This window comes from Zea mays, chromosome 3 (genome assembly GCF_902167145.1).
Source record: "Zea mays cultivar B73 chromosome 3, Zm-B73-REFERENCE-NAM-5.0, whole genome shotgun sequence".
NCBI classification, from domain to species: domain Eukaryota; kingdom Viridiplantae; phylum Streptophyta; class Magnoliopsida; order Poales; family Poaceae; genus Zea; species Zea mays.
Window position 1 is genome coordinate 223,156,566 of NC_050098.1, and position 70,793 is coordinate 223,227,358.

A 70,793-nucleotide genomic window follows, 5' to 3' on the forward strand; every position below is an offset into this window, starting at 1 on the left:
AGAAACCAAACACTCCTTTAGTACATGCATTGTACACATTTTTATAGTCTTGATTCTCAGATGTTCATGCACATACATCTCCCTGACGATATTTTACTAAACGCCAACGCAATCATAACTTCTTACATACAACTGACAGCTCTACGCGAGCGAGCGCACGCAAACCACTAGTTCTTCTTTTCAAGTAGAAAAAGAGTTGGAGATCCGCGAAAACAGCAGGGCAAGGCAGAGCTCATAGCCGCCCCCCACTCATACACCCTTAGAGCCAGGGAGGTCGATCCACTGAAGCTGGAGCTCTATTTCCCCGCTCTCTACGTTCCTCAGCCGTACAACCATGTCTTGCTTCACCTTCCCCTCCGATATATATATCGAGCTCTCCTCGGCTAGGCAGTTCTGTCTGTTGGGCACCAGTTTCTTTACCACGGTTCTGTCGGCAACGTCCTGGAGTTTCATCTTCACAATCTCGACTAATGGGCGGATGTCCACCTCTGCATTACCCATTGTATCATCGACGAAAGTGTCCTTGTCAAAAACTTCCTGAAAATGAGAAAGAGTTACTTGTCAATATGAGTAGGGCTGGACGAAATGCTCGTGGCTTGTCGGCTCGCTCGGTTCGTAGTCATCTCGGCTCGACTCGGATCAGCTCGTTTCAATTTTTTCACGAACTAAGCTGGTACCATAGCTCGGTTCGTTAACGAGCGAGCTCGCGAGCTAAACGAGCTATCACATTTAAGCAAAACAAAACTATATGCATATTATTTACGTAACAATTAATGAACATGTTATATATGTACGTGTGGTGTCTATGGCCTATGAGTTAAACTAATGATTGATGAACTGTATCTGTGTGTTAAATTGGTGTATGTGAATATAAGTGCGGGTTAAACTGCTGAACATGTGTGTGAATAGTGAATTAAATATCGATAAGTTGTGTTAATTTGGTATAACATTGATGTGGTCTGTGAAACTATGAGTATAATTAATATTTTCTATTATTAAATTAGTTTGAAATTAACTATAAATTGATTATTATATACATATTATTTTTTCTGCTCTGGCTCGCGAGCTAAAGAGTCGAGCCGAGTTGACTCTGTGACTCGTTATCTTAACGAGCCGAGTCGAGCCAGCTCAGCTCAGCCCTAAATATGAGAGCGTTTCTCTGTGTATGGGAGTTGGAAAATGAAGTCGCCGCGTGTAGCTAGTTGGCACATCTTCTGCAAGGACTTGGAATCAGTGTTTCAACTACGAATGTTCAAGCTAGATCAGCTATTTTCTAGCTAGCTCGAGTTTGCACCTCAGCCCTCCTATCGAAGTTTGTCAGAGACAAATTATATTTCCCTTGAGACTCAAATATCAAAACCACATACAGGGAGCCTCAGGTCAGTAAATAATACACACAACCTAAGAAGCTTATAAACATGGTTTAGTTCGAACTTTATTTAGCTGGCATAGGCAAACTACAAGTATGCATAGATTCAATTGATCAGTTACATGTAAGAATAGACGAAGTTGATTTCCATAATACATAAATTATTCAGTAAGATTCGGCAAAAAGATAAAAGGCAAATAATTACTCCCTTCCAAGTAGTAGTAGTGACTTCAGGCCGAGTTAGCATATGAAATTACTACTAGTATATGAGGAGACACCTGATTGTCCTGTCCCACTGTAGGAAATATTGGTAAGGAATGCTCCGTGCGCATACCGAGGAAGCCCGGTAATAAATTAATACTAGCAGTAAAGTGTTTTTCCTTTCTCGCTTTTTGCTCAGAATATTTGTAGACGTTGGAAAGGGTAGGGTGATAAGAACCCAGACAAGCGATTTGGGAAAGGAGAGACGGATGGAAGCGAACGCATACCAGTCTAATAGGAACAGCAGGGTCTTCGATAGAGAGGGTGAGTTCGTCGTCCCATTCCGGATTGACACTCTTCTTTACCACCCGTGTCTTCAATTTCTGTGGAATGTTGCAAAAAAAAAAATCACGGTTAGCCGGCGCACCCACGCGTGGTGAAGTGAAGGGGGGTACTCTGTTTAAAATAAAATCCAAATAACCGGCATGTTGGTCGTCGCCTCTACTTACCGTAGACTCGGGGATCGATTGGATTCGACAGATCCCTTGAGGGGCATGATCCGCCAGTGAATCTAGGCAACCTCAGTTACTCGGTAGAAGAGGAGGGGAGGAGGAGCGGACCTGTTTGCCGATGCGAACGACGACGTAGGGATCGCTGGATCGGAGGTCGCGGACGGCGAGGTTCACCCCCCTCACCACGCGCAGCTTCAGCAGTCCGACGAGATGGTCCAGCATGGTGATTTTTCCCTCTTCTTCACCACTGAGTTCTCTCTTCACCGCAGCCGCAGGTCTTCTCGGTTGTTTCTCGATGGATTTCTACAGTATATATTTTTGTTCTATCTATAAAGCGCTCTGGTTCAATTGAACTAGCTGCCGTTGCGCTGGCCAAGTCAGAAGAGGAGACGCCGTATCTCTACTGCCTTGCCGTAGTGGTTGTCGTCCGGCAGCCCCCAGTTGATTTCTTCTTCTTCTCCCACCCCTCCTCCTGCACTACACGTTTTTACACCTCCTTTTTTCGGTAAAGGAAGCTTTATATTAAATGTTACCAAGAGCGATACATCAAGAGGATACATAGTCTTGGTACACAAACTTCCGGCATCTGCCTAATGCACATAGTCAAACTAAAAAAACAAACACACATAAACGCAGCAACTTTTCCAGTCTAGCAACAGTCAATCCAAAGACTAGATCGTCACCCATGCACCCGGGAAAAAAAGACCGTGGTCGTTCGCACCAAGAGTCGCGAACCCTCCACAACCAACGGTCGCAGCTCCTCTCGCTGAAGGATGGCCCAACTTGATAGCTTCTGTGACGCCAAATGGATAACCTGCAAAGGAGCACACAAGATTTTTTTTCTAAAAAACTAAGTCATTTCTACAGATCCAGAGCGCCCAGCACAGCACCGCCGCTCCAAGTAGAAGCAATGGTTTCAGCACACTATTAAAACCTTGAAGCCAATCCCCAAACATATGGTCTATATTTTGTGGTCGGTTGATTCCGGTGGCCATCAGAAACACGCTCCAGACTGATCGAGCAAGCCGGCAATCAAAGAAGAGGTGTTGAATGTCTCTTCCTTGTGACAAGAGGCGCATGACAAACTACCTTGCCAGTTTCGTTTAGCCAAATTGTCTTTTGTGAGGATTACGCCCTTACGCAAATACCATAGAAAAATTTTAAATTTCAGGGGGGCCTTTAGCTTCCAAAGCTCTTTATTAACATTAGGGATATTTCTGAGCATCAAAGCAACGTAGTGCGATTTAACCGAAAATCTACCATTCATGGAAAGGGTCCAGCGAAAGGTGTCCTGTTCGTGGGACAGCTCCACACCTTGTATGCGTGACAAAAGAGAAAGCCAATCGATCAAATTGGCTCCAAATAACTGTCTCCGCCAGGAAAAGTTCGGAGGCGAAACGCTCAAGGCTTCTGATATTGAAATGAATTTTTTCCTCGCAATGTTATACAGGGCTGGATATTGGTCTTTTAAAGAGGACCCATCCAACCAGGCATCCTCCCAGAACCTCACTTGAGAGCCATCCTTTATGAGGAATGAGCCAAAACGGAGGAAGGTTAGCTTTACTTTCATTAAGCCTGACCAAAAATGGGAGTCACCAAGTTTCCACTGCACATGAGACAAAGGTTTTGAGCCAACATATTTATTACGCAGTAATTGTTGCCACATTCCATCTGAGGTGAGTAGCTTGTACAGCCATTTACTGAGAAGGGTTGTATTCATCATATTCAGATCCAAGATACCAAGGCCCCCTTGATCCTGAGGTTGACATAGAATGTTCCATTTAGCAAGTCTATATTTCCTTTTGTTTTCATTCCCCTGCCAAAAGAACCTCGATCGAAAATAGTCTAACTTCTTAAGGATCCCTTTAGGTAGGGAGAAGAAGGACATCATATACATCGGTAGGCTACTAAGCACTGACTTAATCAAAGTCAGGCGTCCTCCGATAGACAAGTGCTTCCCTTTCCAACTGCTAAGTCTCTTCTCAAAGCGCTCTTCGACTTTAGCCCAGTCTCTATTTTTCAGCTTTCGGAAGTGGATTGGAATACCAAGGTAATTGATGGGGAGGTTACCCGGTTTACATCCAAAGAGTTCTGTATAAAGTTCTAAATTCTCCTGGGCAGCCCCAAAACAAAACACTTCACTCTTATGGAAGTTGATCTTTAGGCCTGAAACTTGTTCAAATGCAAATAGAAGAAGCTTCATATTGCACGCTTTGTCCGCATCATGATCCATAAAGAGTATAGTATCATCTGCGTATTGGAGAATTGAGAGCCCGCCATCAACAAGGTGAGGGATCATTCCCACAACCTGCTCATCCGTTTTGGCCCTACTAATGAACACTTGTAGCATGTCTGCCATAATATTGAACAAGAGGGGAGATAAAGGATCCCCTTGTCGGAGTCCTTTTTTGTTTGAAAGAAATCTCCGATATCGTCATTAACATTCACCGCTACACTTCCTCCCGAAATGAAGGTCTTAATCCAAGATATCCATTTGGACGAGAAACCCTTCATCCTGAGAGTTTGATATAAAAAAGGCCACCTCACCTTATCATAGGCTTTCTCAAAGTCAAGCTTAAGGATTACACCACTGAGTTTTTTCCGATGGAGTTCGTGTATTGTTTCATGTAGAATTACCACCCCTTCCAGGATATTACGACCTTTGATAAAGGCCGTCTGCGTCGGGCTAACAACCTTATCTGCTACTGAACCCAGTCTATTAGTGGTCACCTTGGTGAATATTTTATAGCTCACATTCAGAAGACAGATTGGCCTATATTGCTGAATAATATTTGCCTCTTGGACCTTAGGAATGAGGGTGATCACTCCAAAATTAAGGCTAAATAGAGGGAGGTCTCCCTTTGATAAATCCTTAAACATTTGCACTAGTATAATTTCATAACGAGTATAATTTCTAGATTTCAAAATTTATTTTAAAATATGTTTATCTCTACATATGAGACGACTTAATTCTAATTATTTTTTATCTCAAAAGTATAATAACTATATATATATTATAAAAGTATATATATATATATATAGTATATACAATTTCCTACTAATATTATTACTTCACATGAACTTTATAATATATTTATTTTGAGACCGAGTAGGTTCCGAATTCTCGTGGGTGAGGTGGTGACTAGTGCTGGGAATTGGGCCGGGCCGGGCCGGGCTAGCCCGGCTTAAGCCCATCGTGCTTCGTGCCAAACGGGTTTGGGCCAGGAAAGCCCAAACAATTTTTGGGCCGTGCCGTGCCAGCCCGAAATGTAAAAACAGTGGCCCAGCCCGGCCCTAAACCACGTCGTGCCTTCGTTGGGCTGTGTCGACCCAAGCCCGTCCCGTATATTTAACCACATAAAATCAAAATATTATAACCATATAAAGTTCATAGCTTACTAAATTAAAGATATTAAACAATTCTAGCATCATTTAACCACATAAACTCTAAATATAACAACAATATAAAGTCGATATCTTACTAAATTAAAGAAATTAAACAGATTGGGCTTAATTGGGCCGTGCCGGCCCAAGCCCGACCCATCTATGCGTGCCGTGCCGGGGGCCCGACGGGTCGGAATTTGAGGCCCGACCCAAGCCCGCCTTCGGGCCGTGCCAGCCCGACCCATATTATTTCATGTCGGGCCGTGCTTTGGGCCCTTATTTTCGTGCCGTGCTCGTGCTGGCCTGAAAAGCTCGACCCAAATTCCCAGCACTAGTGGTGACGATGAGGCGTGAGAAGCGCATACTATTCGTCACCTGTTGACTGAGGACCGGCGACTAGTTGGCTACGCCCATTCTCCAGGCTGTTTCCTGTTGGCTGTTTGTGGCTGGTTTTGATCCGGTCGCTGCTCCGCTCCAGATGCAGAAGTGTTAGGAAACCAACATCGTTGTGATGACACGGTGGTTTTGGACTCTACAATCGGATGATGGAGCCTTCCTGAGTTCTGACACGGTACTGGCTGGCGTCTGCCTGCCGTGGCTGCGCGTCGGACTTTAGGCGAGTTCATACATCTAAAACTAATATTAATTTCGTTCGGCTGCTAGTTCATTTTTTAAATCAAAATAAGACAACTAAAAAATAACACAGAGAGAGAGTACTTCATTAAAATATACTCCCTCCGTTTCGTTTTATATGTCGCTGGATAGTACAAATTTGAACTATCCAGCGACAAATAAAAAGAAACGGAGGGAGTAGTTCTTTTTAGACTTCTATCCGTATTCGATTTAATGATAATAAATATCGTGACGTACCTGTCACTTGCACCCGTCGTCGTGACCACACGGCGAGCAAGCCTCTCCCAGTCCCAACCATGTGCTTGACCACTTACCAATCAGGATTCAGGGCTACATCTAAAGATGGCAACAGAAAATTTCCCATCAGCAAATAGCCAAATAGCTCTATATCACCATCTCCACGACCAAAAATATTTTTCTGCGCCATAGACGTGCCGGGCTGCCGGCCCATGGCGCGGGCGTACGGGCGCGGCCCACTGACCAGTCTAGGACACCGTTCAAAAGCCTTTTTTTCCCCCAGTGGCTGCAGCTAGTGGCACCTCACATATTACTGTACAAAACACCAGGCGCTGCTACAGTACAGCCGCAGAAAACGACATCCAGGTACTCGGCCCAAGGCGAGGGCTGCCAGCCCATTGCATGGCCTGCGCTGAGTAGCAGTCGTTTTGATTTTGTTCTAGATCAAACTATTTATACTTTAACTAATATATATATATATATACATAATATTAAATTATTCTAACTTAAAAGAATTACGTGTTATAGAAGTTCAAGTCATGATGAATCTAGAAAGTTTACTTTTATAATGTAAAATCTTCTAAAACATCTCGTATAACCGGTCAAAATTGATAGCAATTGACTTAAGATAAACCTAAAACAACTAATTTTATGGATAGAGGGAGTACTCTCAGTCTTTATAGATATGAGAATATTTTGTTTTTTTAGAACAAAGATTATGGAGATTTTAGTGTCTGGATTAAATCTACTGGAAAGATAAATCTAGGTTTTTGGAGAGATCGTCTAGAGAGAACTAATCTTGTATAACTGATCGCCGCAAAAGAACAAACGTACAATCCATCTTCCTCGGATGATATCTTTCATACCGTTCTGCCCTAATCTGTTTAAACATGGTTCTGCTAGACCAAATTTTAATCTTATTTGGCATGATGCACATTTGTAGATCTATTCGCTTTCTATACACGTTTGTTGTCATGATCATGCTTTTATTTTTGGATTAAATTAGTTTTTTTAACGTGTAAAGCCGATACTAAAAGATGTCTTCACTATCTTACGATCGTTTTGTATCTTACCTCCTATTTCAAACTCCATTCTCTGAATAGTATGATCCACAATCCAAAACCCAAAACAGTGTTATGCACAATCATATATGCGATTTGCTGGACACAGCCTCACGACCCGACCCGAGACTAAAAGAATAGTTTTGAGCAACCTAGTGGTGCTATGCTCTGCAGATAATTTTGTTGTGCTTGTCAAATGTTAACTTTGTGACACAAACATTATGATCGTGGAGACTGTTTAATTCACAGAGTGATTTAGTAAAATCTCATTTTTCGTGGCAACGCTGGGGCACCTAAAACCAACGGTAAATCCCTTGGCGCCCTAGTAGAAGAAATAGGTAGGCAGCGCGATCTTTCTGCAAAGGAAAAACCATTTAAACCAGGCAGCCCCCGAGGACAAGCACGCTATAGATGTCCAAACAGACCGTGCTTGCTAGGCGGTCCGAAACATGGCACAGGTTTGGCCCGGCACGACACGTAGTGAACCGGGCCCGTGCCGGTCCGGCTCAGTCACCGAGCCGTGCCTGGACCGAAGGCGTGGCACGAGGGGCTAGGCCCGACACGGCCCAATTTTATTTTTTCTATTTTTCCATATAAATACATATATTATACTTGAATATAGAGTATAAAACAAAAGAAACATGTGTTTTTGTTGGTTATGTGGGTGTAAATAAATGTTTAGAGCTAATAAATATGGTTTAAACCTAAAAAAATACATACTTTTAGGATATTTGTATCATTTAAACGTTATATATTGTTATGGTCCCGTTAAGCCCGTCGGATCGTGGGCCGGCCCGGCACGATTATTAAGCTAGCGGGCCATGCTTGAGCCTCGCTTGGGCCCCATGGGCCGGCACGGCACGGTCCGCTAGCTACCCGGGCCGGGCCGGTACGGTCCTAATATGTGTTGTGGCTAGCCGACCTACTCATTTGGACGTCTATAAAGCACGCCACGCACGATGGAAAAGGCCAAAAGGGCAAAGGTGAAGAGGGGAAAAAAATAAAGAACGAAAAGGCGCACGAAACAACATCCTAAACCTCGGAACGTGCCGTCTGATGTGGACTGCAACATCACATATACAGCTCCTTCCGTACCGGCTATCTGACTTGGACAGTTTTACGTCAAATCCTGGGGCCCTCGCCCTCCACTCGATCCGCCCTGCTTTCTTTTCTTCTCGCGTCACTTCTCGGCAGCAACTAGTAGTGTCCGATAAACACGGCTTCCACTCGCTAAGCAACAGATCTTTCCACCGAGCGGGAGGTGCAATGTAAGCCACGGCATCTGGAGGTCTCCTTCCCTCTTGCTCGGTGGATGGAGATCTATAACTTTTGTCCTTCCGCGAGAATGTTTTCTTGTTTGGCATAGCTTATTTTTAACTTTTTGTCCAAATTTAAGTAGAAGTTTTATTAAATAAGTAGCTTCTGCAGTAGTTTATTAGTTCAGCTGGCAGCCAACAAGTAATTAGATAAGCTGCTTTTTCGGATAGGAAATACACGCGCGATTGCGGGTGGAAAGCGAAGTGCTCATCATCGCGCGGCAAGCGCCATCTCGACGAGAAGTGGGTAGACTGACTGGAGTACTCGACGCGGATGTCCCGCGGACTGGAAAGTTGTTAACCGTGTGGTGCGTGACCCCAAGTCTTTGCAGTTGGCACTCCAGAGATCAATCAATAGATCATAGGCAATCATGGATTAGGCTCGTCACTCGATCAGAAAATGCAACAACAGAGGCTGCTTGCCACCTCCAAAGTGGGTGGGTGTCCGGTTACGCTGGAACGAGACTGAGAACTATTCTTTGAAGTTGGAATCTCGGTGATCATCAATTCTTATACAATAAATTAGGTGATTATTCCGGCTAGAAAACGTTATAGGGCTATGGTTCGTGAATCACCGAGCTAATACTAAACAAACATGTAGAGACCATTTTTTTATAAAGGAAGATTATATTAATAACTTCAAGCACATTGCATCGACGAGATACTAGCCCTTGAAATTTCTTCCACCCTTATAAATACATAAAGTTGATAGTCATATATATATTGTATAAATATGTATACATTATCTTAGCCTTTTTATTTGAAAGATTCCTATAAATGAAATAAATATATAACTAATTACTACAATGGATGTCACTATATATTATATTTCGATTTCGACGAAAGACTTCTTTTGTCGTAGTGGAACTCTTTGTTTTTGGATTTATATAACAACACCAGACGTTGTTCTAGGATTGCCATTTGCCACGGTAGCATCAAATAGGAATTCTTCCTTCACTTTCATTAGCTATCATTTGCCAAATAGTCAGTATAGTAAATCAAACCTCTGGACAAAATATTACTCATAGAAAATATGTAGTGCATGTTTCCATACGCACTTCAACATCCTTTTGTAACTGTATCATTGCTACCTACGAATGTGTGAATGAATTCACAAACATGTTTATTCACAAAAAATCATTGCCTTGCCCTTGTTGGCAAGACTAAAAGGGTAAAAGTTATAAAGTATTATTAGCAAATGACATGCGAGATATGCAGATCCATACATATATACAAAAAAATTGGCTTGAGCATAAGTTTTTTTCTTTTAGACCAAGATTATTTCTGTGGAAGATCCTACATACCCTTGAACAAGAGAAGGAATGGTGTTTGGTCCATGGCTGAATAAAAGCAACAGTTATATAGTTATGTTGGAATGCCATCAATTACTCGTTAAGAATGTCCACGGCCTCTTGATAGTATAAGACTCGATTCCTCACAGAGTGTAGCACGTGCATAGTGCCATTTTTCATCATGATTATAAGCAGTATCTATCTGGTGGAAGCTAATTAAATAGTTATAAACATGGATAACGAATTGGAGTGGAAATTTAAATAGGAAAAAGGTATAGGGAACTAGATAAGGCACTAACTTAAAGTTGTAAGGTATAAGTATGTATCGCTTAGATAGAACGTTATGTCTTATTTGAAATAAAAGACTATAAAAAAACTGATATGACGCTGCATGCTATGGGTAGGAGCGCTGTTATAGGTACTTCCTCCGTTTCTTTTTATTTGTCGCTGGATAGTGTAAAATTGCACTATCCAGCGACAAATAAAAAGAAACGGAGGGAGTAATTAAGAACTGAAAATGATCGACGACGTGATCGGTAGTATGGTCGGTAGATGATGTGGCGTGTTAAAGGCTAACTGCAGTGGATCAGCCTTTGTTACGGGCACGCTTGTGGCTGCTCTTGCTCTAGTACTCTTAGAATATCTATTTATTATCATATTCGTATTTAAACTTCACTCTGCGAACAGTGAACGGTGTAGAATAGGTAAAACAGCGTTTTGGGTAAACTGTTCTACATGTTATTAGTTTGTACGTGTGCTATATATAAACCGCTGTGGTGCTGCGAGCGCTCCGTCCATCGCTTTCGAACACGTTTTGTGGCTGCGCGTCTCCTCACGAGTGACAGTGTGCTTGCCATCGAGAAGTTCACTTTTCCGTCGCGTGCAAGGGAAATTAAAGGGATCGAGCGCACTTTTCGTACCGCCAGCCTCGCACCATAAGCTGACTCACTACAGGAAAACGCCCAGTTTCCGACGGCCTAAACCGTCGGAAATAAGTTCTGAACCGTCGGAAGTAGTTACTTCCGACGGCTTAAGACGGGTCCCGTCGGAAGTAACGCCGTAGGGGATACCCAGTCGGAAGTATCAGCGTTTCCGACGGGGCCGTCGGAAGTAAACTTATTTCCGACGGCGCCACCCTGGCCGTCGGAAATAAAGCGAGGTGGGCCCCGCAGACGGCCGCCCGCCGGCGCCTGACGCCGTCTCAGCTTATTTCCGACGGCCCCGTCGGAAATAAGCGGCCGTCGGAAGTAGTAAAAAAACAGAGGAACAGAATTTGCCTGCCTTTTGTTTTACAAACAATCACACAAATTCAATCTGCACACAATATCCAGTTTTCATCCAGAATCACATACAATACCACATGAAACACACAATAACACAAGTTCACAAGTTAAAGCACAAATTCACAATGTTCACAAGTTCACATGTTCAGAAGTTCACAATAACACAAGTTCTCAATACCACAAGTTCACAAGTCCATAGTACGAGAAAAACACAAGCAGACAGGCTACTCAAAATGGAGGAGGTTGATCAAATGGATGTGGTTGATTTGATCCGCTAGCTCCTCCACTGTTTAGAAGACCGTCCACAAAAGAAGCGACCGCATCTTCAGAGTCCTCATTTCCCGGAGTTAGCAAGTTTCCTGGAGGGACCTACAACATTCAAAAAAATGTGATAGTAGTTAAATTCTTGTTATGCAACGTCAAAAGAAAAAGTCAAGTAATATAACCTGAGGTGCAGGTGTGGGCCAACTAAATTGTGGAGTCGGTACAAACTGCGGGATAGGTGGAGGAGGTGGCATAGTCATCGCTGAAAAATCTGGACGTTGCCCTAGTGCTATTTGCTGAAAGAAATTGAAAGCTATGTTACGAGGATATATTAGAAAATATGTGCTCCAATTATAGTAGAGGCTCACGAGGATCTAATTACCTGCATCATCTCCTGCTGTCGTGCAAATTGAGCAGCCCAGTACTCTTGTTGTTGCTTGTTATACTCCTCCTGCCGCCTCAAAGCTTCCTGCATCCGGATCAGCTCGGCGTTTCCTTGGGTACTAGAGCGAGGACCACGGCTAGACGACCTCGATGGACGAGACCTTTCAGGCCTCACCTGAGTCGAGTCGATAACACTACCAAACATGGGGTAACTAGAAAAAAACAGAAAGAAGTTAAACACGCAACACATCATGTTAGAAAAGATCAAATCGACGAATTAATAATAGCAAACTCACCGTCCATGAGGTTTTCCGCCTCCACTAGCATACACAACCTGAGGATCGATAGGCTGATTCATCCAATCATAGTCTTGCCCATGCTCCGACATCATGGAAGCACCATATGAGGCCTGACAAATAATAAACAATGCAGTTATATTTTTCTCGACTCTTAGAATAGAAGTGCATTGTAACTAGTTGCGAAAGTCTCACCACACGCTCAGCAGCTGACTGAGAACACAACTGTTCTGGATTTGTAGGATCCGACCCCCTGTGACCTCTAAGGTAAACCTGAACATCACTCGGCGTAACACCAGAACTAGCTTCCTACAGGCAAGAGAAAATAACATAAACACATAGAAGATTCATGATATGCACGACCATAAATTACACTTACCATGCGCTTTGCCAAACGAACGTGGCCATCACCACCATATCTGTGGTGAACATCATGCCCACGATTTGAGCTGTTTCTCATTGAAACACCTTTAAATCCATCTGTTGCCCAATATTTGCATACAGCCCGCCAACCAGCCTCATTTGATGCCATCCATGGCACCGAGTCTGAAAACTTTATTTCGATCCAATGTATTGTTAGTACTAACACTTGGACATGAATTAGGATAAAAACAATTTACCTCAAGATATTCTTCTTCGGTTAAGTATTTGTTTGATGCCTCACTTTTGGAACGTGGCCGACGTCCTTCCTGCCTTAATATGTAATCAGAAGTGACCTGGATCCGAGCATAATACATCTGATCCCTAACCAAGGTAGTCGCGCTCTTGTTAAAAACGATCCGTGCACGATCGTTCATACTTCCATCTTCAGGCAACTTGTAACGTTTCTGAAAAAAACAAGAAACAAGATTTTTAGCACATTGTATAGTTGAATCAATTCAAGTTGGGCTAGAGAACATACCCAGAACTCATGCCACACAGCACCTTGGGCATTCCTATGTTCCGCATTGAACGCGAGCCCGTACTGATCCCAAGACATACAAGGCACCTCAACGCCTTTCTCCATCACTACACCAGGCCAGAGATATTTGCATATACTTCCCAAAACTTTATTCACCTGTGTGCGACGTCCTTGACCTTGAAAAGATGCATCAATCCAAGACCTGCAACCACATTGTACAAAAGAAGCATTAACAAATTTCATATAATGCATGAACAAATATTTAACATTAGAATCAACTCACTCGTCGCCACACGGTACGATCAAAATCTTATCCTCCTCACGAGCAGGAACTTTAGGAGGAGGCACCCAATGTGTTTTCCTCGACTTCCGTGCCCGAGAAGACCCTCCACCACTAGAAGCTCCAGCATCACTGCTAGGCCATGAGTCCCATCCGCCTGCTGACCATCCACCCTCAAACTGACCACCACCGGAAGACCACCCATCTCCACCTCCACCTCCAGCATCATCTTCCTGCTCATAGTCTGCATCGGCCGCATCGTAATCGGCCGCATCCTCACCCCTCGCCTCCTCCTCTCGAGTCTCGTTAACATCCTGCACATGAAACACTTTAATCATTAGATTCATATAAACATTACTATATTGAAATAAAATAATAATTTAGAGTAATCACACCTGTCCATGCATATCAGGTGGAAGATGTTCCATCAAAGCCTGTCGTCTGTTGCTCGAGAGCGACTCGGTACCCTGGAACAGACACTCCTGTGCTTTGCTTCTTCCTGAAGAAGAAGAAGAAGAGCCCTTCGTCATGCCCTTCACAAAATTCTTCAACTTTCGAGCCGCCATCCTGCATATTGAAAATTATATTAGTATAACAATAAAGAGATAACAACATAGTATAACAATAAATTAAATTTTATAGAGACCAGGGAACCCTAACCTTAATGGGCTGGCAACCCAACTACATATACATGGATATAATAGGAACACACACACTAACACTTATAAGTATAAAAAATGCAACTTAGTTGACTAAAAGAAGTAATAAACAATAGCTAAGTTTGCAGCTATCTGAAATGACTAAATGTATGTGGATGTTGTTCTTGCACTACCATATCCTCTTAGCTGCTGTACCACATACTTCGATGTAATAAGTAGCATTATTTATACCATGCCATATGTCAGCACCCTTGGTAACAGAAGGTCTGCTAGTAATATATAATAGATTTATAGAAGAACAAGTATCAAGTGTTTTTATGTAGAGGAGCTGATTTGGTCTATATGATCAAGTTGAGGGGCTTTAGTTGTTATTTATAAGATAGTTGTCTGCTGTTTTGGATTTTGCAGATGGCCATACATTTCAATATTGGTAAAAAATGCCTAGGATAATGGGGTTCTATACTGCGGTATGCTCTATTGGCATTTGGCAATGCTATTTTTGGTTATAAGGTGTGTATCAGTAGTGGTTTGGTCATCAGGAGGTTACTCGTAGAGAAATTGATGGGTACAGCAGGAGAGGTGTGTCTGTTTTTGGTTGAGTTAGCGCTGGCTACTTAATAGTTAAATCAGTCACTGGAGCTTATCTGTGAAGGGTTTCAAAATATCTCAAAGCAAGTCTCAGCATGCCAATTATAAATCATTAAAATTTAAAATGTTCTATGAAGAACCGCAAGAAGAAACTTCCCTTTTATCATTCCTACTAGCTGGTGATATGGTGCAGCAAGCTGCTTGAACAGTACACACATGCTTCATAAATTAATTGTCAGCACTATAATTCTAAACTTTCTTAAATATATGCACTGGTGATCCATATGCTTATTTATGTTATAGTAACTCTTAGCTGATTTCATTTTACTAGTGTAAAATGTCTTTACTTTATTGTATGAAATATGTGTTTGCATGCTGAATGACTTCTTAATTCTCTTCATTTTCAGACAGCTGGCTTCTGACAGCCCTGGTCTCCCTATATTTGAAATATACTTTGCAGAGGCAAATGGTGGATACAACCTACAGGTACAATGTTTTACACTCAATAGAAGTAAAATCAACGTCATTTTTTGATAATGGCAAGCGTGAATATTGGACAGCATTGCATACTCATTTTTTGAAAAAAAAACATTAACTCTCTGTCTGGACTAAATATTGCTGGCCCGTACTTGCACATGTCTGTCAGACTTGAGTATTAACATAAGTTTCCAATATCAAGAGTTGATATTGTTAACTGTAAGATTTCAGTAGCTATGAGTAAGGTCACTAACAGTTACTATATGAAAATAAATTCTTGTTAGCTAATGTGTTATAGTTCTGTCCATCTTCTGGAAAATTGGGATCTTTTTTCAGGCAGTGCATCTGAAACCAGATGGTAACGATTCTGACCAAGTGCCAAACATGTTAAGGGAGAAAATTGGCATTGACAGTATAAACATATCTAGCAGTTCATTAGGGTCTAAACATGAAGAATTTGATGGAAGTGTCAACATGGATGGTAAAGATAGTGATGATAGCAACATAATCTTCAAAGTGGTACCCATGCAGAATGTTGATCATGACTACATAATCAATATCTTTGATCAGTACATAAACAATAAATTAAATTTTAATTCATCAAATTAAATATTTACTTCTTAATCATATTCGAAATCAGGATTAATTTGTTGTCTCCTCAAGCGTGTCGACTTTCTCTCGGGCGTCTTTTTCTTCTTCGACTTTCGTTTCCTTTTTGGAGGAACTATTACATCATTAAGATCGCCCGCTACTGAATCTGGCTCCATTGTTGTTTCTATATTAAAAACGGGTGGAACTTCAATTTCTTGATAAATTTCTTCAACATCAGCTTCCACCTCATTTTGTCGATAACTTGTATCACCCTTTAAATATAATCTTTCACGGGGATTTACGTTGTACACTACCCACCAGTCTTTAAGATCGATACAGGGATATGACATATAATACACTTGGTCCACTTGAAAACCAAGAACAAATTTACTACAACCACGAGTCATTATACGCTCGTGTTTGACTTCTACCATACCAAATTGGTTTTGTCGTATCCCATGTTTAGGATCGATCCAATCACATTTGAAGAACATAACTTTCAGATTTTTTCCCCCAGCGAAGTCGAATTCCAATATATCTTTGATAGTTCCATAATAATTCATCTCCCTTCCTTGCTCATCAAAAGACCAACATACCACACCAGTATTTGTTGTCGCAGCTAACGGTCGAGTACATTCAAATTTGGTTGAACGAAAACGATATCCCTTGACATCATAACGACCATAGCTTCTGACTTTGACAAGTGCACGTGACATCTGACGTAAGTCCTCGTCAACGTTGGAAGTTTTTTCGCACTGTCAGTTACGAATATAGATCAATAGGAGGAACTATTAAAAAGATAAACTATATGAACACATAAGAAAACAGATGTGATATTTACATGAACTCGAAACCAATTAATGAAATTGGGAGTGCCTTCTTTTCCTTCGCGAAGCATGATTTCATACAGCCTCGTCGACAGTTTACCCTTATTCTGTCGTTCGTACTCTCTGTTGAAAAAAAGTAAATAAAAGAGTTACGAGGAGTAATGAGCACATGTTGCTCTTCAATTTTGAAAATCTATGCTTACTTGAAGTATGGAGTCATCTCTTCCATGTTTTCATACATGTAGAGTAATGCATCCAACTTTTCTTCACGTCCAATGTGATATTCAGTTGATGCTCCAACTGTCTTTCCCTCGAATGACAAAATTTTGAGTTTACTGCATGGACCAGCTTGATCAACATTATACCTTAATGTAGGTGCATTTACATTGTGTTCTTCTGCAAAGTATACACTCGTGAAGGCTGATATCTCTTTATATTTAAATTCTTCAGCAATACACCCTTCAACTCTTCCCTTGTTGCCAACCATTGCACTAAGCTTCTTAAGTGCCCTTTCTATGTGATACATCCATCTATACTGCACAGGACCCCCAATCTTAGCTTCATATGGAAGGTGTACAAGTAGATGTTGCATCGGATTGAAGAATCCAGGGGGAAATATTTTTTCCAATTTGCAAATAAGGACCGGAATCTCCTTCTCTAATTTCTCCATCACATCTTTTTTAATTTCTTTAGCACAAAGTTGTCTATAGAAGTAGCTTAACTCAGCTAACGCCGTCCACACATCATTATTCAAGTAACCCCGAAACATTACAGGAAGTAATCTTTCCATAATAATGTGATAATCATGACTCTTCAATCCATTCATTTTTCCTGTCCTCAAATTCACGGACCTTCTGAATCCCGCGGCATACCCATCTGGAAATTTTAAGTTTTTCAACCACACCATCACCTCTTTCTTTTGCTTAGATTTTAGACAAAATGACGCACGTGGCTTAGCACCACTCTGAAGCAAGACTAGGCTTGGTCGGTTACAAATTTTCTGTAAATCTTTTCTGGCCTTTATATTATCTTTGGTTTTATCGGGAAAATCCATACATGTACTAATAATGCTTTCAGCAACATTCCGCTCTTGGTGCATGACATCAATGTTGTGCATCAGAATCAAGGCCTCCGTATAAGGGAGTTCCCACAAAGAACATTTATGTGTCCAATTATGTTCTATTCCAAATCCCAGGTAACCAGTACCGTCTGGTTTCAAATTATCGAGCGCAGCATGAATCTCTGCGCCACTCAAACGCTTCGGTGGGCCTTTGGTAACAATGGTGTCTTTTCGAAATTGATTTGCCTCAAATCTGAACGGGTGATCGAGAGGCAAGAAACATCTGTGGCAATCAAAGTAACAGATCTTCCCACCAAACTCAAGACGAAAACAATCTGTATCCTTACCACATATTGGACATGTCAACTTTCCATGACAACTCCATCCAGCAAAAATACCGTAGGCCATGAAATCATGAATCGACCACAAGTACGCAACTCGAAGATTGAATCTCTCTTTCTTGTAGCAATCGTAAGCTTCGACTCCTTCCCACAATTTTTTCAACTCATCAACTAAAGGTTCCAACATTACATTGAGATGTTTTCCAGGGTGTTCTGGTCCAGGAATGATTAGACACAGAAACATGTAATCGTATTTCATGCAAAGGTGAGGTGGAAGATTGTATGGAACTGCAAATACAGGCCAACAAGAATACGGCGATGCGGTCATATTGAAAGGTGAGAACCCGTCCGTCGCCAACCCGATTCGAATATTTCTAGCTTCACTAGCAAAATCCGAATCAAAATCATCAAGCGCCTTCCACGCATCACTATCAGATGGGTGCATCATAACTTGAGGGTTCTCGCGGTCACGTTCTTTGTGCCATCTCATCTGCTTAGCGGTGTTTTTTGAGAGAAACAACCGTTTTACACGAGGCGTGAGAGGCATGTAACGAAGTTGCTTCTTTGCTACTTCTGTTGTCAATTTATCTCCATCTTCATTTACGACCTCAACGAACCTTGATTTGCTGCATCTCAAACATTTGTCTAATTTTTCATTTTCCTTCCAGAAAAGCATACAGTTATCTGGACAAACATCAATTTTTTGATACTCCATACCTAAGCCAGAGAGTAACTTTCTTGACTGATACACGTCTTTGGGCATTTTGTGATCTGGTGGTAATACGTCGCTAATCAAATTCAAAAGTTCATTTAAGCAGTTGATGGAGAATGCGAACTTAGACTTGATAGCCATAAGTCGCGTCACAAAAGCAAGAATGGTTACTCTCGTGTGTTCGTGCAACGGCTCTTCTGCTGCCTTGAGAAGTTCAAAGAATTTTTTAACTTCCGGCGGTTGAGGATCCTCAGGATTATCTGGAAACACTAAATCGGGATCCTCTCTTAAATCCTGAACCATCTCCTCCATTCGGTCTAAATCCGGGTCAAAATCGTCTTGACCTTCTGGAGCATATCCACGGGGAAGCTCCTCACCATGATGCACCCAAACTTCATAATTTGGCACGTAGCCATTTTTGCAAAGATGACCAGACATCTCTTTCTTGGTTTGACGTTGATAATTTTTGCAAACACTGCATGGGCACCACACTCGACCATTTCTTGACGAAGAAAAAACACGATTGATAAAATCTTCGGTTTTCTGTATCCACTCAAGCGAAGGATCATTTTTTCGCCAGCCTTCATACATCCAGCGACGACTATCACCCATCGTTCGACTAATTAAAGATGAAGACAAGTTCATTAATTTCTAGATATATTATGAGCCGGTGGTCCTACAATTATAGGAAAGGATAGGTCCTAAACCCACCTAAGGGTGAACGACATATCACAGATTTATGATAAGTCAATGAGTTTGAACGAAATTTCGGCAGCATAACCTTGTTGTTCTCCATTGCACGCCCGTAATGGTGCAACGGAGAACAAGAGGGTTATGCTGTCGAAATCTCGCTCAAACTCATTGACTCATCATAAATCCTATTTGATATGTCGTTCACTCTAAGGCTGTCCAAAAAGGGACAATTTCGGTACAACACACTACTTTATTAAGCAATGTGTTGGACCGAAACGAGTGACGCATAAGTTTAGACCTATTTTAGTTAAGTATCGCCTATAGACCTATTACTAATACTATGTTATACACCACCAGCATATTATACAAGCCATATTAGAGCAACTTGGCGCAATCGTCTCAAATAGGAGTCTCTTGTCCAAATTCACCCTTGCCAGTGGTAGAGGTTGTGACATGGATTTTTTTTCTTTCTTTTGATGACCTAATGGATTTTAGACAATAGGATATCCAATTGTCTACTTTTTACACTTGGATTACAACTCTCCAAGTCTAAATATAATCATTAGAGACAGTACATCAGTGTTTTAATATTTACCTAGTAAGATTTTAATTGTCCATCAGTGTTTTAATATACGACTACTTTAAACTATTATATTTACCTAGTAAGATTATGTGATGGGGGCGCAAACCTGAGACGGGTGGCGCAGCGGCAGGCGTCGCGCGGGGACGACGGGCCCGGGCGGCGGCGGCGGGCAAACCGGGGCACGGGCGGCTCGAGGGGCAGCGGCAGGCGTCGCGCGAGGACGTCCGCGTGGGGGCGACGGGCCCGGGCGGCGGCGGCGGCTGTGGCGAGCCCCGGGCGGCGGCGGCGGGCGGCTCGAGGGGCAGCGCGGCAGGCGTCGAGTCCCGTCCGGGCGCGGCGGCGGGCGGCTCGAGGGGCGGCGGCGGCGCTGGCAATCCCGGCCGGGCGGCGGCGGCGGGCAAACCGGGGGGCGGGGACGTCCGCGCGGCGGCTCTGGCAGCCCCGGGCGACGGCGCCTCTGGCGAGCCCCGGCCGGGCGGCGGCGGCGGCTCTGGCGAGCCCCGGCCGGGCGGCGGCGGAGGCAAACTGGGCGGCGCGCGGCTCCTGCAGGGGCGCGGCGGCGGCGCAGCCCCGGGCGACGGCGCCTCTGGCGAGCCCCGGCCGGGTGGCGGCGGCGGCTCTGGCGAGCCCCGGCCGGGCGGCGGCGGAGGCAAACTGCGCGGCGGCGGCGCTAGCTGTGTACGCGTGTGTGCGTGTGTTTGTGTGTGTGCGGCCGGGGGGCCGCGCGGGTAACGGCCGTTTGGAGCCTCCCCCTATTTCCGACGGCCCCGGTAGTGGGCCGTCGGAAATAAAGTTATTTCCGTCGGCTAGCCGTGGGCCGTCGGAAATAGCTCTATTTCCGACGGTACCCTAAGAACCGTCGGAAATAGCGTTGGCCGTCGGAAAAATTGCGTTTTCCTGTAGTGACTGGCGCGCTGCATCGCGCCCACGGTCGATGGAGGGCAAAATGATCGAGCAACGTACGTACGCTCGAATAATCCAACGACGCGCTCGCCGAGTGTGGGCATGAAAGTGACGGATTCCTATTATTATAACGACTCAATCGATTATGTGTTTATGTTAATTTTGGATGGTTTTTGACGCAACGAATTATATAGAAGCTGACTGAAAAGCTGAGCGTTTATCAGTACGCAGCAGCTTTTGGAGGTCAGAAGCTGCCAGAAGCCGAAACAAACATATCTAAATAGTGCGGCGTGATCGATCCGCTGTTATCTCTTCCCGCCGCCATCGATCGATCGCCAAGGCGAGGAGCTGCCGACCGGCCGTGGAATGCAGGTATATGCATCAGCATGCGGGCTTGGGTTATCTTGTGTTATTACCTACGTACAAAAGTACAAATGTACAATATATAAAGCCACCGCGTGCACTTTGCCAAAGCAGCGTGCGTACATGCATGCTGGAATAATGTACCACTACTAGTAGCTAGTTGAAATAGAAACTAGTGGTCGTCGTCCATGGAAAACGTTGCATGACGAATGCGCGCGGCTGAGAACTCGATCGCCTAGCTAGCTATATATACACGTGCTACATACTAGTCCTTTAATTCCCCGCCGGCGGCGTGTCATGCACGGTAGGCCAAAACGCAGAACGACGGCATATATATGCATATCCGTTTGGTCACCAGATTCATCAGGCCGGGATTCGGGCCCGGCGGCCGGCTATAGCTGAAAATGAAAAGCGCTCTGGATGCATCTAGCAGCACACAACCTGATAAGGCCGCGGGTCCGTCAGGGTACCGCGTATCAGATATATAGGCCGGCCGGTCAGATGGTTCGGTACAGGCATATATACAATAGTATCTGCATGCGTCAGTGGTCACTCGCTTCTGGTACCGAACATTCGCATTACCAGCTCGATCGTGTGTTCTAACATCACCCAACACCAGCGGCCTCGATCGCCCTATGGTGGGTGCCTCTTCCGATCGCTATGGATCGACCCATGCATATATATGGCTGGATATCAGGATATGCATGCACGCGTCGCCCTTTAATTAGAGCTCGGATTCTTTGCTTTAATTTATTGTATCCATCGGGTCTCCCCGTGTGTGTATATGCATGCAATATATATATCATCCCCATGCATGTGGCCATGTATAGGCTCTGAAGTCTGAACCACCCATATATATATATATATATATATATATATATAGTGTGCGTGTGATTCCATTACGCCTTGGCAAATTAAAAGGCGCCTAATTAAGCTTTGATTAGCTAAAGGTCGTCCGTAGAAAGTGGGCAATATGCTGATCGATCGAGGCATGGACCTAATAACCTCTAGTCACTCACAAAGTCACAAATGAGAGGTACTGGACGGGCCGCGCGCCAGGGGTCATCCCCTCTACGTTTTGGGCAATAGTACGGTCCAACATTATGCTATTTTGATCACTGTTGGGACGAGAAAGTCGGATCTCACCTTGATCCTGCCACATGCTGATCCTGCCAAACAGACACTCGGCAAAAGATCCGTCACCGTCACTTGGCGCCGTGACAGTGACTTTTCTTTGCCGAGTGGCAAAAGACACTCGACAAATTTTTGCCGAGTGTCCGACAAAAAGTACTCGGCAAAGAAACCGCTGCCGATGTACAGTTCGTCGAGCGTTCTTTGCCGAGTGTCTGAGAAACACGGCAAAGGAGCTGATTCCGGTAGTGACTAACCTTCACTGCAGGAATCAGCTCTTTGTCGGGACGCTATGCCAAGTGTTACTCTCGTCGAAATAAGACTCTCGACAATGACCTCGTTTATCGAGAGCCAGAAACTCGACAAAAGCCCCTCTTGTCGAGTGTCAAACTTTTAACGAAACACGACGCTCGGTAAAGTGCCGTCAGCAGCCGCCTATAGTGACGGCAAAGTAAAGTGCCGTCAGCAGCCGTCTATAGCGCCCGCCTTTAACTTTGCCGAGTGTCTTTCATGACACTCGGCAAAGTATATATTTTCATTTTTTTTCTTTTTCCCACCAAATGTTTTGTGGTTTGTTTCTACACTATGTAGACATACATGTCCGATTTTTTCAGAGTTATAAAAGTGTTTGCTATAACTATTAGGTTTTATTCGTTTGATTTGAATTTTCTCGGATAATTCAGATTTGAACTGTAAGTCACTCGAAAGATAAAAAAATGAATGCAAAAATGATATCCATGTTATTTAATTAGCACAAGTTATCGCCTATTTCAGGAGTACTCAACAAAGACTTTGTCGAATGTACAGTTCACCCATATTTTTTTGTCGAGTGTCACACTCGGCAAATACTTCGCCGAGTGTTTTCCAGGCTTTACCGAATGCTTCAGACACTCGACAAAGCAGTTGTGTCTGGTAGTGTTTGTCTACAAATGCAGGAGCACCATTACGGCACGGGCAAGTCAGACGGATGAGAGTTACGTGCAAAGTCCCACGTGCAAGCAGCCAAAGGTTCGCAGACCACGGTGGGGGTCCCGTTGGCGATGAAGGCCCAACCTGTAGGCTAAGGTGGGAGCTTCGGGTCAAGAGGCTGAAGCCCTCATGGTCTTCGTTGTTGATGGGTGTTACCTTCGGCACGGGTATCTCTAGGCCAGGGCGAGGGTCCGGATGAGGCATATAGGGAAATCGCCCCACTTAGACATCATATCAGAAGACAAGTCGATAAGGTAGTATTGAAGACGACCCCAAGGCGAAGGCATCCTTAGGGATGAAAACGGTTTCGGAATTTTTCGGTATTTCGGAAACCGATTTCGAAATTTTCGGTCGGATTCATCGGTAACGGTATTTTTCGAAAACGGAATCGGTTTTCGGAATTTTCTATCGAAATCGGTATCGGAATCGGCATGGTGTTTTACCGACCGTTTCCTTCGGTTACCGGTTTTTGTCGGAAATTACCGGATTTGTGTCTCGTAATTTTTCGGAATTGTGTCTCGGAATTTTTCGGAATTTTCCAGCATGTGATTTTTCGCATCGTCTGTACGTCTCTAGATAAGGATTACTTATTTTTGTATTTTTTGGACACCTTTAGAATTTTTTTTGGATAGATGGTGTTGGAAGGCAGTTGAGATTAACAATTTGGTCTTTTCCACACACTAGGTTTTAGGGTTTTCCTGTGAGGTTGTGAAAAACTCTTTATGTGAGGAAAAAATATTTCATAAGTAAGCATGCCATGTCAGCTAGATCAAGTGGATATTATGAATTGTGAACTTTGAGTCTATGAACTTGTGATCTTTATGAACTTGTTATATTGTGAACTTGTGATCTTTGTACACTTTTTATATTATAAATTTTTAATCCTTGTGAACTTTTTATATTGTGAACTTGTTATATCATGAATTATGAACTTGTGGTCTTTGTGATCTTTTGTCAACTTTGTTGTATTATGAAGTTTGATATATTTACCGATTGTATTTTAGATTCCGACCGTTACCGGTGTATTTTCCGCACCAAACTTTCGTTTCCGATGTTTCCGAAATATCGATATCATTTCCGTTTCCGGAGTTACCATTTTCGATTTTGTTTCTGATAAAAAATATGAAAACGGTAATGGTTGTAGTGTTTACCGACCGTTTCCGACCGTTTTCATCCCTAGGCATCCTTGACTTGAGACCATAGGGAGACGCACGGAAGGCGAAGACTCTAAGTTGTAGGGCCCCCATGCGTAAAGTTAGCCCCTAAGGGTTCAACACTAGGTGTAAATAAGCCTAAGCCAATACTGTTTCGTAATTACGCCATTGTGAAGTATATTATGAGAATTAGGTACGAACATACTTTAGACCTTAGCCTCTACGTCGCCCTATAAATACCCCCGTCCGGCGTGTGAATAGGAGTACGGGATACGCTTGACAAGACATCGAGCTTTCCTGTGTTGTTGAGCATCGTTGTATCACCAACTCCCGCTATAACTTGGATCCACGTGTCAAAAACCCAACAAATCACTACTATATGCAACAGCATAACGCAAAATTATAAGTCTTCATTTGCTCGGCCGAGATAGAAGATATATATAAATATGTTGTTGGGCAATAACAAGGTCTATATAAAAGGAGACGATTCTAACAATTTTGCCGAGATATAAATGTGTCGTTCCGATAGAATAAGCATTGTGTGGAAAAAGGTGTTGAGTCGCTTTAGATATAGGTAGTGTTTGGATGAAGGGACGCAGAAGGATGAAGAGGGATGGGATCATTTTAACTTGACCCGCGTTTGATTTGGAGGTCTATAGTCAGGGTCAAGAAATGTAATTCAAAAATGGTGCATGAGGCCATCCCTCAAAAAATAAGGGACGTGGTCGACCCAGGATTGATCTCGTCCCATCCCTCGTTGACACCGAACCAAAACACTACTTTCGGTCAGTTTCGATAGAATAAGCATTAAGTAACTGTCTCGCTGGGCTTTAATCTTTCGGTCAGTTTCGGTACATGTCTGGCCCGGTGAATGTCGTACTGCATGGGTACCCGCCCACTTGGAAGAAGATGAAGCTCACCGCTAGTAGTAGCTAAGCTTTACCGGCTTTATTTGGACGGACGCCCCTGGAACCAGTTGTCGCGCAACGCGCGACGCCATCCAATCATCCGACCAGGCGTCTGCGCAGGCTGGCTGTCCCACAATACTACGGGACGGAGACGGGTAATATCTTTTGCTCGGCTGACACAGCGTTGGCTCATGGCTGGGCGGCGATACAGAGTCACAGATACCGCCGCCACTAGCTGCCGCCTTCCTCCCGTCCTCCACGGGTCGGGTCGGGTCCCGGGTGCAACGACGGTGCGGTGGAGTCGGACTCGGAGCGCTCTCTTGTGGGAGTGCGGGGTGCGGCTCGCATGCGGCATGCATGCGTGCAGTGCGCCGTCGGTCGCCACCCTGGCCCCCATCCAGTAGATCGTCGTTCATCGTTAGCGGAAAGGCGCAGTCGAGTGCGTCGGCCGCGACGACTTGCGGATCGGTCCGGCGACCGAGCCCAACGCAGTGTGGTGTGGCCTCAGCTCGATCGACCGGTCGGTCCAAGCACTGCAGCCAAAGCTAGTGGTCTGTTAGAAAGGTCCAGCGTGCGCCTCTTCAGCCTGCAAAGCGGAGCGCATTTCCGCACGTACTGTTAAGAGATAGTGTATGTGTATGTGATCTCATTGGACCGAATGCGATTTGTCAGGTAGATGAAATAAAGAGCGCAGCGCACTCGAGTAGACAGACGAGGGGGTGTTTGGTTTCTATGGACTAATGTTTAGTTCCTATATTTTATTCCATTTTAGTTCCAAAATTACCAAATATAGAAACTAAAACTGTATTTTAGTTTCTATATTTAGCAATTTATATACTAAAAATGAATAAAATGAAGGGACTAAACATTAGTCCTTATAAACCAAACACCCCCGTAGTACTACCCCTTTTGTGTGTGGTGGTGTCAAGCGACCGTGTCAAACATGTTCCGTGACTCCGACGTCGGTTACGTACGTTGGATCCATTTTTTTGTGTGTGCATGTAGTCTGTGCCGGGTCGGAGTCGGAGCCGGAGTCGGAGCAGAGGCACTAGGAGTAGGACCCTAGCTCTCCCAGATCGCCATACTAGCTGTAGCGCTGGCAGCTAGCTTTAGCCCCGCGTAGCCGTAGCCTTTTTTTCTCCCTCGTCGACGTCGCGCGTCACGCGGAAAGTGTCTGGCCAGGAAACCACAGCCGCTCGCAACCTAGCTTTTTACTGCCACTGTCCTAGCCGTAGCCGGACGTACAAAAAAAAAGGAGGAAAATTACACCTCGCCGGCCGGCGGGGGCTAGATCGATCCTTCCTACACTACAATCCTACTAGGCGGTCGAGGACCCGGCGGCCACCGCGCTGACAAAGATGCACACGCATGTGGCGGCCACTACTCGCCCGCGCTGACGTCGTGACCCCGCGCACAGCAGAGCACTCTCGGCCATGTTCGCGCCGCGCGCGCGCACACACCTAAGAATCATATCGATCGTGCGTGACCTAAAAATCCTCGGTAGCCAACTCGCTCGGTCGTCATTGCCCATCTATCTACCTACATGCTCCTGCCATTCGTCCCCTATAAAAGTGTCTGGGGGGTCATGGCCGCCGAGGCGTGAGAGTGCCAGACGCACTAGCTCGCTACTAGCCCAGAGCGCCAGCAACTTGCTGCATTGCATTGCCTTGCCTGTTGCTCGCCCCAGCACCACCAACCACCCCCGCCGGCCGCTTGAGCCTCGGCACCCCGGCGGCTAGCCCGGACGTCCGGCCGGCCGGCTGTTTCGCGCTCTTGTTCCTCGCTCAAAACAATATACACTACTCGTATTTGACCACACTCTGCGCCGCAGTTCCCGCGGCTCCTTGGACCTGGAATCAGCAGAAGCTACTACTACGACTTGCCGCACCGCGCGCGCCGCCGCCGCCGCCGAAACGAAACGCACGTACGACGCCAAGTTTAACGACAGCGGCGGCCGGGCTAGGGCTAGCTAGCTTTGGCGGCTAGCGAGGCAGGCACTACTCTACTACTGCGGCTACGATCGAGGCAGGCTGACCACTGACCTGTGACCAGGCTCCGATCCAGGCAGGTATGTACACGCACGCACGTCATACATGCATGCTAGCTACATACACGCTATACCCCCCTTCTTCCTTTTACCAGATTTTGCCGTGATCCGTACCGCTTTGTTTATGTGGACAATATAAGACGACGTGGACGTGAACGTCCCATGTTCAGCCAACGGCCATTGTAGGATTGTACGCGCGTTGTTTTCTTCTGTAAACAACAGGGTTTGGTCGACCTGTACTGTACGTATCTGTTTGTGTGTGTGTGTAGTAGTAGTAGGGTCCAGTCTGTGTCGTCGTCTAGTAGCTTGCCGCAGTTCATCGACCGACCGACCTGGCACTTAGTTAAGTGCGTCGTCGTACGGCAGCTAGGCACCTACCCGGCCGTGTTGTGATTAGTTAAGTTATACTCGCGTGTGTTTGTGTGTATTAGCTGTCCGCAACTAATTTAGGAGCTAGCGCCGCCGAAAGATACATCTCGATCGTGTGTTCTCTTCTGTTCTGCACTAGTACTGTATTGCGCGCGGCTCTATAGCCAATACATCTGCACAGTTGTACACTGAATGTACCCCGTTTAGACGCTGCTGGTTCAGATATGATATGCCCTGTGCTGCTGACACGGAGTAGTAGTCAACCAATGGAGTTACCTAATCTGCCTAATCTGGAACAAAAGAATAGCAAACGGAATATACTACATACATGTAGAAAATAATACAAATTCTGGCGGTAGACTATCTGAAAAATTGACTAGATATGGTAGAAAAAGGCTATCAACATTTATATGACACTAAATTTTATGTTATACAAATATAAATGTTTGTATAGGGTTGATCAAACTTGAGATGATTTGACTTGGTACTACGTTAAAAATTTGTATTTTTTATGAGATTGATGCAATATATAACATATGCTCTTTGTTATTGTCGCTAATATAGAAACATCTTCGGTTACATCATATTAGCTAATAGTTATGTCTAGAGTTGAGTCCATAACTAATAAGCAAGCAAGCATGTATTATTCATATTAATTCCTTGGGTTTTGGAAAACTAACCAGCCCGTGTGTTAAAACCACACTGTCGAAGAGACTGGATTTGTTTTAAATTTCCTTAGGCCTGACTCTTTCAAGCATCGTGATGTCGAGCGTTCCAGTTGCAACCTTGCCTTCATATACGGCCGCCTGGTTGTTTTCAGTTGAATAGTATATATATATATACAGTTAGGACCACTATATAACTAATATAATACACGCGAGCACCAAGAGCAGAGAGGCCACTGTTTCTTCTCAAGCTGGATGACTAGGCAGGCATCGTACGTCCCTATTTAATTTCTCCATGGACTACATGCATATTTGGCGGTGTTGCTGATTTTATTCAGCTTAGCTATTCTTCTATTGCTTGTCAGCGCATTATGCACGTGTAGCATCGATTCGGTACGGGATTTATGTAGCAGGCACATAATTGGTTCAGATGCCAGCAGCCAAGTGCATGCGCGCGGCTGGTTTCCAGACATGCATGCATCCATGAACTCCTGCCTCCTTCTTCGGCATATCGAATTCGGGCCGGGGGAGGGGAAAGAAAATTTCTGGAAATTCGTGTTCCAGGAAGCTCCCCCCCCACCAGCTAGCCAAAGAGAGTACTCTCGATCTGCATGATTGCGCTGGAAATTCTGGCATGGATTCTTGAAACAGTGAACTAACACTTCGTCTTGCTAACTAGGATTAGTAGTAGCTTCCTAGCTAGGAAGTTGCACGAACCGCACGTACTCCGTACTACTCGGCTAGCTAGCTACCTAGTCCGCGTGGTCTAAACGAAATTGTTGGAATAATATATAGAAATAGTGCTTCTGAGTCATGTCCTTGGGCGGTGTCCATTGCCAATTTTGACATGGGATCAGTGTATGAGCGTACTTGTTATACTAGAGCGTGCATATAGTTAAGGTCATATACAGTAGTGCTCAGGTAACACAAAATAAAAAGACGTAAGGCGGCACATGCATGCTCCGTATCCAAGAGGAATACTAGGAAGGTCTAGTTTTTCCCCCAAAGGAAAAGAACTACAGAAGGCTCTAGCCAGTGTTTTAAATAGCGGGAAAATGAATTTATCTTCCAAAAAGTGCAAATATCGAGATATATCGGGCTAAACGGCGTAACTTTTCGCTGCTAAAAAGAATATATATCGGGATATATCGACTGCTATAGCCGGCTATTTAAAAGCTTGGCTCTAGCCCTAGCTAGCTAGAGCCCCTGTTTCAAAAACGAAAACGGAAACGAAAACTTGCATGTTTTTTTTTTCAAAAAGTTTATCAGGATTTTGTCAATCGGAATGCGCCAGCTATAAAAAGATTGGAAGTGCATCCAAGTCGAAACCTGGTTTAGTCTCTTCAATTCTAACACTACTTAAGAGGGGAATATACTCTTGATCACACGGTCGTCACGCAGTCAATCCACTCGTTTTTTTACCCGTGTTTACACCCTAGCTAGGACTCCGCTACTGCGTACTACTGCGTCCGTAAGAGCGATGGATGGCCGTGCAACAAAATGTCATAGAACGTACGACACGCTCAACCAGCCGGCCACTACTTAGTACCACCACACCGTAGGCGCGTAGGCCCGTAAACACATTCTGTCGCTTTTGTTGACATAATAACCATCGAGAATATTAGAACCTCTCCATTCGTTTTTGAAACTTGCCGATATCTAGAAACTTTCCTTCAGCATAGTCTGTGTAGTGTGTACCATAATCACTAGTAGAAAAAGGCTCAAAGCCTGCGGGGACGATATATTTTTACAGACGGATTTGGTTATCCACCGACTGTGTTATTTTTAGTGGCGGTTCCTTAAGAAAACCGCCACTAGAAATCGTATTTCTACTGGCGGTTCCTTAAGCAAACCGTTAGTAGAAATCCATGATTTGTAGTGGCGGTTTTCTTAAGGAACCGCCAGTAGAAATACGATTTCTAGTAGCGGTTTTCTTAAGGAACCGCCACTAGAAATCATTTTTATCCTTAATTTTTCGAGTTTTTCAAACGGTCTCGTATGACAAAACCATCAAAATAAAAGTTGTAGATCTCTAAAAGTTATGAAACTTTGTAGTTGACAACTTTTTTATTTGAACTCATTTCGGTTCTCAAAAATTGAATCTAAGTATGTCAAATTTAAAATTCAAATTTTGCAAACTACCTCGGATGAAAAAAGTGTCAAAATAAAAGTTGTAGAACTTCAAAATTTATTTATCTTTGTAGTTGACAACTTTTTTATTTGAATTCGTTTAGGGTCTCAAATAAGCAATTTAGACTCAAATGGTTGTAATATGTGGAGAAAACAACTACAAACTGGACACAAGACATGTCATAGACGAAGTGGTAGGGGAGGGTACGCGCGAGAGTGAGGTCGACGGTTCGAATACTAACAACCGCGTAGCGCGCGAATTTTGCGCGAAAAATGCCGCGACTTGCACTGGCGTTTACGAAAAACGCCACTATAAATAGATTTACAACCGCCACTATAGAACTTCTCTGTACTAGTGAATGACACAGCTGAAGAAAAAAAAATAGTGTCAAGTGTGGACATCAAAGACAGGAAAAAAATGGTGTCAAGTATAGGACGATCACTTCGTCCTCTGCTGACACTGCACTGTCGAGAATTTTATAGCTATCAGCTATGTCCTCTCGACTACCACCAGAAATTTGGAGGTACGTGTGTGCGTGTAACTACTACAATGGCACGAGGGTATATGTTCTCAAATCTCAAACATCCGAGGACATTTAAGATTGCAGTTTCCTTCCACGTACGTACCGTTATGTACGTGACACCTTAGAAAAAAAAGGAGGGGGTCCCTCGTGTATCGAAGACGAGGTGGTTTCGCTTCATGACAAGTACTGTTGACACTAGAATGAAGGAATAGAAAACTGCACGTGTCAAAATAAGCGCACATACTCTCTCTCTCTATCTCTCGATGAAGACCTCCCGTTTTTTTGGAGATACTTGTTTGTCACATATTTAGAGAAAAAAAATACTGTGTGACTAGCAGAGAAGGTAGAGGTATTTTTCGCTTCAAAACTCATACCTATTTAATTTCCATTGATGCTATATATCTCATCAAGCAAGAGGAAAATGTTAAGGTTTTATGAACATAAAAAAAGGAATTCCAATTCAACTAAGGTCCCGTTTGTTTCCTTTCAATTTGAGGAATTGGAATCTTACTAATAAAATAGGCTATTTTTTTAAAATGCGACATTCCACCGTTTCCAAAGTTATCATATAAGTATATCTCAATTTCATGGAGGGAGAGATGAAAATTGATTCTATAGATTTACATGTTATTTTTCCGATTTACAACTTATAACACACTTTTATACTTGTTTCGGTATAACATAAATATAGTATATAACTATCTCTCTCATATGATTTAGAGTAATATACAAATATATTATATATATAAATATATAAACTTAATTAGTTTTATCTAAATTATAATTATTAAAATGAAATTCAATTCCAACGAAACAAACTGGGCCTGAGTGTTGTTTGGTTCGCATAAAAAAATAGTTTGCGTTGCTGACACCGCGAACTCGATCGAAACAACGTAGCCTACCAAACCTAGTGTTCGTGATTTTCAATCGATCCCAAATAAATTGCGCTCACGCGCACCTGCTTCACAAGGGTCACATCGCTCTCGCCATGACGACCCCGATTTTCGTCCCCGATAGAAAAACGAGAAGAAGAAGAAAAGAAAAATAAACTCTTTGGGTTTATAGCGGGAAACAATTCGCTTTGTGTACTGTGATGAGCTCGTAAATGCACCAAATCGCTCCTGCGATTTCGTGGCGCTGGTTCTCCGTTTTCAACCCTCCGTACCGTATGCCGTACCACTGCCAACACCGCCGCAGGAACTTTGGGAGCAAAGAAAAAAAAAATACGGGACCCAGACCCAGAAAGCACGTGGCTTTTCGCGCGGGTCGAGCCTTGCTTTGGCTAACGGCGCTGGTGAAGGCGACGATGGAAGGTGGGTGTGGCAGGAAGCGGGACCCAGACGCAGACCCAGACCCACAACGTAACCTGGCAGCAGGGCCAGGGAGGGAGCCCGAGGAGGAAGAAGAAGACCCGGAGTCACCTTTCTTGTACAAGTATTTTCCAGGTCCACCCACCCTGTCCTCCATGGGAACAAAAGAAAAAGAAAAAAAAAAGAGAGAGGGGAATACAGCACACGGGAACTCCTTGGCCGTCTATATATACTCCAACTCTCCAGGCAAGGTTAGCAAGCAGCTCATATTCCTACTAGCTAGCTTCCTTCCAAGTTCCATCCATATCCACATCGCAAGCTGAGGTTTTGCCTGGTAGCTTCCCTGCCAAGTGCAAGACCGCCAACCACGTCCGGCTGCTTGAAACCCACGGACGATCGAGGCTACAACCGTGCGTGTGGAGCGCGACGTACGCTGCTCAGCTGGTGAGTCTGAAATCCAAGGTATAGCAGTGGGTAGGAGGAGCATGCAGACAAGGCCGTTTCTGTTTTCGCGGGTCTGGTTCTAGTTCTAGTTCTACAGGGAATCCGCACGGCGACCCTGCAGGTGAGTTCCGACGAGTGCGCCGTTGCATGGCTTCGTTCATGAAACACGGACGGGCTAGCTACTACTAGCTAGCATTCCATGTCTCATGACTGGCTAGCTGTGGCCTGCGGCTGGCTGCCACCGAGTCCAGCAGGCACACCTAGGGGCGGTCCGATCCGTCAGTGGACACTGGACACAGGCACGAGCACGACGTCAGCCGCCGCCCCGCCGCGGCGTGGACCCCGTGTAGATACTACTAGCGCTACTAGTTGGTTTGTGTGCAGACTACTAGGACACTCACTGTCACTGCTAGCTAAGCTAGCTAGCCACAGCGGTTTAAAACAATCCTTGGAGACTGCGACTGCGACTCCTCCTGAGACAGAGGAGGAGAAGCATACTGTACGTACGTACAGAACCACACCGCCTCCGCCGTGACGCATCGATCCCATGGATCGACGTCAACGAAACGTCGTGTTTGTTTGCGTAGTAGTATAGGAGAGGTAGAGGGAGAGGTCGATGCAGGGCAGGGCGGGGCAGGTCAGGTCAGGTCGGCGGAAAAATACCTGTGCGTCGTTGTACTTGTTCGGGTTCTGCACGAGTCCGTTCCGCGCCAGCCCTTTCTCTCTCTCTCTCTCTTTCTCTCTCCTGTCTGCCTTTCGGGGTTGAAAGGAAAGGACTCTGCCATGTCAAGCTTCCCCGCACTAGATTCAACCCACACGCGTCCCATCCGATGCTTCTTCCCTTACCGGCAAGCACGACGAAACGAAGGAAAGGAATTCACTGAACGGATCCTCCGCCGCCCGTACGTACACCCCTGCCCGCCTGTTTGGGCCAAGCAGAGGCAGAGCACGTCACTGGCTGTTTTTTTTACGGCCACTGGTCACTGCACTGTGACACAGGAGAGGAGACCAATTTGATCTTTTTGTGTCCATGTATCAGCGCCGGGGAGGGGGGGTGCCGTACTTTGACAAGAAATGTGTGGTGAACTTTGACAAGAACAGCGTCCCGCATCGTCGCTATCGACGGCCGCCCGCACGCACGCCGGCCGGCGTCCTCCGCCGCTACCGCTAGCTGGCATGGACTGACTAGGCGCGTGAGTATTCGCGTGCGGGAAATTGGTAGGATTTGGAAAGCGTGACAAAGATAGAGAAAAAAAAAACCCGGTCGGCGCGGTCTCGTGTCCTCCCCTCGCGCCGAAAAGGAGTGCCCACCACCTGCCCCTGCTGGCTGCTGCCTCCTATAAAAGCAATCGTCCGCCCTCGCGCTCCGCTGAGCTGCGATTTCTTCCATTAAGCGGCCTGCTTCGAGTTCGAGCGTAGCTTGCGTAGGGAACCCCCGGTTGCTTGCTCGTCAGTCGTCACTGTACTAGAGTCCAGAAACCGCTGGAACTTTACGTAGTAAAACAAAACATAACAACACAGGTAAGGTGAGCACAGCTAGGAGTTTCGTACTAGATCGATCGGTAGATATGGCGAGCATCGGCGTACGGGATTGCCGAGCCGTGCTTCGGCCGAATTGGTGGATCTGGTATTGCGATACTTGATCTTCTTCTTCCTCCCCCTCGCTATTATTCTTGTCCTTCTGCATCTCATAGGTAGACCTTTTCTTTCTGTGAGATACTATCTCATGAATGGAGTTTGTCTCTATACCCCTGCGTGCAGGTGCCCTGAAGTTTCGGTACGATGGAGTTCACCGGCACCAAGAAGGACGTCGAGATGGCCGGGCAGCTGAACACCGAGCTGTCGTCGAGAGAACACGCGCTCCCGGCGCTCCTGATCAAGGTTCCGTCGCAGGCCATCGCCGGCTTCGACTGCGTGCCCGCCGCCGCCGACGCCGCCGTCGTCTCCCTGAACGAGCCGGGTGACAGGGCGGAGGACGTCGCCATCAGCATCCTCCCCGCGCCGGCGAGAGCCTACGGCGGCGACGCGCACGGCGTCCCGTACTCCGTCTCGCTCAGCATGCCGGCGTCGCCGTCGGGGTTCCACCTGTCGTCGCACTTCATGTGCGCGGGCGACGCGCCCGTGGCGACGGCCGACGTCCGCCCGGTGCTGCTGGAGGATCAGCGGCAGGCGGCGGCGGCGGCGCACTCGCCGCGGCTGATCAAGCAGACGCGGTTCCACTCGCAGCCCATCCTCAACCTGCACCCGCCGTCCAAGAACGTCGTCGACGAGGCTGCGGCACGGCGGTGGGACAGCGCGCGCGACACGCGGTTCGACCCGTTCAAGACCTTCTCGGGCCGCCTCGAGCGCCAGCTGTCCAACCTGCGCGGCCGCCCGCAGGAGCCCGTCGACGGCATATCCCCGGACTCCAAGATCTCCGAGGAGGAGACCGACCAGGTCCCCGCCGCCGACCGCTACTTCGATGCCTTGGAAGGCCCCGAGCTCGACACGCTCAGAGTAAGCACTAAAGCTTCAAGCTTGACGACGTGTCGGAGTGGACTGGAGAACCAAAAAAAAAAAACGTGTCTAAGCAGTAAGCACCACGATCTTTCGTCTTTTGCATTGCAGGCCACGGAGGTGCCGGTGCTGCCGAAAGACGAGAAGTGGCCATTCCTTCTGCGGTTCCCGATCAGCGCGTTCGGTATGTGCCTGGGCGTGAGCAGCCAGGCCATCCTGTGGAAGACCCTGGCGTCGGCGGCGCCGACGGCGTTCCTGCACGTGAGCCCCGCGGTGAGCCACGCGCTGTGGTACGCGGCGCTGGCGCTGACGGTGCTGGTGTCCGGCATCTACCTGCTGAAGGTGGTGTTCTACTTCGAGGCGGTGCGGCGCGAGTTCTACCACCCGATCCGCGCCAACTTCTTCTTCGCGCCGTGGATCGCGTGCCTGTTCCTGGCGCTGGGCGCGCCGCGGCTGGTGGCGGAGATGCACCACGGCGTGTGGTACGCGCTGATGGCGCCCATCTTCTGCCTGGAGCTCAAGATCTACGGGCAGTGGATGTCCGGCGGGCAGCGGCGGCTGTCCAAGGTGGCCAACCCGTCCAACCACCTGTCCATCGTCGGCAACTTCGTGGGCGCGCTGCTGGGCGCCAAGATGGGCCTCCGCGAGGGCCCCGTCTTCTTCTTCGCCGTCGGGCTGGCGCACTACATGGTGCTGTTCGTGACGCTATACCAGCGGCTGCCCACCAACATGACGCTCCCCAAGGAGCTCCACCCCGTGTTCTTCCTCTTCGTCGCCGCCCCCAGCGTAGCGTCCATGGCCTGGGCCAAGATCAACGGCCAGTTCGACGCCGGCGCCCGGATCGCCTACTTCATCGCGCTCTTCCTCTACATGTCACTGGTGAGTAGTAGAGAGAGTAGAGTACTCCTTCCTGGTAGCATACGAACGAACCGTTCAATTGAATTGAATGTTTTCCATCTGATATCTCCCACCCAGGCGGTGCGCATCAACTTCTTCCGTGGTTTCCGCTTCTCGCTGGCGTGGTGGGCGTACACGTTCCCGATGACCGGCGCGTCCGTGGCGGCGATCACGTACGCGACGGAGGTGGACAACGTGCTGACCCGGGCGCTCTGCATCGGGCTGTCGGGCATCTCCACCGTCACCGTCGCCGGGCTCCTGGTGACCACGGTGTTCCACGCCTTCGTCCTCAGGGATCTCTTCCCCAACGACGTGTCCATCGCCATCACGAGGAAGAAGCCCAAGTTCAGCAAGATCCTGGCGCACTTCCGCTCGTCCAGCTCCGACATGAAGGAGCTCGTGCTGTCCCTCCCCAGGACGGCGCAGTCTGACTCCGGCGAAACCGAGACCGAGCCGTCCGTGACCGCCAAATCCCGAGCCGAGCCGTGAGTGACTAGCTCCCGGTCGCGGTCTCGTTCTCTCATGTATAGCTGCTACATCCCTTAGCTAGCTGCACACAGAGCGAGGCTACTGTATAGCTACTACGACGAAGAAGTCGCCGATAAGCAAGTGTGCAGTGCAGGCACGCGTCCATCGATCGGCCTAAAGCGGCTGCAGCAGTCGGTCGGTCGGTCGGTCGGCGTGGATTAAATGATCGGACATATACGAAGGGTGCACACGGCCGGTATCCTTGGAGCATTCCTAGTGATGATGGGGATATGATGACGTGAGGAAAAAATATATACTACTCCTACCACTAGTAGATTGATTAATTAGTTTGTATAAATCTACGTACCGACATATTATAAGTAGCTTGTGTGGACTATTTAAGTAAAAGAATAAAAACCATGAACATGCTCTATGGCCTTCAAAGATCTGGACCTTGCAAACTGCGGGCATTCCGCGCGTACGACGTCGCATTTGCCGTTCTGCCAGGCTTGGTCCACGAGCGCATCATCACTGGAGAATTGGAGACCATGTGTTTGCTGACCATTGTTGCGGGGTTTCTTCGGACAGCGACCGACAGCCGCACTGCAGAATGAATGAACAGCACGCTCCATGCATGCCAATGCCATGCCTTTTGAGACGTCACTAGCAGCAAGCACGCCACCGCGCCGAGAGAGACGGCCGGGCCGTGACCGGGCTGGACTGTCCACTGGTTTTCATGCGCATGCAGCGACACCTCCCGCCCACTCGCCCAGTGCGCTGCAGCAGCCGAATTCCTGTGGAAAACCTCGCCCGCTTCAGGTAGCGGCCGTCCAAGATGGAGACGGTGACCTCCCGTCGGCGCGGTACAGCCAGGGTCAGGTACCTTGCAGGACGCTTCGTTTGTGCGTGGTTATTATCCGTTCACGCCCCCTCAACTTGGAGCGTGCGCCGCCGGTCACCGCAGTTTCCTCCTGCGCATATTCTGGCACTAGCTGTATTTGACTCTGGGTCTGGGATGTATATATGTGTGGACGCGGGCCTCTCCATACTGGCACGTTTGCCTTTCGCGATCCAGCTGGGAGCTTGGTGATTGTTCCTGTCGTTCGTCGACCATGACTGTAGGTTGCCGATAGCTAGGATATGGATGCGACAAAGCTCATGCCTAATTTCCAGTTAACGATATGGGCGTGTCGGCCTAAGGCCGGCTCATGTATTTGACCACATAAAATCAAAATATTACAACTACATAAAGTCCATAGCTTACTAAACTAAAGATATTAAACAATAATAGCATCATTTAATCACATAAACTTTAAATATCGCAACAATATAAAGTCGGTAGCTTAATAAATTAAATAAATTAAATAACTTGGACTTTATTGGGCCATGTCGGGCCAAGCCCGGTCCATCTATACGGACCGTGTCGAGGGCCCGGCGTGTCAAAATTTGAGGTTTCTTTCAGGCCGCCTTCAGACCGTGCTAGTCTGACCCGTATTATTTCGTGCCGGCATGTACTTTGGGCTCATGTTTTCGGGTCGTGCTCATACTGACCCAAAAAGCCCGGTCCATATTACCCGTACTACTTACAATGTTCAAACGAGAGATCTCGCTTCAAGTGCATGCAACGCGTTCTTACCTGAATCGTGCTTGGTCAGAGTTTACTGCACTTATGACCAGGAGGCCTCTGCCCTCTGGGCCTTGTTTCGAGTCCGTAACTGAGCCCTCTTTGGACTTTGGTGAATATAGCGCAGGTGGAGGCCCATGGGCTGGAAAATTTGTACTTTTGCTCGTCTTTTGTAACATGTAGATTTAGCTAGATGATTGGGTTTGAATCTATAACAAGTCAAAATCTCTTCTAATTCTTTCTAGATCAGTTCAATTCATGTGGAATGAAAATAACCGAACAAGTTCAACTGGTAAATTTATTGGTTTGTACACTGTAGAGCTCGGAGGAAAGCTGGAAAATGACAGGAAAAAATTGGCCTGTGGACCTGTGGTCGAGGGAGGGAGGGACAGCCTCCTGTCATTAACAACAGCACATTTTGATGAAGATCGAAAAAAAGTCTCCTCTCGAATCCACTAACTAACTAAGCTAGAAGCCTTTTTTCGCGGCTTTTAAATAAAATCTGCATTCTGGGATTCTTTTTGGAATCTTCGTAAATCCGCATCCTTATTCTTTAAATGTCCCTGTACTAATAACGTTTGTAGTTTAACGACACTCTGGAAAAATGTCCATAACGCGAGGAGGCAAAAAAAAAAAAAAAAAAAAACGTCCACCTTGCAGCATCAAAGCAGTGACAGCCTGACAAAAATGTCCATAAAGCAGCGACAGTATGCCACTAGTGGCACCGTGAGTATGGAGTATAAATCTGTTTCAGTCGACGGTACAAATTTGTTTCAGTCCTGACCCTTCTTGGAGCCAGTAAGTACTGTGCACGGCGGCACAAGTGCTCCATAGAATAGAAACTGACACTTTGGTCATGACACGGTGCTCAGGGCTCAGCATCACCTCGGAGTCTTGGGCAGATCAACTTCAGATTGCAAGGCCGTATCAGCCAATCCAGACCGTAAGAGCCCTCTTGGAGGCTTGGAGCAAAGCAAAGCTGCCAGTTGATCCTCTTTAGTACTCTTCAGCCAAACTTCAGAATGCTCCAGTGATGCTCGATGGCATATGGCGTCCCATGCCATTTACGATGACGAAGGAACCAGAGTATTGTTTCGTCCCGATTTCCCGTGAAGCCAATTGAATGCAGGCAAATCCTCACTCAGTTCATTCACTCCCCTTCTCCCCCATCCCGTGAGCAGCATTTATCACTGGGCCGGCTCTGAATTCAATGCCCACTCCGCGTCGCGTCTCTCTGCCCCTCTGACACTATAAAACCTGCGGCGCGCGCCATTCTGACTGTACGTGCGCCTGGCTGCAACTTTTTACGCACGTTTGGCGATGGCTCCGGTGCTTCCTGCGTCTGCGTGGTGGTCGTGGATCGCGGTCCTGGCGGTGGTGCTGGCCGTCGGCGTCCGGCCGCCTCCGCGCTGCCGCGGCGAGTTCACGGTGGTGGTGCCGGACACGTCGGCAGCGGCGCTGGTGGACGCGCCGCAGACGGGGTTCTCGGACCGGGCGCGCACCGACCCGGCCGAGCAGCGCGCCGTGCAGGAGGTGATGGCGGCCACGGGCAACGGCTGGGCGTGGGCCATCCCGGACGTGTGCCGGGGCCGCTGGCACGGCATCGAGTGCGTGCCCGACCGCCGCGACACCTACCACGTCGTGTCGCTGGCCTTCGGCGCGCTCTCCGACGACACGGCCTTCCCCGCGTGCGAGGCGGCGAGCGCCACGCTCTCGCCCGCCGTGCTCGCGCTCCCGCACCTCCGCTCCCTCTTCTTCTACCGCTGCTTCACGGGCAACCCGCAGCCCGTCGCGGCATTGCTCGGCCGCCTCGGCCCCGCGTTCCGCTCCCTCGTGCTCCGACAGAACGGCCACGTCGGCCCGATCCCCGCGGAGCTCGGGAACCTCAAGGAGCTGCGCGTGCTCGACCTCCACGGCAACCAGCTCACCTCCGCCGTGCCGGCCACCCTCCAGTCCCTGAGCCACCTCCAGCTGCTCGACCTCAGCTACAACCGTCTCGCCGGCCCGGTGCCGCGCTTCGAGTTCCCGCGCCTCAGCATCCTGGACCTCAGCCACAACGCGCTCCAGGGTGGCGTGCCGTGGAGCCTCGGCCAATGCCGCTCTCTGCTGAAGATTGACCTCAGCCAGAACCGCCTCACCGGCACGATCCCTGACGCGCTCGGCGACTTGTCCCAACTCATGCTGCTGGACCTCAGCCACAACGCGCTGTCCGGCCCGATCCCGGCCGCGCTCAGCCGGCTGGCGTCGCTGCGGTCCCTCATCCTCAGCGACAACCGGATGCAGTTCTCGACTCTGCCCGACGACTTCTTCGCTGGGCTCAAGGCGCTGACCACGCTGGTGCTCTCCGGAATGGGCTTGGCCGGGGCGATCCCTGAGTCCATCGGGGAGCTGAGCGAGCTTCGGGTGCTGAGGCTGGACAATAACCAGTTCACCGGCGTAATACCGGCGAGCTTCCGGAGGCTGGAGAGGGTGAGCGAGCTCCGCGTGGACGGCAACCGGCTGGTGGGGCCGATACCGTTCGGCAAGGAGATGATGTGGAGGCTGGGCAAGAAGCTGCGCGTCGGCTCCAACGAGGGGCTGTGCTATGACACCAAGCAACAAGGCCTCGAGGGCGTCGTTGCGCTCGCCGGCGTCGCGGACTGTGACAGCGTGAGGAGTCGCACGACGCAGCACTTGGTTTGGAGCAATAGTACTGTAGTTAGCCGCGGCGGCGGCGTGTACACCGTGACCTCATCGGCTGCTTCCGCCAGCCGTAACTCCGGTGGCGGTACTCGTGTGGAGACTTGGCTTGTGTTCGTGTGTCTGCACCTTGCATGGTTCGTAGCCTGTAATTGTAAGTAGGCCAAGTGGTGATTCCGGGACCTGAACAGTGTGGTTGTAAAGAGAGCTCAGTGCATTGTTTTATGAAGAGGACAGTAAGAAGCGAATAAGAATTTTGTCTTACTCCTACCGTCCTACGTTCCAAATTACTAAATTATTTTGAAGCCAACCTCTCTATCCCGTCTATCTTAGCAAGATACTCCGCACATTTCTACAATTTAATTACTAATTAGGGCTCCAAGAATTCCCCGTGCTAAATTTCACGAGACATGCTGTTAGGGGGAAAATCCTATTTGAGGCTTTGTTAATTCGAGAGAAAATTAGTTCATTGTCATCCAAACTGACCTCTTTATTTGCAATGATTTTTTTATAGAAGAAAACTAGTGGTTGTCATTAATACCTTGGGAGCGTCTATCATAAGGAAGATCGCTCAAAATATGGACCTTGGGAGCGTCTATCATAAGGAAGATCACTCAAAATATGAAGCTTTGTTTAATGTAATACCCAAAAATGTAAATAGTGAAAATAGAGGAGAGCCCAATATTTTGTGATCTATACTTATCATCACATGTGAATATCATATGTAAAAACAAATAATTAATAAATGATATGCCACTAAATTATGCATCATGCTGGAATTTTATTTTGTGTGCATTCTGTGACAATATAAAAGTAATATATTAATACCAAAACTCGGGAATTTAAGCCTAGTTTGCAAATTAGAGGTTAGAGAAGAGAAGGAAAATGTTATATAAAAAATAATAAAGAAATAGATATAAAAATAATTGGACCTTTTATATTATTAGGTTCAATGTGTACATTTAAAATGAGTATAATCTTACAATTTGATTGAATTCAAATTTGAATTATAAAAACAAAGAGGAAAGTAAATTCAGAAAAAGGAAAATAAAAAGGGAAAGGTGAAAAACGTGCATGGGCCCAAACCACCTCTTTGGCCCACTTCACTTCCTTCCCCGCGCGGCCCACCTCCCGCTTTTCTCCGCGCGCGGCCTAGCTGTTCACCTGCGCGCTGGCACGCGGGCCCGGGGTGGCAGCCACCGTGTTTGGGGCGTCCGCGTGCTGCCTGGGGTTGGACGCTGACGTGTGGGACCAACTCGTAAGAACCTTCTCCCAGCTCTGGTTTGTTGCAAAACTGCCGCCGGGTATCACGGAAGCTCCACTCTGCCGCGTGAAACCAGCCGTGGTTGTTAGGATTCGACCCTGGGTATAAATTGGAGCCCTCGTGACTCTTCCCCTCGGCCTAAGTCTGCGCCTGCACCTCCACCATATTGGGAGAACCTGCAGAGAGGGAGAGGGGGGTGATCCACGCCGCCGCGGGCGGAATCCGCGCCGCTGCCTTGGGACTTCTTCAACGACGCCATATGGGCTCGTGAATCATGCCTGTGACCTTCGCGGGGCCGCGTGAATGGCATGGTTACACTCCGGGCGGGCTCAACCTCCGGGTCGCCGGGATTTGCTCAACGGAACTGCATGCGCCGCCGGGTGCCGTGCTACCCTATGGCCGGGGCACTTCACGAAAACCACTCGGTAATTAACCTGTCTATCTAGTTCATCTTGTGGTAGGCGTCGTGTCGTAGCATTCAATTCGTGGTTTGGGGCTCTGTTGCACGAAGTGCCTGTCGCCAGCGATGGCCTCCGCCATGGGAGCCGCGGGCGCCGTCGTGCTGATGCAGTCGATGGGAAGGATGCTGGTGTGACGTTGGATCCAGGGGCATCGGTCATGATCTAGCCTGCGTACCGGTAGGGATAGGATGGGTCTGAGCCATTGGATCTCTAATCGTGCGGTTGGCGCGAATCATTGGTTTAGAGCTGATCTCGTTCGCAGATCACGAAATCAACGGTTGTCGTTCGTCTTTGATCGCGCATTGTTTCGTAATAAAATGATATAATCTGGACGATTGATTTTAGATCGTGCGGCTAGGATTGGCCAATACCCCTTCGGCCACCACTTTTTGCATAAGACTCCCTGTCCTTTTTATGAATAAACCTGCAGTCCACCGCGGGGTAAATCTGAGTCACGGGAATACTTACGTAGAAGCCCTTGTCTTATATGGTAATTGAGGCGCGGTTTAGGGAAATGGTAGATCAGATAAATTGATTTATAAAATGAATTTCTTATATAAAAACAATTCCAGAATCTTGTTAAATCCATAGAAAATTCATATTAAGTCCAAATGAGTCCATTCTAATTTCTATAATTTTGTAATAATGTTGTTTATTACCTATTGCCTCTGTTTTGACATGAAAACAATAATAAAATTGATCTCCTAATTAATCTCATATCAAACACATAAAATCTTTGTAAATTCATAACTCAATAACTGTAACTCCATTTTGATCCATTCTAGTTGCATTAGTATCAAAATAAAATTTGTTATCATCTGGTAATTTTTTTGTCATGAAATACAGGTTAAAATGTTGCACTTAGTTTATTCTGTACTTAACCACGTGGATCTTCGGAAAACCATAACCTCATAACCGTAACCCTGAATTTAGCAGTTCTTGTTTCTACGATCTTGTAGCAGCGCGTAGATCATAATTATACAGTTTATCCTTATGTTTGGTGTAATGTTAATTTTGCCTATACACTGTTTGTTTGTAATGCTACAACTAGCGTGAGGACACATGTCATCTGAAGAGCAAGTTGGTACCTGGAATCTCAAGTGCCAGGCAAGTTGTGCCCTTGACCACTTTTTACCCAATAATGTTCTTTAATATCATTTATTCATGCATAGGTTAATTTTGATGGGACCCAATAGGTTACCCTAGATTGTTTATCTCATTACCTTGTTTACCCCTGAATCACTTGGGTAGTTTGCTATTGCTTTACATGGATTTGGGATAATTATTTATCGTATCTATGTTCCAGTTATTTTGTTATTCTATTTATGTTCATGTCAAGATCATTAATGTTAATTGGAACATAGAGCTTAACTTGAGAAACACGTGCCACCATAAGGGTTTATAGACGCCCTTGGCTGATTAATTAGGAAAGCTAGTGGAGGACTACCTTACCCGAAAGGGGCAAGGGCAGTAGGGGAGTGGTCACTGTAGGGAGGTCCTTGCTTGATTTTGCTGCGATGGCGGTCAGGCAAGAACCCTGCATTGGAGCTTCCTATAAACTGTAGCGGGTTTTCTGAAGCTAGTGGAACTTTGTAAAGGCCTCGTAGTGTTACCCTGCCTCGCCTCCTCGGTAGAGGTGTATGGGAAGTCGCGATCCCTTGGCAGATGGGTAACATGACTTGTGGGTAAAGGGTACCACCTCTGCAGAGTGTAAAACTGGTATACTAGCCGAGCTCACGGTCATGAGCAGCTCAAGACTCTCTGATGATTAACTTATGGAACTAAATTCAATTTGTCATATGCATTGCATCGCAGGTGATGATGTTACTTTTGTTCTACTACTTAATTGGGTTGGTATTTAATTATACTTAGTAATTGCTAATAAAATTTTGACCAACTTTAAAAGCAATGCTCAGCTCTAACCATCCTCTTTGGTAAGCCTTACACTTCACGTGAACTCCCACCTTTGGTGAGTTCATGCACATTATTCCCCACAACTTGTTGAGCGATGAACGTATGTGAGCTCACTCTTGCTGTCTCACACCCCCCCACAGGTCAAGAACAGGTACCGCAGGACGAGGCACATGAAGGATGCTGTGCGACTTCGTGAGGGGTCTAGGCCGTCGTCTCCCAGTCAACTTTGGGTTGCTGGACCGTTGTCTCCTTATAATGTAATTATTTATTTATTTTGTATAGAACTCCTGTTATATAGTAAAGATGTGACATTCGATCTTGTGCCATGGTTCATCATATGTGTGAGACTTGGTCCCAGCACACATGGTGATTATGTTCGCGCCTGGGTTTTGGTGCCTCGAAATCCGGGTGTGACAGAAGTGGTATCAGAGGAATGTTGACTGTAGGACGAAACCTAGATAGAACTGGACAACCAATACTTACTTAGTTTTGCTACTCTGATTTTTTTCTATACTTCTCTTAATCTTTTCTCATCTATCTTCGCTTTACTCTGATTATTCTTACATGTTCCTTCTAAAGACAAATGTGGATTTCACACTTTGAAATCTTGTGCCTAAAGTGACTTTTAGGAATAGGAGACCCATTCTTAGGAACAAAAACAAAACTATTTTTTTATGGGTATCTATACGTTTGAGTGTTTGTTCTTATGATATTTGTTTGATTTGGATCTTTGATTGAGTGTGATGAGTCGTGGAGTAATGTCCACAATTGCATCTGCATATACATAAAGGCATGAAAAATCATAATATAACTAGATCAACTAAGAATATCCCCATTAAAATATATATCTAGCTTCATAAGATCCATCTTATCTTAAAAGATACCCTCTTACCTTAATAGATTCATCTCATCTTAAAAGATTTTATCTTATCTTATCCTAACCTGTAAGCAAAGTAAACCATGTTTGACCTATATCCCGTTTCACAACCATCTACGTATCTAAACCTTCTAAAACCCAGATGGAGACACCAAAGACCAGAAGGAGGAGATCAACCTCGACATGGAAGAATAGGAGTCAAATCAGATCTCGAGATGATTCAAATTTACCACCTTGGATGGAGTCTTCCCTTACCAAGTTCTTCTTACCATCAGCTAACCTCACTGTGACCATTTCTCTTCTTACCTAACTGTGTGTCTAAACATAGAAGATACCCATGCATTTCTAATTACTTGATAAATAGTATTAAAAAAAGAGAGTGAGACTCTTAATTTTTTTAATCAATTAGAAACTACAATCTCAATTACAAACCAATCTTGGTATAATCCTTTTTCTTACAAATCTCGAGGACGAGATTTTTTTAAGGGGGGAGGATTTGTAATACCCAAAAATGTAAATAGTGAAAATAGAGGAGAGCCCAATATTTTGTGATCTATACTTATCATCACATGTGAATATCATATGTAAAAACAAATAATTAATAAATGATATGCCACTAAATTATGCATCATGCTGGAATTTTATTTTGTGTGCATTCTGTGACAATATAAAAGTAATATATTAATACCAAAACTCGGGAATTTAACCCTAGTTTGCAAATTAGAGGTTAGAGAAGAGAAGGAAAATGTTATATAAAAAAATCATTAAAGAAATAGATATAAAAATAATTGGACCTTTTATATTATTAGGTTCAAGTGTACATTTAAAATGAGTATAATCTTACAATTTGATTGAATTCATATTTGAATTATAAAAACAAAGAGGAAAGTAAATTCAGAAAAAGGAAAATAAAAAGGGAAAGGTGAAAAACGTGCATGGGCCCAAACCACCTCTTTGGCCCACTTCACTTCCTTCCCCGCGCGGCCCACCTCCCGCTTTTCTCCGCGCGCGGCCCAGCTGTTCACCTGCGCGCTGGCACGCGGGCCCGGGGTGGCAGCCACCGTGTTTGGGGCGTCCGCGTGCTGCCTGGGGTTGGACGCTGACGTGTGGGACCAACACGTAAGAACCTTCTCCCAGCTCTGGTTTGTTGCAAAACTGCCGCCGGGTATCACGGAAGCTCCACTCTGCCGCGTGAAACCAGCCGTGGTTGTTAGGATTCGACCCTGGGTATAAATTGGGGCCCTCGTGACTCTTCCTCTCGGCCTAAGTCTGCGCCTGCACCTCCACCATATTGGGAGAACCTGCAGAGAGGGAGAGGGGGGGTGATCCACGCCGCCGCGGGCGGAATCCGCGCCGCTGCCTTGGGACTTCTTCAACGACGCCATATGGGCTCGTGAATCATGCCTGTGACCTTCGCGGGGCCGCATGAATGGCATGGTTACACTCCGGGCGGGCTCAACCTCCGGGTCTCCGGGATTTGCTCAACGGAACTGCATGCGCCGCCGGGTGCCGTGCTACCCTATGGCCGGGGCACTTCACGAAAACCACTCGGTAATTAACCTGTCTATCTAGTTCATCTTGTGGTAGGCGTCGTGTCGTAGCATTCAATTCGTGGTTTGGGGCTCTGTTGCACGAAGTGCCTGTCGCCAGCGATGGCCTCCGCCATGGGAGCCGCGGGCGCTGTCGTGCTGATGCAGTCGATGGGAAGGATGCTGGTGTGCCGTTGGATCCAGGGGCATCGGTCATGATCTAGCCTGCGTACCGGTAGGGATAGGATGGGTCTGAGCCATTGGATCTCTAATCGTGCGGTTGGCGCAAATCATTGGTTTAGAACTGATCTCGTTCGCAGATCTCGGAATCAACGATTGTCGTTCGTCTGTGATCGCGCGTTGTTTCGTAATAAAATGATCTAATCTGGACGGTTGATTTTAGATCGTGCGGCTAGGATTGGCCAATACCCCTTCGGCCACCACTTTTTGCATAAGACTCCCTGTCCTTTTTATGAATAAACCCGCAGTCCACCGCGGGGTAAATCTGAGTCACGAAAATACTTACGTAGAAGCCCTTGTCTTATATGGTAATTGAGGCGCGGTTTAGGGAAATGGTAGATCAGATAAATTGATTTATAAAATGAATTTCTTATATAAAAAAAATTCCAGAATCTTGTTAAATCCATAGAAAATTCATATTAAGTCCAAATGAGTCCATTCCAATTTCTATAATTTTGTAATAATGTTGTTTATTACCTATTGCCTCTGTTTTGACATGAAAACAATAATAAAATTGATCTCCTAATTAATCTCATATCAAACACATAAAATCTTTGTAAATTCATAACTCAATAACTGTAACTCCATTTTGATCCATTCTAGTTGCATTAGTCTCAAAATAAAATTTGTTATCATCTGGTAATTTTTTTGTCATGAAATACAGGTTAAAATGTTGCACTTAGTTTATTCTGTACTTAACCACGTGGATCTTCGGAAAACCATAACCTCATAACCGTAACCCTGAATTTAGCAGTTCTTGTTTCTACGATCTTGTAGCAGCGCGTAGATCATAATTATACAGTTTATCCTTATGTTTGGTGTAATGTTAATTTTGCCTATACACTGTTTGTTTGTAATGCTACAACTAGCGTGAGGACACGTGTCATCTGAAGAGCAAGTTGGTACCTGGAATCTCAAGTGCCAGGCAAGTTGTGCCCTTGACCACTTTTTACCCAATAATGTTCTTTAATATCATTTATTCATGCATAGGTTAATTTTGATGGGACCCAATAGGTTACCCTAGATTGTTTATCTCATTACCTTGTTTACCCCTGAATCACTTGGGTAGTTTGCTATTGCTTTACATGGATTTGGGATAATTATTTATCGTATCTATGTTCCAGTTATTTTGTTATTCTATTTATGTTCATGTCAAGATCATTAATGTTAATTGGAACATAGAGCTTAACTTGAGAAACACGTGCCACCACAAGGGTTTATGGACGCCCTTGGCTGATTAATTAGGAAAGCTAGTGGAGGACTACCTTACCCGAAAGGGGCAAGGGCAGTAGGGGAGTGGTCACTGTAGGGAGGTCCTTGCTTGATTTTGCTGCGATGGCGGTCAGGCAAGAACCCTGCATTGGAGCTTCCTATAAACTGTAGCGGGTTTTCTGAAGCTAGTGGAACTTTGTAAATGCCTCGTAGTGTTACCCTGCCTCGCCTCCTCGGTAGAGGTGTATGGGAAGTCGCGATCCCTTGGCAGATGGGTAACATGACTTGTGGGTAAAGGGTACCACCTCTGCAGAGTGTAAAACTGGTATACTAGCCGAGCTCACGGTCATGAGCAGCTCAGGACTCTCTGATGATTAACTTATGGAACTAAATTCAATTTGTCATATGCATTGCATCGCAGGTGATGATGTTACTTTTGTTCTACTACTTAATTGGGTTGGTATTTACTTATACTTAGTAATTGCTAATAAAATTTTGACCAACTTTAAAAGCAATGCTCAGCTCTAACCATCCTCTTTGGTAAGCCTTACACTTCACGTGAACTCACACCTTTGGTGAGTTCATGCACATTATTCCCCATAACTTGTTGAGCGATGAACGTATGTGAGCTCACTCTTGCTGTCTCACACCCCCCCCACAGGTCAAGAACAGGTACCGCAGGACGAGGCACATGAAGGATGTTGTGCGAGTTCGTGAGGGGTCTAGGCCGTCGTCTCCCAGTCAACTTTGGGTTGCTGGACCGTTGTCTCCTTATAATGCAATTATTTATTTATTTTGTATAGAACTCCTGTTATATAGTAAAGATGTGACATTCGATCCTGTGCCATGGTTCATCATATGTGTGAGACTTGGTCCCAGCACACCTGGTGATTATGTTCGCGCCCGGGTTTTGGTGCCTCGAAATCCGGGTGTGACATTTAAGTTGTTGTTTGAGATCATTCTCAACTCCCAAGTGCTTTTGTTTGTGTCTACAAATTAGTTTTTGTTTCAAGATAATAGGCTTGGGTGTTGTACAATGGTTCAATAATCGGTAGCCCAATAACTTGACTTTATGCAGATATTTGTACCATTTGATAACACTAAGTTATTAAGAGATTATGATGTTCTTCAGTGTTCCGTCATGCAATGTTTAGATAGTTTATTTTGGACATAAGCTATTAGAGTTTAATAGTCTTATAAATTTATTTGTCATTTTGTACTCTCTTTTATATTACCTAAGCATATGCCTTTTAGAGATGTATTTCTTTAATCATTATCAGTCAAGACGAATGATGCAGTAAGAGCAAGAAGTAGTAGTGTTTGCAAAACACGACTAGGTGCATTTTTAGTTTTTTCTCTTGTCTAAAGTAGCTTGTAAAGTGTTTGCATAATGCGTCTAGGGTCTGTTTGATTGGGTTGTTGCTGTGAAAAAAATTGTTGTGGTTGTGAGCCGTGAAAAAAAACTATTGTGTGCTGTGAACTGCTAAAAAACTAAAAACTGTTTGGTAAAAACCACTAAAAGAAGCTACAAATTCTTCCATATATATTTTCACAATTCAATCCAAAAAAGCTAAAAGTATGTCTAGAGGTGCTTTCAGTTTTACACTGCGAGAAAGCTGACTTTTAGAGAAAAAAACTGCTTTCTAGATCCAACCATTTAGCTTGGCTTTTGGCTATTAGGGGGCAAAAGCCAAACCAAACACACCTTAGGTTAGGACTGGGCAAAAAAACCCGAGACCGAAAACCGAACCCGAATAACCCGAGACCCGAACCGAAAAAACCGATATTTCGGGGTTCGGTTTTTATTTCGGGTATAGGTTCCTCAAAACCGAATAAAATACCGAAAAATCGGGTTCTTAGTTCGGTTAACCGAACGGACCGAACAGTTCAACGGGTAACAAACAAAGGCCCAAGCGGCCAAGCCCAAGCGGCCAATCGGGTTCTTTAGGGTTGACCGCGTTCCGCCGTTCCCCAACCAGGCAGAGGCAAAGGCAAGTAGGCAGCCACCAAGGAGCAATCACTCACGTCCGGCTGCGGGTGGCCGCCGGCCCGCCTCCGACCACTACCAGGCTGCCACTGTCCAGAACTCCAGTGAAGTGTCCGTATGTCGCTGTCGCCTGTCGCTGCTTGCTGCCCCGCCTGCCTGCACTCGCCATCGTCAGCGGCGGCTCGTCGCCCACTCCTCCACGCTCCACCGACCACCGGCACAGGCGCACAGCGGCAGGCCGACAGTTCCACATCTCCGCGACTCCGCCAGCCCGCCAACGCAGACGCCTGCCATGGTGCCTACTGCCAGTCTGCCACCGCCCTCCGGACCGCGCAGACACCAGCCACCGCCTGCAGTTTGCCGCCTCCCACAACTCCACAAGTCCACTACGGAGTCCCTACAATCTTGCAATGTATGTATACTCAGATTCAATCTAATCCATTACATACACACTACAGAAAACTGGTTAAAGAACGTGGGTGAAAAACCGTCGAACTTAATGTAATAGGCCGTCGAACTTACCATAAGAACGTGGGTTTACCGTCGAATATAGCCGACGGCGATTTTTGGACGAACTTAGAGAAGTAAGTTCGACGGCCCCGACGAACTTAACATTAAGAACGTGGGTACCGTCGAACTTAACATTAAGAACGTGGGTACCGTCGAACTTAACATTAAAAACGTGGGTTTTTAAGTTCGACGGGGGCCGTCGATTTTTTTCCCATAAGTTCGACGGCACCCACGTTCTTACATTTAAGTTCGACGGGGCCACGTGGCCGTCGAACTTATGGGTCCTGCGTGGGTCGGCGAGGGCTGCCCATTAAGTTCGTGGGTACCCACGTTCTTAATGTTAAGAACGTGGGTACCCACGTTCTTAACCCTTTTCCAGAAAAAAAAATAAAAAATACAGAAATGAAAAATTAGACACACATAATATCACATGCAACACAGAATATCACATACAATACAGATTTCAAACACATGGATATATGTTCATATCACAAATTCACACAAGTCCAAATACATAAGTTCACAAATTCACATAAGTCCAAATGCATAAGTTCACAAATTTACATAAGTTCACATCCATAGTTCACATTTTTAGTTCACAAGTTCAAACATTAGCTCCATCGCTCTCGATCAGGACATCGGATTGTTGTTCATAGCTCCACCACTAGAATGGAGACATTTGTCCGCAAAGTCATCGTGAGGGGGAGGAGTCACTTGATGAGAGCCGGAATCCTACAAAATAAACCAAAATTCTCATAAATATACAACTGGCATTAAATCACATGTATCATATTGTGTTTAAGCATTACACAGTATTCTGAATAACAGATGGCACTATTTATAGAAAAATACAATTCACACAAACATTTTAATAATCAAACAACTGTTACAGATACGTTGTTTCCAACCCCAGAGAGCCAGAGATCATTTTGGATGCACGGGAAAATGTATAATCATGTTAAGAAAAGACAAGTAGCAACAGTAAGCAGTGCAGCTAAAACCTGAAGAATGAACAGGCAAATGTGTAAAAAGTGCTTTTAAAACTAAAAGGCTTGAAAAACTGCTAATCACAGGCTATACTCAAACAATGGTTAAACATTTGAAATCATAAGATGTAGACACTGGTAAAACATATGATAAACGGCCACCTGTAAGATGTCCAGCTCACGCTCTTGAGGGCGCTGGCAGGTCACTTTCAGTAGAGCAGTGATTTGTTTCTCATTGAGTCTCTTTGAGTAATGCTGTCCTTCAACTATCTTGCAAACCTGAAATTTCATATTTCAAAGCCATAGGCACTTATGATAATACTGAAACTGGATGTAGCATTCAGAGACCATTCAAATAGATAAGCAGACAATATAACAAATCCAAGTTCAATGGAGATAGTTGAAGACCACAGCTGAGGACACTAACCTCCATAGGCAGATAATTTGGTCTTTGTTGATTGCCCACTTGCAAGCATGGTAAAGTGGTGTGCTGGATACTAAAACCATAAGTCTCCATGAAGTATTGCACCACAGTCTTCACAGTACCACGATCATCAACAGGGAATCTATCACAAAGAAACTAGCAAATCATGTTACTGCATTGTTCTTTAGCTATTACCTCATACCAGCAATGAAAGACACATACGATAGCTCTCTTGTTGCTTGTGAGGTGAGGCCAGAAATGTGATATTTTCTGCGCATGTTTCCAGTCACCTCAACCTTCACACCTCTTAGGGCTTTTTTAATCTACAGAGGAACAAAAACAACAGTAACTCAGCACCAACAAAGCATAAGCCGAAGTTGCTATCAAATAGGTAAGGTAATTATTCAAACCTTCACGCGATCAGAATCAGATAATGGTCTAACTGAGATATCTCTGTTAAGAAGCTGAGCAACAAAATCAATCACAGGGAGAGGCTCGATAAATGCAGTAGAGGACATATCTGCAAGACCACAAATCAAATGCTAAGAAAAGAGCAATACTGATTCCATAAACTACACTGGGAGCTAATTGAAGTCATGTGTGGGAAGTGGAAATTGAAAGATAAACAATGAGATAAAAAAGGTTGAAGTGACAGTATCTAACCAATATTCAGTGAAAGGCCCATCTGTGTCGGCCTTATGCTTTGGTAAAAACCACGCCAACTTTCTAATCCCTCACCAAGTTTTTGACGTCTCCCTAAGTTGGGAGAGTAAAATGACCTACCAACAGGAGAATACCTGCACAAGGAAAATGTAAGGCAATAAGACTTTGACTTTTGCCATGAAAAAATTAACTAATAAACATAACTAGCTCAAGATCACCTCGCGGTAGGCAATTCACGTAGTACAATGTCAAGCACTTGAAGAGCTTCCTGAGGGGCATCTGCTTGCCTTCCAGCTAGAATATCAGCTTAGGGAGTGTAGAAAAGGTAAATGATGTAAGACAAATAGAATATCAGCTGCGTCATGGAATTGCTAAAATAATAAAGAGAAAATTTCTAAAATACAAGTTGACAACATGGTGCAGCTAACTTATTTGCTCCTTCACCTGTATAGCAAAATAGCAGCAAAACATCACAATTCACAATGCATATTGATAGTACTGAACCACAGTGATACAAATCATTTAGGAACATAAAGCCCTAAATAGAATTCCAAACATACATATAGAACCAACATTGTTAATTTGTAGGCTGAACCTATTGCTAAGGTATGTTATTCATGACAGGCTTTATAGTTGTTGGACCAGCATATAGATCCATGCTCATGAATTGAGGGAAGCAATAAAGCAAGTGATCATGAGTTTAGTATCTTGCCCATATATCAGCTCAGCTACCTAAATTTGTTTCCAATATTGAGATTAGACTAAGCAAAGATTGCTCATATAGAACTATTCACTTCCCTTGAAGTTCTTATTCGGAAACGTAAGTGAACATTCTTACAGTATGGTGATTTCACACAAAGGAAGAATTTATAAATTCTCTACTGATGCAAACTTTGCTTGAGGTTCCAGCTTTTTTCACTTGTTATTCAGCTTTTGCTAGGACACGGTCATATGGTTGTTCCTTTCATCCAAACAGAGAGCACTACATAATCAATACAGGAACAGGACTGAATATATAACAAGATATGACTGTAACTTTTGTTCACTAAATGACTAAATAATAACCAGTAAAAGATCACCTAGCAAAAAAAAGATAGAGAAGACTAGCAATTTACTATATGCAATTCAGGTCGCCTATAAAAGTGAAACAGCGTGCAGAAAAAACCAGACAAAAAGACAGTAGAAGAGCTAAAAAGTGTACATACCATTTAGGCTTACAGCTACATAATATACAGTGGAATTAAATTAAGCACACTATTTATAGCAAAAACAACTTCAAGATGCTGGATCTACTTCAGCACCTTCAATTTCTCCCTCCAGCATATTAATCTACTTAAAGGTTACATGTAGGCAGAAATCTAGCGCTAGAACATAGCAATATGTATTAAACTTTTTGTTAGCTTAAAACAATCCGTCAATCACCAACATTTTTCAAAAAAAAAATCTCTAATGATATATTTTGAAATGATGTGAAAATAATAAGGATGGTTTTAACATTGAGCACTCTATGTTGATTATACATTGGGAAAAAAGAAAGGAAAACATAAGAATACATAATCAAGCTGATCTGTCACATTTCAAATTCTAAGTCTACTAGTGGTGCTCTCGTGAAATAGTTGACATTATATATACTGAAGTCCAGGATAAGATAAACAAAGTCATAAATCTTTTAAAAAAAGAAAATTACAGGCTAACCATCTATCAAAAAGTAGTTAATTGGTGAATCCTGAGATGCCTTTGTATCTACTGCTGTCATTACATACAGGAATTACACTGATCCTTGTCTTCCCTAATCAAACATTTTGAACTTGAAAATACATTTGTATGACTGTGGCAAATGGACAGAACCTTCGATATCTAGTATCATGTCACCGTAATACCATATACATCTTTAAACATAAGACCTTCCCTCAAAGATATGAAATGTGACATAGTGAACAGAATGAGTACTAAAACTAAATGATCGCAAAACCCAAAGGTATGAAATTTTAGTACTAGTTAATTGAGTAAATAATTTCAACTCTGCAATAAAACCAAACTATATTACTGATTATTATACCAAACTGCCAACTGCATAATACAGTAGAGATGGCAATTGTTGTCAACCCTTAGATGAATAACTTAGGTGAAGCCACCATGATACAACAAAAGAGGATACGCTTGAGTGTCACTAAGTACTTCACAATTAATTTAAACAAAAAAATGCTCTATCTTCTAATAGGATTTCTACCTGTCACCAGGATTGATTGTACATCTGTTTTTTTGTGTTCCCTGCACATTCATGCAGTCCAACAAAGAGATGTACGAGCACCACCACTTGAAGTGTGGTTGCCACTTCCCAACTCAAAAAATCAATGAGAAATTTGTTCCTTTCTATCCTCATCAACATCGTCGTCACTGTCCTGATCCTCGGAAGCAACACCCACTTCCATAGTTCCATGTCATCTTCAGCCATGTCGGGGTGGTGCGCGGTGGAGCAGCGGGGCGCGCGCGGGGTGGCGGAGGGGCACGCGTGGCCGGTTTCTGGTGGCGGCGGGGGGCCGCGGGGTGGCGAGGATGGGCCGCGCTGGTGGCGGCGCGCGAGCTGGTGCCAGTTCCCGGACTGCCGCAGGGGAGCGCAGGGCAGCACCCTGTACTGCAAATCGCACGGCGACGGGAAGCGCTGCGTCTTCGAGGGGTGCGGCAAGGGTGCCGAAGGCAGCACGCCGCTGTGCAAGGCGCACGGTGGCGGGAAGCGCTGCGTGTATGAGGGCGGCGGCGAGGCAGGTAGCTGCGGGTGCGCGCACGGTGTCGATAGAGGGAAAAGAAGACAGACTCGTGGGGTGTGAGAGATTTAGGTTTTTGGGTTAAGTTCGAGGGTGTCCACGTGGCCCACGAATTTAAGTTAAGAACGTGGGTACCCACGTTCATAATACTATAAGTTCGACGGTTTTCCCACGGGCCCACGAATTTAATATAAGAACGTGGGTACCCACGTTCTTAAATTAACCCACGAACATAACTCAATTAAGAACGTCGGTACCCACGTTCTTAAATTAACCCACGAACATTTATTAGTTTCTTGTAGTGACATCTTGCAATGTGAGAGCATTTTGTTTTTTGTGGTTGAGTAATCCAGTTAGTCATTACTCACTAGACAGCTAGTTTGACAGATAGTTTGACAGACTCAATTATCCAGTTCATCAGTTAGACACTAGACAACTAGTTTGACAGATTCAGTTATCCAGTTAGATAGCTAGTTTGACATATTCACAGATTCACTCTATATTTAGTATGCACTAATTAGATCACGAAGTTTACTGGTTTAGTATGCACTAGTTTGGTTTAGTATGCACTAATTAGTATGCACTCTATATTTAGATTCAGTTTACTGGTTTAGTATGCACTAATTAGTATGCATTAATTGAATGTATATTTAGTGATGTTTTGCCATTTTTTTTACAGATGCCTTCTGAACCTGAAGAAGATCGCGAAGTTGGGTCTGAAAATGAACAAAATATGGAGCTGGAGCTAGTGGATGCAACAACAAAGCGAAGTGAGGATGAGGTGGTTCAAACTGTTGGTAGACAAGACAAAGACAAGGATGCAGATGAGGATGGTAAGAACACAACTGAAACAGGAAGGAAAGAAATGGCTCCGAGGTCTGAAATGTGGCAGCACTTCATCAAGATTAAGGATGACCAAGGTGTGTTGAAGAAGGGAAAGTGTAAGTATTGTAGTCGTCCCATTAAGGCAGATCCGTATGTCAATGGTACAACTGCATTGCATAGGCACTTCAATATTTGCAAGCGTAATCCACATAAGAATAATAAGGATCCGAAGCAAGGCACATTGCAAGCAATTCAAGGAGAAGGCATTACCACTTGGAAGTATGACCCTGAAGCGATTAGGCAAGCTTTTGTTGAAATGGTCATAGAAGATGAGATGCCTTTTGTTCAAGGTGAGAAGACATGATTCAAAAAATTTATGAAGGTAGTTGTCCCACGTTGGAACCCACCATCTCGCAGGACATGCACAAGGGACACTGTTAGGACTTATTTTCAAGAGAAAGCAAAGTTGAAGTTGTTTCTTGAGAACAATTGTGAGAGAGTTTCCCTAACCACATATGGTTGGACTTCTCAACAGCAAGATAGCTTCATGGCAGTGACTGCACACTTCATTGATAACAATTGGCAGTTTCATAGAAAGGTCATAAGCTTCTTTAAGGTTAAGGGGCATAAAGGGGATGACATTGGGAAGAACATGCATAGATGCTTGCTTGAATGGGGATTAGAGAAGGTTATGTGTGTCACAGTTGATAATGCTAGTTCAAATGATAGTGGTGTGACACACTTGAGGAGACAGTTGAATAATGCAAAGACAAGTATAGCTGAAGGCAAGTATCTCCATATGAGATGTGCTGCTCACATTGTCAATCTTATTGTACAAGATGGTCTTAAAGAAGTGGATATTTCGATTAAGCGTGTACGGGCTGCTGTTAGGTACATCAAGAATAGTACTTCTCGTTTGGCTAAATTCAAGGAGCTTGCCGAAGAAGAGAAGGTTGACAGCAAAGCTTTTCTGAATCTAAACATTTGTACTAGGTGGAACTCTACATATCTAATGTTAAAAGCAGCTATAACTTATGATAAGGTGTTTATGAGGTATTTTGATGAAGATCCATGCTACACTATTGACTTGTTAGAACAAAGAGGAGGTCCAGGGTATCCAGATGAGGCAGATTGGGAGAATTCAAAGAAGATGGCTGAGTTCCTTTGTCATTTCTTTGATCTCACTGAGCGTCTTTCTATCAGAGAACATGTCAATTCACACAATTACTTTTTTGAGATTGCTGAAGTCCACTTGTTGATTAACAATTGGATGAACAGTTCTGATCCTTTGAGAATAGAAATGGGAAAGAGGATGAAAGACAAGTATGATAAGTATTGGGGAATTTGGCATGAACCAGTTGACCTAGGCACTGTGGGCAGAACTGAAAGGGGAAAGGGGAAAGGGAAGGAGAAGGATAATCTGAATTTGCTAATTTTTGTTGCTGCAGCTCTTGATCCTAGATATAAACTCTCAGAATACACCAAACTAGCAATTGGGGAGATATTTAGTGAGGAAAATGGCAACAATGTTTGGGCTGCTGTTAAAGACTGTGTTTTCCAATTGTTTGAGGAATATAGGAACACACATGCTCCACCTGATGGTATAACTCAGGATAATGATCCCAAAGGACCAAAACAAAGCCAAGGCGGTAGGGTGAAATCCCTACTTGCCAAAAAGTTGAAGTTACATGGTGCAGTAAGTGGTAGCAACAAGTCAGAACTTGAGAAGTACCTTGGTGAAGATACTGAACCAGAGGATAGTAAGTTTGACATTCTCGGATGGTGGAAGGTGAATTCATCAAGATTTCTAGTATTAGCAAAAATGGCACGTGATGTGTTAGCAATTCCGGTGTCGACAGTCGCCTCGGAAGCAGTCTTTAGCACAACTGGACGAATTCTTGATGATTTCAGGACCTCCCTCACTCCATTCATGGTGCAAGCACTTATTTGTACTCAAGATTGGCTGCGAAGATCAACTCCAATAAATATTCAGGAGGACATGGAGAGATTAGCAGAGTTAGAAACAGGTAATCATTTTTTATTTCACTTGTTGGCTTGTTGCATCCCTCCTTGAGAGTCGAGACTTAGTTTAAATGATATTTCACATTGTTCTTCCATTCAGAGTTAATTGAAGAATATGCCGACAATGCAAAAGGTAAACGCAAGTTGGATGAATCTATTTCCCAGTCACAAGGAAACAAGTCTAGCAGGACAATACCATCAACATCAACCACTGGTCCACTGCATCCTAATTCCTAAATAGGTGAGTTACTGAGTTGTTTTTGTGACAAAATGAGTAAATGCATTTAGATTTGAGACTGCTAACTCACTACTAATCTGCTGTCTTTTTAGTCTTGGACTTGAGCTGTACAGCTGGTGCCTGGTGGCGACGCGTGGTGCTGGTCCTGCTGCTTAACTGGCCGAGTTGCTGTTGTTGGGCTGCTGCATGCTGGCCGAATGGCCTATGTCTTGAACTCTTGATGTCTGTCATTCTGTCAAGTCTAAATGTCTAGTGTAGTGTGGCGTGAACTGTGGGTCTGTGCCTCTGTGGCGTGGTTGCCTGGTGCCTTCTGTCTGTGTTCTGCGAATCTGCCTTTGTGGCCTTTGTGAGTTTGTGACCTCAGTTGCTTTTGAGTCATGCTATATTTGTTCATGTCAAATTGGTGCCTTATTGGCTTGCTAATTGCTATGTTTATGCACTGCCACTGAGCAGACAACAGTAGAGAATGTGTTATATGAGTATGTGCCTTATCCCTTATGCCCTTGTTGCATATTGGCTTGTTATGTTTGTGTTCACGGTTTATGAGTATGGGCTGCTGGTTATTATTCGGTTAGAACCCGAAAACCGACTCCTAAGTTCGGGTAACCGAATTTTCGGTTATCAGATACCCGAACTGTATTTCGGTTCCGCCTTCTTAAAACCCGAATTTTTAATAACCCGAAAAAACCGACCCGAATTGTCGGGTAAAACCGAATGCCCAGCCCTGCCTTAGGTGAAGCAGGACCAATGGTGGGTCAATCCATTGATCCCTAGTATCCTAGGTTCCGTGAGTGGACCTAAACATCAATCGAATTGTATTGATAGTTTGGTTCAGTTTCTAGGTCGATAATATTAAAAATAGAAGTCTAGATCTATTTATACTAAGAAAATTTTCTATTTTGTAAGTTATGTTTCCTACTTCCTCTAGTAATTGTTAGCAAACATCATGTGCTTTCATGTAATTATCTATATAAAAATCAAACATGAAACTTTCAATTTTTTGTAAATCATTTGTCTTAGATATTTTCGCAAAAAGAGAAAAGGGTAGTTTAAAAATTTAAGCATGAAAAATTTGAAAATAAAAATCCAAAATGCAAATTTAATTTGAAAAGTATTTGAGACACTTAGAAGCCAAATGTTTGGTTTTAGTAATTGAAACAAATAGTTGACTAACTTTTTTGCTAAGTGTTTATTAAGATAGGTTAAGTCCGCACAAAGATAATGAGCAAGGGTAAGAATGGATGAGAGGCAATCAATCAAAATGGAGCAATCTCACGCTTGGAGAAGATGAAATGGTCCAAATGGAGATCAGGGGAGGTCTAGTGTATTTGATTAGTTGATTTGCATCTAGTGGCACTAGTTGATTGACCGAGCCTTGCTTTTTCACGTTACTCTTGTTGGTTGCCGCTATATTGACGGCTACATGGAGTGGAGATTGTTGAGGGTTCTTGGTGATTGTTGTTGACTCCGATCGAGCAATTACAAGAGGATCTTGTGCTCGTTCCCGTGACAGATCATGAAGAGAAACTCTAGTGGAATGCTTGTGGGTGGTTAGAGTGCCCATTGAACTTGATTCTTACTGCATCCAAGATATAAGTTTAGCTTGAGTGTCTAGTTAGCGTGTGAATCATCTCTTTAAGACTCTATCTTTCTTATGTAGCAATTGTTTGTTAGAGGTAGCTCTTTGGTTAGTTGTACCTTTAGTAGTAGATTTAGTTGGTAACTATTAAGTTGCATGCACCAATCAATCCAACCCAAAAGCTTAATCTGATAGAAAGAGGTAGATAATTCACTTATATTATTATATTATAACACTCCCCCTCATATCGAGACTCTTTTGGGTCTCTGACGTGAAATATAGGAGCGAGAACAATTATTTTATTTAATCATGCTAATCAAGATTCAAACTCGAGACCTCTGGCTCTGATAGAATATTAAGTTGCATACACCAACCAAACTTTTACTATCTATGATTTTCATTGTAAAACTGAACTGGTATTTTAAAAATTTCCGTACCATCCCTAGAATTATTTATAGGGCATTTCCTGTTTCGGAATGGGCCCTAAAGCATTGTTGGGCTTACACATACGGCCGAGAACCCGGATCGCAACATGGCTGCACCTGCAATAACTCCGATGGGCCATGAGGAGTTGAGGACCGCCGACCCCCGGCTTGCTCGATCAGTTCATATACCGGTCCTGCCGTTCTGGTTCTGTTCTGGTTTCCGAATTGAATGTCTGCTTCGTACCCTGGAGGCTGGAGGCTGCAGTTTGCACATGGGAAATGTGATCAAGTGACCTCATTATCCAGACGCAATCGCATCGCTATCAATGCCTCGCGCTTGACGGCGCTGCATCGTTTGACCTTTTTGCTAAAAAGCATGGAATTCTCTGGTTTTTTTCCTCTCTCTCTCCCCTGGCCGCCTGACGCACAAGTCTCTCGAACCAGTACGCGCCATAGATTTCGCGTTGATCACGAGACCCGTAAACTCTTCGACATAGTGGATGTGGTGCGTACCCAGGAGCATCACCGTGGGTGGGCTGGTGGCTGAGCTGATCACTAGTCATTGGCCCTGTTTGGATCCAAGGGCTAGAGCTAGTTTGGGCTAGTTTGTGCCAAACTAGCCCAAAAGTAGCCAAACAGGAGGGCTAGAGCCAGTTTTTTGCAACTAGCCCACCCCAAAAAACTCTCCCCACCAAGGGGTGATTATTGGGGCTAGTTTGTTGGAATACCCACCAAAATCCTTTTTCTCTCTTATCCTTCCGCACGTGATCCGCACGTTCCTGGGTCCGTTTCTTTTCTTCGATACGCAGGGAAAGACCGGCGCCGCCGTCCTCGAACCGAAGAAACGCTGCTGTCCTCGAGCAGGTCAGCCGCCGCCTCCCTCCGTTCCCTCAGCCTCCTCCTCCCTCTTTTCTTGATCCATGGAAAGGTAGTGGAGGGGCACGACTGGCCACATTGGAAAGAACAGGAAAACAACGGATTTGTTTTGCCCAAGGTATGAAAGAAGTCTTCAACCATGCACATGTCAAAGTTAGAAATGTGATAGAAAGAAGTTTTGGAGTGTTGAAGATGAAGTTTAGGATTTTGTTGAACATGCAAAGATTTTCAGAGGACAAGCAAACTAGAATTATTGTTGCATGTATGGCTCTTCACAATTTTATTCGAGAGAGTAGAATTGCGGATCGAGAATTCGAAGCATGTGATGCCGATGAAAATTATAACCCAATGCCTAGTTCTGCAGCATCAATATGGCCAGAAGACGAACCTCTTGTTGAAGATGTCAACATGAATGCCTTCCGTGATGACTTAGCTCATGCTTTGTTTCATGGAGTGTAATTTTTTTAATATTAATTAAGGACTTGTATGTTCATATGGGACATCGCATTTGTATGCAGAAATTAAACTTATTGTGATTTGGATGTTTGATTTGTGAAAATAAATTTATTTGTGTTATTTGTGTGTGGGAGAAGCCACACAAGAGTTTGCCACACTGAATCCGGATAAGGAAAGATTTAAATGAGACAAATGATTATAAAATAGCATTTATTGTAAACTAGCCCTTGGATCCAAACACGTAGAGGGCTAGAGCTAGTTTGGGCTAGAGTTAGAGCTAGAAACTAGCTCTAGCTCTAGCCGGGCTTGAAGGATCCAAACAGGGCCATTATTAGTAATTAAAAAACTTAATTTGTTGCTTGTACCCGCAAAGTTTGTTAGTAATTTAAAAAAAAACTTGCTTAGCTGCTTGTACCTGCAAAGTTTGTTGCTTACTCCGAGCAGGTTAGCGTACCAACCATAAAGAATGAACAGGAGAGAGGACAGGAGGACTGGGACTGAGAGCGAGCGGCAAAAGCTACTGCCGAACGAACGAACGTCTCGGCCGTAAGAATCAAGATCCATCCACCACGAAGCAGAAGCACCAAGGCAAGCAGTAGCAGACAGCCTGACCGACCCTGGATCGGCGATGAGGCTAGGCTAGGCTAGGCTACGACTACGAGCGAGACGCCTCCACTGGCACTGGATTCCCCAATCCATCGTCCGGCTGCCGGCACCCGCCAATCAAATCTTGCCGCCACTCCTCGCCCCGGTTGACTGACTGACTGGATGGACCTCCCACTCTACCATAAAGTTTACCGGCAAGCGGCAACCACCACCTCGTCGCCGTCCGGTCCACCTCACGGCACCCCACTACCTGCCCATAGTCCCACTCCTGCACTGCACCGAGAGAGACGTCATCGTGCCGTTCGCCGCTACCCGCTAGTAGTAGTACACACCACCCGGCACTGGCCTACACCTGGGACTGGGAGGCTGGGAATCCCGGCAGGCAAAGCGAAAGCATCCGCGCGAGAGGCGTCGCGTGTTCCTTGCTTCGTCCTCACGTGCCGTGGCCCTTCCGCTTCCCCCGTATCCGCCCGTCCTGTTCCCGCCCCGAGCGAACCGGCGGCGGCGGAGGCGATGCAGCACGAGCCGTGGCGGCCTGGCGCTGAGCCCGCCGCCGGGGCTGGGGCGGGCCCTGCTCCCACCACCGTCGACGAGGCATCCATGGAGCGGAGCATGAGCTTCGTCAAGGCGCTTCAGGTCAGTCAGTCGCAGTCGCAGTCGCAGTCAATGGATCCGACCTCATCCTCCTTTCCACCACTGATTCATCCATTGCGATCGAATACCAGTGCAAAGATCCGGGCTTCCCGGGAGCCTGTGGACCGCCATCCATGCTTGCCTTTTCTGTTTAGCTCACGATCGCCGCCCGTGGTTGCAGGAGCTCAAGAACCTGCGCCCGCAGCTCTACTCGGCCTCCGAGTACTGCGAGAAGTCCTACCTCCGCAGCGAACAGAAGCAAGTGTGAGAGATGCGATTCCCCTCTGTCCTTTTCTCCCGGAATTTCCACGTCCGTGCGATTTTTTTTTCTTCTCTAAACCAAATCAATCAATGGATTTTCCTTTTTTCATTTTGGTGTTACAAATCTAGGAGCAGTAGGTTTTAGTGTAGTTGAATTAGTTCGGGGGTTATTACCTTCCTAGAAGTAAAGCAGGGGCATGCAAAGTACATCATTTGATTATGGGGATTATGTGTCGAAGGACTTGGAGCATCATTATGTCAAAAAAAAGAAGTTATGTTCGGTGACAGGGTTTTTGAAGAATTAAAATTCTAGAGTTTTCCAGTGAGGGGTTGTTTACTTCATTTTATTTTGGAGGTCCAGAATTCTGCACTGCAGCGAAGGGCACTGCAAAAGTGAATCCATAGATATTAGAACACAACACAAGGGCACTGCAAGTATCTGCTGAAGAAGAACTTCCTGCGATAGTAATTCTCTCACCCATTTCCCCATGCTTCTTGATATCAGGGTGCTGGACAACATGAAAGATTACGCTGTCAGGGCCCTGGTCAACGCTGTCGACCATCTTGGCACAGTGGCCTACAAGCTGACAGACCTATACGAAGAGCAGGCTTCAGAAATAACAACCCTCGAGTTGAAAGTAGCATGCTTGAACCAGGTACTGCTGCTGCTGCTTCTGCCATAAACACAGGAAATTTGTTATCATCGTGCAATATATGTATAACGTTAAAGCTGATGACATTTCGATGGACCAATGTTTAGCAAGTCCGTACCTGCCAGACATACACGGACAAAGAAGGCCTCAGACAACAGCAGATGATGGGGGCTGCCAGAAGACACCATAACCATTACATCGTACCATGTAAGGGTTTTGTTCAGTAAATACGCGATTCTGGAGTGAAGGAAACGGTAAATGCATGCTTAGCTACTAGCTAACCTTTTGACTTTTTTTCTTCTCTCCGAGCTAGATGCGGGAAACAAAAGAATGCAGGCCTTCTCTGTTACGCAAGCCGATGCTGATTTCGACCCAACGCCAAGGCCTTTCTCTTCAGGTGCAGCTTCTTCCTACTTCTGTGCAGAAGTTTGCAACTTTGGTATCAAGCACTTGGTGCACTGAAACGAAACATTTTTTTGCCCCCCGCAGCAAGGACCCTTGAGTGGCATTTGGTTTCCGAGAAGAATTCCAAAACCAGTAGACCAGATCAGTCTGAAATTGCGTAAGTCAGACATGTATCTGGTTCAGTCTTGCTGAACGGGTCATCTGCTCCCTTAACACTTCCTCCTTTGTGACACTCTTGTCATCTGCTTTGTTGCAGCTTAGGAGAAACAAAAACTACTAAGGCTTCGTCAAGTGGTTTCCGCCTTCTCGGTATTTAATTGCTTATATTTACTTCTTCATTTGGCAGATTTTGGCATCGCCTATATGTAGACGGCAGGAAAACTTAACCGAAGCTGCTTATGTTTCAGGCAAGGAATCATCTGCATCTCCCTTGTCCAGGAATGTGCAGTCCAACATAACCAGTTTGGATATTGTCAGTGCCGGCATGAAGGTAAACCTACAACATGATACAAAATCGACCAGTTTCCATTATGTAAAAAATAATATTATAGAAACGTCTGCTTAAAGCTTACAATTTAGGGGGTGTTTGGTTTTAGGGACTAATTTTTAGTCCCTCCATTTTATTCCACTTTAATAACTAAATTGTCAAATATGGAAACTAAAATAGAGTTATAGTTTCCGTATTTTGCAATTTATAGACTAAAGTGGAATAAAATGAAGGGACTAAAAATTAGTCCCTAGTAACCAAACACTCCCTTATTTGAACACCATAGAGAATAATCATGTGCTCCCAAGCGAAACCAATGAATTCCCTGGATTTTCAGGATCAGCCCACGACCAGGCACTTGTCATCGTTCAGTTCTTTGGACAACCCCAGGGGCCGACAAATCCAGAAGGCTCCGCTTCGCACAAAAAGTATGCTAGCCGCTTTCTTTGTCAAACACAGATCAGCAAAGATGAAAAACGTCTCTGTGCGTTGATCAACTGCAAGCCAAGCCTGTAGTTTGCTCCAGCCAAACCGACGTGGAAGTGTTAAGGGCATGAGATGTATACATGTTTGTATATGGTATTTGGGTCTTGTATGCTAGTGCTCTAGAGATAAACCTTTACGGATGCGCTTTCAATCTAGAGTCTTTGGCATCTTGCTCATGACCTTAATGTAATGATTTATATGGATATATATTACTAGTTTTATAATCTAGTGTCATCTCACTAGCCAAATAATTACAGCATTGTAGTCGTGTTGCGACATCAAGGTACCAAGGGTAACAGAGAAATTGGAGAGGGTAGATCTAAGACCGTTGGATCAAGGTATTGGCACGGTTATATGCAAACACAAAACCTAGTGAGGTTTAGGCTGCCTGAGAGTAATACCCTAGGTCCTCTATATGAATGATGATTAGATACAAGTGTAAGCAGAGGTTACACCATCAAATAATGTATACGCTAGTGAGTGGGGAGAGCCTTGGCCGCCCCTTATGATGTCTACTATTGAGTCGAGCAAAGGAGCTCAGACTCATGCGAGAGCTCTTTCTATATGCAACTAGCCTTGAAAAGGCTGAAGCCACAACTTTTGATTTAAACCTCTAACATGTTCTATGTTGCTTTACTCCTCCCTTTTATAGCACAAGAGAAGAATGAGTTACATCAGCAAATCATACCCAATAGATGTCCAACTACTCCTATCTCGTCGTAGCTATTGTATCATACGTGAAAGGAAACTTCACGTATTAATAATATTGTTTGCCTTAACCGCCTCATTAATGGCCAATGTGTCAGATAGTAGTCATGTCGCGCGACTCTCAAATCCCAAGGTCGTGTGATACTTCGAGTGTTGTGTTAGGCAGTTGTAATAATGGCAGAGAAGGGTGCATCGAGTCCCTATTTGTTTCCCATACTAAATTTTAGTCCATGTCATATTGGATATTTAGATGGTAGTTATAAATATTAAATATAGTCTAATTACAAAACTAATTACACATATGAGAACTAAACGATAAGACAACTTATTAAACCTAATTAGTCTATGATTTGCTCATGTGATGCTACAATAAACATTTGCTAATCATGAATTAATTAGGCTTAATAAATTTGTCTTGTCGTTCAGTATTCAATTGTGTAATTAGATTTATAATTAGACTATATTTAATACTTGTAATAGCCATTCAAACATTCGATGTGACATTTGCTAAACTTTAGTCTCTAGAATCAAACACCCCTAAATATTGGCTATGTGATTCCATCTTCCTTTTCCTTCACTACTTTGTAGAACTTACCACACTTGCCATCAAGCGCTCTTTTCTCTCTCGCAGCCGTCACCAACCAACTATAGTGAGACCATCCTTCCGATCCAAGTACACAGATTCTAAACCTAGAGGGGTTGGATAAGGTGCACTGAGTCCTCAGGTGGATTTCACTGTCAAGCTCTGATGATGTGTGGGTCGTGATGATTACACCGTGGACGCAGGGCCGATCCTAATATATTTGGGGTCTGAGCAAAAACTAACATGTAGACCCCTCCTCCCTCTTATATATATAATGTATATATTTTTATATATAGTCTTATGAATACATAATTTAAAACATATCATTTGACAAAAATATTAAGCACAATAAAATTCTTTACTGTTTATAAATAATATAAATTATAGCCATTGACACTTACTTGAACTTGATATTAACCTGAAAAGTTTTCTTCTAGCATTTTGCGATACAGAGTCATCGATAATATTATTGACATCAATTTCATCTAATAATTTCTTCTCAATGCGCACAAAGTCTTCAAATGGCTTGACCTTTCTTGAGTTATTGTTGATCTTAAATAGTTTTTTAATAATTTTAGTCTTGAAAAGTTCTTTCAACAGATGCAACAATCATAGGCACAGTAAAAAGATTTGATATGCAACAGAGACATGATATCACAAATCACTAAAATAAACACATAAAAATATGAATTATACACTATTCACATAATTACTAATTCACTGATGGAATCAGATATTAGAGGGGGTGTCTTTGTGTCTTACCTTGTCCTTTATAGTCGCTTGATGCCAGGATAAGATAAGAGTTTGGGATAAAAAATTTATACTTTAGAACCCTATATAAAATATATTAATGATCAATCATTAGTCGACAAGATTTTAAAAATATATAAACATCAAGACATAAGGTGTAATAAACTAATAATAATACATAAGACATTTCACTCCAACAACAGTGATTCGAGCATTCGGAGAACCACGTCTCTGTGTTGCTGCAAGTCTGCGTCTTGGCATGGCGTCTAGGTCTAGCAACAATGTCTTGGCTATTGGCAAAGTGGCGAACACGTCCATGGCAGTGACGGCGTGATGCACACAGGATTGGCAAAAGCGAAGGCAACTACATTGCACGTGGTGGCAGCGATTCGTGTATCGTATGCAATATACACATATACCTGGGTTGGGCCCCCATAGTTTTGGGGGGCCAGGGTGGCGGCCCACATTGCCCCTAATAGAGATGGACCTGTGGACACCTCGACAGAGTGTGTGGGAGTATGTTTTCTTCTACTCCTTCGTGATAGTGGGGATGGACTTTCCACTTTCGTGATTCTTCCTCTATATATTGGAGTCCTAGAGGCTTTTGATGGGGCTCTTCACCCCAACTCCATCCTTGCTCTATCAACCTTCGCCTATCTGTACAAAGCATTTACATGGGTGATGTGGGGGAACCTCCAAATTACCATCGGTTTAAATGAATCGTCAACCACTCTATAATCATGAGAGGTAGCACATACTCCCCTTAACAGCTCACTACGTGCTAACCCACATCAAGAGGCACATGATTGAGCAACAGTTCATTTAAAACAAAAGCAAACTCGGTCGACCCGGTACATGTCATGCCCAAGATCAACAAATGTACCTTATAAATCACACATCACACATGAATCGAAGAGAGCAATTTTAAACTCACAAGTTCAACATAAAATATAAGTTACAACATATAGTTCAAATATATCTAAAGTTTAGTACAGCAACACATGATTTATAGTTATGCTCAAGTTTTATATAGCAATGCACACTACAAGAGAGATTAAACACAACGATAAATCACAAAATAGAATGACAGTGTTATTGCCCCAAAACATCATCGGCACATGCCATGGCCACACAGACCTACTCCTCACCCATCAGAGGAACGCCAGTGTAGATGTAGTGTTGTACATAAGTACATTTGGACCAAGTTTCATAGATTGACCCAAAACACGAAAAAAGCATGACCCAAGCACGATGTAATCCAAAAAAAATTATGTGCTAGGCTGGCCTGGTTCAATGCTTATAGTCATGCTTGGGCTGAGGTCGTGGCCCACGGACAGGCACGGGCACAGTCCATACAAGGCAAGGACAAAATTGCCCATGTATTAGGACGAAAAGATACATATTTATTGTTTTTAACAACACGGTCATTGCTAGCTCTAGTAACTTAAGTTTCCTTTGGTCAAATGTGTTTGTCTTCTAGGTTTTGTTATTTGGTAAAAAAAAATAACAAAATAGTACTCGCAAGACTTACACAATATATACAAACCAAGGATCATGCATTTGGTGGTAGCAAGGAAATGAGCTTTAAGGTTAAGTAAATTTGCATAAAAACCTATCTAATCAAACCCTTAGTTTTGATCATGAAAAGTGAAATATTTCTATGTACAACTAACATCTTTTATTTGTCTTGCCCAAACTACCACAAATTTTAGTTGAAAACAAGTACGTCAACATGTATACATAGAATATGAACAAGTGATCCAAACTTGAACTTATAGAAAAATACACGGACACTTATACAATATGAGATTCGATTCATTAAATCTACCATAAATTACATTTTTATAGTGTGCTTACTAGAATAGTTAGATGCTAATATATATATTTTTTATAAATTTGATCACATATGGAGAAGTTTAAATTATGACAAAAGTTCGAAGTAAAGAGTAGAAGTTAAGAGAAAAAAGTTCGACGGAACCATCCAAGACAAGCACAATCTAAAGGTCAAAATATGCTCCAAGAAATAAACCCAAGTCAAAATTACACATACGAACCTTTTGCAGAGGATACAATAGGTGCCTAGACATGATTCTTTGGGTGGTCATCTAATCATTTTCACCCAAAAAAGAACTACGTGGATGGATCGGCATTTCACCAAGGCCAATCCAGAACCACGATACTGCTAATATTTATTCAGGAGTAATATGGCATTGCCTGATCTGATCGATGAACGATTTCGAAGACCACAACACATTAGAACAATTCACAAGTGGCAACACTCTGAAAAAGCAGAGCTCCGAGTACAATGGGAATAAACATTGCCACCCATGAGTCCATGATGCTCCAAACATCGAAGTACGAGTCACTATAACACCACCTATTTTGGTACAAATATGTCCCGGCTGCAGAGAAATTGATCTAAAAAAATATTGAGTCCTTACAGTTGTTCCCAAAAGAAAATGGGGCCAGGATTATGTCTAAGGGTGCATATTGGTCTTGAAAGTATTCAATAAAATTGTACATGACAGTTAGAACATGCGTCTCCGGTTTGGAACAATCTCAGGGGTATTGTTCCTCATCATGGCAACAAACTCCTGGTAATTAATTCTTCCATCCTGCCATATGTAAAGAAATGGGAACTCATTACTATGTCTTTTTGTAAAAGAAAAGTCATCATTATGTATGCACCAGCAAAAATATTATAATCGGTATGTTTTGACACACAAGCCCCCACCATGTCAAATTGTGGGGTCTTCTTTTCCTATTAAAACTCATTCCATATTCTAGGAACATGTCAATTGGTTGAAGTCAACAAGCAACATGCCACATAATTGATGTCAGTGAGGCGGCTTTCTGCAGTTGATTGGTTTCAATATTTGTAAGAGCTAATCTTTTACTTTAACCCTGTAAAATATATACTCACATGATCTGTATCTACTTCAG

General features: G+C 44.7%; 6 protein-coding genes across 12 annotated transcripts in view; 3 read left to right on the top strand and 3 right to left on the bottom strand.

Moving 5' to 3' along the window:
* The window catches only part of LOC100193590 (uncharacterized), a 2,595-nt gene extending 22 nt beyond the window's left edge, over positions 1-2,573 (bottom strand). Inside the window, exons 1-3 of the mRNA NM_001138696.2 lie at positions 2,191-2,573; positions 1,858-1,953; positions 1-537 (exon numbers count right to left, since the gene is read on the bottom strand). The exon at positions 1-537 is cut by the window's left edge and continues 22 nt beyond it. Of these exons, the coding sequence (NP_001132168.1) occupies positions 250-537; positions 1,858-1,953; positions 2,191-2,304 (498 nt within the window). The 5' untranslated portion in view covers positions 2,305-2,573 and the 3' untranslated portion in view covers positions 1-249. The remainder of the gene's footprint in view (positions 538-1,857; positions 1,954-2,190) is intronic.
* A 24,396-nt stretch (positions 2,574-26,969) lies between these two features.
* LOC103651474 (S-type anion channel SLAH2) lies at positions 26,970-37,168 on the top strand. Of its 6 annotated transcripts, none has more exons than XM_008677107.4 (4): positions 26,970-27,440; positions 34,623-35,357; positions 35,469-36,236; positions 36,333-37,168. In XM_008677107.4, the coding sequence occupies exons 2-4, from the start codon at positions 34,644-34,646 to the stop codon at positions 36,741-36,743; spliced, it is 1,893 nt and encodes a 630-aa protein (XP_008675329.1). In that variant the 5' UTR covers positions 26,970-27,440; positions 34,623-34,643; the 3' UTR covers positions 36,744-37,168. The 6 variants fall into 6 exon arrangements, with proteins under 6 accessions (XP_008675329.1, XP_023157836.1, XP_008675328.1 ...); XM_023302068.2 differs by lacking the exon at positions 26,970-27,440 and adding an exon at positions 32,650-32,879; XM_008677106.3 differs by lacking the exon at positions 26,970-27,440 and adding an exon at positions 32,651-32,861.
* A 2,481-nt stretch (positions 37,169-39,649) lies between these two features.
* On the top strand, positions 39,650-41,270 carry LOC103652578 (protein TOO MANY MOUTHS). The gene has a single exon (XM_008678130.4). The coding sequence runs from the start codon at positions 39,667-39,669 to the stop codon at positions 41,185-41,187; it is 1,521 nt and encodes a 506-aa protein (XP_008676352.1). The 5' UTR covers positions 39,650-39,666; the 3' UTR covers positions 41,188-41,270.
* Positions 41,271-51,444: 10,174 nt separating this feature from the next.
* Positions 51,445-55,900, bottom strand: LOC103651475 (protein argonaute 1B). Of its 2 annotated transcripts, none has more exons than XM_035966452.1 (8): positions 55,323-55,494; positions 53,311-54,074; positions 53,093-53,226; positions 52,840-52,949; positions 52,652-52,752; positions 52,433-52,571; positions 52,168-52,284; positions 51,445-51,751 (listed from the first exon to the last, which is right to left on the bottom strand). In XM_035966452.1, exons 3-8 carry the CDS (start codon positions 53,112-53,114, stop codon positions 51,650-51,652), a joined length of 591 nt encoding a protein of 196 aa, XP_035822345.1. In that variant the 5' UTR covers positions 53,115-53,226; positions 53,311-54,074; positions 55,323-55,494; the 3' UTR covers positions 51,445-51,649. The 2 variants fall into 2 exon arrangements, with proteins under 2 accessions (XP_035822345.1, XP_008675332.1); XM_008677110.4 differs by having other exon boundaries at positions 51,446-51,751; positions 53,311-53,398; positions 55,323-55,900.
* A 6,885-nt stretch (positions 55,901-62,785) lies between these two features.
* On the top strand, positions 62,786-66,058 carry LOC100282934 (uncharacterized). The gene is made up of 9 exons (NM_001155839.2): positions 62,786-63,520; positions 63,699-63,781; positions 64,284-64,434; positions 64,539-64,638; positions 64,745-64,828; positions 64,921-64,993; positions 65,093-65,145; positions 65,244-65,326; positions 65,661-66,058. The coding sequence occupies exons 1-9, from the start codon at positions 63,398-63,400 to the stop codon at positions 65,814-65,816; spliced, it is 906 nt and encodes a 301-aa protein (NP_001149311.2). The 5' UTR covers positions 62,786-63,397; the 3' UTR covers positions 65,817-66,058.
* A 4,088-nt stretch (positions 66,059-70,146) lies between these two features.
* The window catches only part of LOC100383602 (putative calcium-dependent protein kinase family protein), a 4,963-nt gene continuing 4,316 nt past the window's right edge, over positions 70,147-70,793 (bottom strand). Inside the window, exons 7-8 of the mRNA NM_001176250.1 lie at positions 70,774-70,793; positions 70,147-70,465 (exon numbers count right to left, since the gene is read on the bottom strand). The exon at positions 70,774-70,793 is cut by the window's right edge and continues 80 nt beyond it. Coding sequence (NP_001169721.1) covers positions 70,379-70,465; positions 70,774-70,793 — 107 coding nt within the window. The 3' untranslated portion in view covers positions 70,147-70,378. The remainder of the gene's footprint in view (positions 70,466-70,773) is intronic.

Coding starts and splice junctions, on each gene's coding strand:
- LOC103651474 (XM_008677107.4), top strand. CDS start 34,644: ATGGAGTTCACCGGCACCAAGAAGGACGTCGAGATGGCCGGGCAGCTG. Junction 35,358..35,468: donor CCGAGCTCGACACGCTCAGA/GTAAGCACTAAA, acceptor TTTGCATTGCAG/GCCACGGAGGTGCCGGTGCT. Junction 36,237..36,332: donor TCTTCCTCTACATGTCACTG/GTGAGTAGTAGA, acceptor TCTCCCACCCAG/GCGGTGCGCATCAACTTCTT.
- LOC103651475 (XM_008677110.4), bottom strand. CDS start 55,371: ATGTGCAGGGAACACAAAAAAACAGATGTACAATCAATCCTGGTGACA. Junction 52,753..52,839: donor CTGATTCTGATCGCGTGAAG/GTTTGAATAATT, acceptor GTTCCTCTGTAG/ATTAAAAAAGCCCTAAGAGG. Junction 52,572..52,651: donor CAAGCAACAAGAGAGCTATC/GTATGTGTCTTT, acceptor TCTTTGTGATAG/ATTCCCTGTTGATGATCGTG.
- LOC103652578 (XM_008678130.4), top strand. CDS start 39,667: ATGGCTCCGGTGCTTCCTGCGTCTGCGTGGTGGTCGTGGATCGCGGTC.
- LOC100282934 (NM_001155839.2), top strand. CDS start 63,398: ATGCAGCACGAGCCGTGGCGGCCTGGCGCTGAGCCCGCCGCCGGGGCT. Junction 64,994..65,092: donor CCAGATCAGTCTGAAATTGC/GTAAGTCAGACA, acceptor GCTTTGTTGCAG/CTTAGGAGAAACAAAAACTA. Junction 65,146..65,243: donor AAGTGGTTTCCGCCTTCTCG/GTATTTAATTGC, acceptor CTTATGTTTCAG/GCAAGGAATCATCTGCATCT.